The sequence below is a fragment of the Episyrphus balteatus genome, chromosome 2, assembly GCF_945859705.1.
Source record: "Episyrphus balteatus chromosome 2, idEpiBalt1.1, whole genome shotgun sequence".
NCBI lineage: Eukaryota > Metazoa > Arthropoda > Insecta > Diptera > Syrphidae > Episyrphus > Episyrphus balteatus.
The window spans coordinates 117,149,271-117,217,420 of record NC_079135.1 but is presented as its reverse complement, the minus strand read 5'-3'; the positions used below and the strand labels follow the sequence as shown (position 1 = coordinate 117,217,420).

Genomic DNA, 68,150 nt, shown 5'->3' with positions numbered 1-68,150 from the left:
GATGTGACGGTTGTTTGTTGGTTTTAATGTGGATGTAATTGCATGTTGAAGGATGCTTTCGACGGCTGTTTGTTTTGTATTCTGGGGAATAAATTTATTGTTTAAGTCTTTTTGTTTGTGGATGAATATTCTATTTGTTATACGTTACATGGAGCTGGTTTTTGTTAAAAAATTGAAAAAAAAAAAAAAAAAATCGTTTTCCAAATGCATAAATAGAATATCATGAATTAGATTATTCGATTAAGTCGTTTGTTGTTTTCTTTGATTTTTGCTAGTTAAGGAGAAATAAAAAAAGATGTGGCATACCCTGACTTAGCGATGAGGTTTTTGGTAACGCACCACCCATATGGTCTACAAACCGATGAATTGATTAGGTTGTAACCATTAATTTATAAGGTAACGCAGTGGTTTTCCGATTAAGGTAGTGCTAACAATGGTAGCAAAACAATTCTCTAATGCTTGGTGCACACATGCGTTTTTACATTTATTAGCCGATTGACGCAGCGTAACCGCAATTCAATCAAATGGCTGCGTTATGCCTAAAAAGCAAACATTGTAAACAATACCTTAGTAGGAAAACCACTGCGTTACTTAATAATCAACGTAGCGCCACTGCACGTGATGTTACATTTATTTGTAGTTTTTGACGCAGCGTTTGGCAGACCTTATGTATGATGCCTGAATAATCAAATGCTTGCGTTATGCAATAAGACGCATGTTTGCAACTAACCTAAATAGAATCAACAGAGGCGTTACGAGTTTAAATCGCCGAATTTCAATATGGACTACTATGGAATATTTAGAGCATAAGGCTGTCCAAATTGTTGAAGAGGCTTTGTCTTTCCTTAATATTGGTCAAAATCTTCAGTATATGATTTCCCGGTAACTAGGCAGAAAATTTGTTCACTGACCTGTTCAAGGCTAAAGGATGGAATCTTTAACTATTGAGTCTGCTTGAGGATAAAATTAAGTTCGTATCTTACCCTTCAGCAACTTAATTATATTATCTGAGGTTTTGCTTTGTACAGTAACCCAACAGAGTGTACTGTTGTGCTGCGTTACATCATGATGCGTTACATAGACTAAAAAATAATATGGATTGGGAGAGGTTGCTTTGGTATCACCATCATTTTGGCTTGTCTAGAAACGTTCGTCATTTCCAGAGTACCTGCGTTACATCGTGCTGCGTTACGCGAGTAACAAAAAAAAAATATGAATTGGCAGAGGTTGCTTTGATATCAATGAAAAACGTGATTGTTTCTGATATCTTATTTGGATCTTATCACCTCAAAAGACTTTTGCATTGTGCCTCTACCAGTTCACTGTGGCGTACTTTCTGGTCAATGTATCAGAAAGTTACAGCACTCAGCAATAGTTTGCTTGAACGTAAAGAACGACATAGACCAATTTATTGCGCAAGTACGTCAAGACATCTAAATTTGATTGAGAGCTTTAATACTGAACATTAAGTGCTATTAAGGAATATTACAAAACCGTTATTGATTTCAATAATTTACTTACAAAATAACTATACTTATTCCTTCTTGTTTTCTAAAATATTCACAAAAGAACACTCTTATATTGCAGATGTTTAAATAATTTCACGTTCGTGCCACCACATATATGTAATTGAATACACTTGCAGCATACATCCAGTCGTTTACTTTTCAAGATTCAAGTAGAAAAAAAAAATCCTTGTGCTAAGGAACTTTGTGCTTTCTACAGCCAACACTTGAACCAAAACAAGAAAAAAATCCTAACACGACTCTGATAAATGAACTCAACAAGAACTGACTTAACGTCCTTAACAAAAAGAAAATCTGACAAAAAAAAAAATGAAAAAAAAAGAGCAAAACGTTCCACATCTATATTGAACCAATATAGTACACACCAGGACAACACAAACAGCAACATTGGGTTGAAATGTCCCGTCCAGACGTGCAATAGGTCCTTTATGGCGAGTAAATATTTTATGGACGCTTTTCAAGAATTTAATTGCACGGAAAACGATGTGCGGGCATGATGATGGCGTTGGTATGTTATTGTGTGTAGTGTGTACCATTTGATACGAAGGATATAAAAATAGGTGTCCATCGCAAAATCATAATCTTATTGTGTTTCGTCCTTAAAGTATCGTAAATTGATTGTGGTAGTGCCGCTTTTATATATTTTATATTTTCTCAAGTGTGAATCTTTTCACATAGCTTTTTTCAATATTGGCTACATAACTGGAATCAAAAAAGAACGCAAGATAAGTGTGCAGATGGAAGTTGTTAAGGATTTGTGGTAAGAGATTTAATAGCTGCATTTTATTTTTGAAGGGGTTAAGCAAAGTCTGGATATGAAGTCAAAAGGATATAAAAAGACGGCAGTTAAGTTGTTAAAAAAGTAAAGAACAATGCAATGGAATAAAAGATTTATTTACTACCAATAAAGGTAGTTAAAAATATGAAATTACTAGATTTAATTTAAGGAAATAAGGGAAAGGAAAATCCAATTTATAAGGCCAACAATCGATTGGTACACGGAGAGGGCACCCTAAAATAAGATGATGACCACCTTAATTGCCACCAACTTACAAAAAATACGATGACCGCTTAAAATAAGTAGATTCCACATAAACTCTATATAATTTAAAGTGAACTTCATTTCATTTTAATGTGAAATACAAATTTTAAATTATAGTCAGACTTATGCAGACTTTTCACGAGTCGATTTAAGCCGCACGATATGTCGGTCGACTAGGATTTTTCTATGGAATTGTCACTTTGGTCGCCTGCGACTTACGTTCACACGAGTCAAAAGCTTCGCCGCACGGCAAAAATCGACTCGTGTAAAATCCCCATTAAGCTCTAGTTGCAGTTTATAAAACTTATTTCCAACAATGAGATGGCATGATGGTAGAGCATTGACCCAAAAGTTGTAGGTTAAATCCCCAGTATCTGCCATTTTTTTTTTTTTTTTTGTATTAAAATGTTTCCACATAAAAATAAGATGATCCCACACTTAAATTAAGTGAATTTCTTTTAAATTCATTCAAGAAATTAAGATGATTTGTCCTCCTAATTTAAGAAGGGAGTCATCTTTGCAAAAAACCATGCAGAAATCCGCTTAATTTAATGTGGAATCCGTTTGTTTTTACCGACTTCCAAAAAGGAGGAGGTATTCAATTCGTCTGTATTTTTATTTGCGATATAGGTACTATATATCAAGTTATGCATTCGTACAAAAAAAAAAGTTGAGATAACATTTTTCCATGACATTACGATGGTAGACAATGCCAAAAAAGTGGGTCCCGGAAGTCAGTCTGTCAGTCTGTCTGTCTGTCTGTCTGTATAAGGACCTACAGCCTAAACGGATGGACCGATTAATGTCAAACTTGGTATGTAGCGTTATTTGGCGACTCTCCAGAGGGGTTTTTGGAATTAATTTTTTTGGACCAAAAATAACGGTACTTGTCATATAACGATTTTAGTAAAATTGAAATATCTCGAAAACGGCTAGAACGATTTTGTTTAAAAAATTCAAATGTTAGTTTTAAGCTAAGGTCTATATTTCAATGAAAATTTTTTTTTTTGAAAATCATTATTAACGGTACCTGCCATAGAACCGTTTTTTTTTCAAATTCGAATATCTCTTAAACTTCTTATTCGATTTCAACGAAACTTTTTGTGAAGAAGCATTTATATAATTTAAATATAAACCAAAAATTAAATTTCAAAAAAAAGAATTTTTGGATTTTAAAAAAAAATTTGAAAATTTTTTTTTGAAAAATCAAATTCTCGAAAACGGGACATTGAAATTTTTTGAAATTTTGTTTTTAGATGTTGATTAGTGATTTCTACAAAATGGCATACCAATATTATTTTCAAACTTTTTTTCCAAAAAATTATTTATAAAAAATTGTTTTTTTTAAAAACGACTCTAACGATTTTGAAATTTTTTTTTCTAAAAATACACGTTAATATATCAATCAAAACTGCATACTTGTTTTGGAGGGCAATTCAATTTCAGATTTTATTTTATTTTTTTTTTAAACGAATTTTATTTTTTTTTTCAAATTTCTATATAAAAAGTCTTAAAAATTTAAGCAACTTTAACTCCAAGAGCGACCCAGTCGTGCATTTTATTTTTTTTATGTTTGTTACCGCATAACTTTGGACTGAGTGAACCAATTTTGATAATTCTTTTTGTATTGGACAGCTGGTGGCTGCAGTGTGGTCCCATTTCAATTTCGTTCACTTTTTGATATAGGAACTATTTTAAAAACCATAAAACCCAGTTTTGATCCATGGAAGTCAGTTTTGTTTTTTTTTGCTAAAAATGATTATTTTTTTTCTGTTTGTTACCGCATAACTTTGGACTGAGTGAACCAATTTTGATAACTCTTCTTTTCTATTGGAAAGCTGGTGGCTGCAATGTGGTCCCATTTGAATTTCGTTCAGTTATAGAGATAGGAACTATTAGAAAAAAAATTAAACCCAGTTTTGATGAATGGAAGTCGGTTTTGTTTTTTGATAAAAAAGATTATTAAATGGTTCTTTTTCTCCGTGTAGGACTTGTATAGTGTCAAAAATTTATTTTTTTTATTGACGATTTAGAGGAACCAGTCTTCTGTTCACCTAAAACAAAAAAAAAGATTTCATGAGACAAATCTACATTTTCTCGTAAACATCAAAAATCGGTACCACCCTAAAAAAAGCTACATAAATTTCACCAAAAACGCTTAACATCAGCAATAATAACTTCCAGGCAGTGCTAAGTGAGCTCAAATCTTGTAAAAATCATGTTAAGGAAGTCTTTTTGTAAAGAACTTCAATAACACCCATTATACCTAGACTATAGACATATAGAGAACAAAGCAAAAGTTTCATAGAAAATAGAGCTTCTAAGCCAACATATCCATCACAAACTAACGGTGAGCATAAATCCATTTTCTTCAGCGGGCCGGGGATTCCTTGAAAACAAGGAATTCACCGAACTCAGTGTTATTAGGTTAATACTCTTTTAAGTGATAGTATTCAAGCCAGTGATCCAATAAACAACCAAAAGTTTACCACTCCTGAAAATTGAAAGAACTCCTACTCTTACAATGCTGAAAACTGTCTACAGCGAAAACGGAATCGTTTGATTCGCTGTTTTTTCTATAGGGTATTAGAGTGCGTTAATGTTCGATTAAAATATTCCAAAACTAAGTTTTAACGAAATACTAAGTTGATAAAACTTTTGAGTCCAAGCACTTAAAGTCAATAACTTGCCTAACAGCAGAAAACTGAAAGTTTTAAAATCCCCCTAACCAATAAAATCTTCAAAATTTGTCAACTCAATTTTGATAGCTACATAAATATATCTAAACAGAACATTATACTTGAAAAACTTTCAACATAACGATCTCATTGAAATCCATATTCTTTTTTTAAGACTTATTTTTCTTTAAAGGTTCGTTCCTCCTATCATCTCATTTTTCTCAAATAAAATGGCCATAAAACTTTCGGATCCGAACAATGAATCCTTAATAAGAAAAATAAAAACCAACACAAATCGCCAATAAAAACTAATACCAAAAACAATACGAAAAGAACATTTGTGTGATGAGAGAGTGTGGCGCAAGAGGAAGAAACATATAGAAGAGCCTCAAGGCATCTCAAGATGACTAAACCCATCGATAAGATGAAAATCACCCTTTAAGGATAAACGACTAAAGTGATGGTGGTGGTGGAATAAAAACAAACAGAAAAATACCTATTTTACCAACAAGACTGACGTTCATCCTTTTTGTCTTTCGCAAAAACAAAAACAATGAAACAAAAAGAAATGACCACTAGGCGATACTTGAATGAGGACTAATATCATGACGGTCCATGGACTTAAGGACTTTCTTACGTAATAAGCCACGCCCAGAGATTTCCTTTGGAAAATTGTTTCGTTCCATGTTGTATATCCTTCCCCCCGACCATGGTTTGGTTTTATTTTTAAGGGGTAAACAATAAATTGGGAAATCCATTGAAGAGATATCAAGAGCTTCTACTTCTTGAGAAGAATAGCATAGAGCCATCTTGTGTGAAGGACTCGTATAATGCTTATCTTAAACTCATCATTCGAGTGTGTTTATTCTAACGGGAGGATTCAATCGGTTGTATCCTGGCACAATACATTTCTATTAGAAAACCAGCAATGTGTTTACGATTGAAGACAGAATGAAGAAGGAACAACGACAAACGAACAGACGGACAGACACTTAATAATTGTCGTCCTTATTCTTCGTCTGTTATCACAAACACACAATCGGATTTTTATTTGACTGAAATTGTCGCTGGACCAGAAGCAATCTGTGAATCCTTCTTCTTCTTCTCCAGCCCAAATAATACTGACGATGGAATAACAAACAAACATTGCAACTGATCTGCGGCTTTCTCCGCTGCGATAGGACAAACAAGGATTTTTATTTTTTTTTTTTTTTTTTGTTCCTTTTTTGGACGATTGAATTATTCGAGATTGGCTTTATGTGTATGTCCTTTTATTTTTTGGTGGTTGTCCGTTTATTTGTTTGCCGATTGTGAAGGCTAAGCTGATTGAAGTGAATATATATATTTTGTTGGTTAGGATTTTGTCATCGTTGTCGTTATTTTTCAGTATACAAAAGTGGATTTCTTGCTGGGGGAAGATAGTTTGTCAGAGATAAAAACAGTTAGTGATAGTGAAGGATTTTGAACAGCTTATCAAACACAATATGTTCAAACATCAATTTAAGTTTTGTTCTATCTTTTTCATGGTTGAATGAAATATTCTACATACATATGGAATTGTTTTATTTTTCAGATTGAAGGCAATAATTTGCAACATTCGATATTGAGGCTCAGGCATTAACTTTTGAAGGAAATCAAATGTTTTCGGTTAATGCTGGAATAACCATTAAATTTAAGGAACAACAATTTGTATGTTTATTAAAAATTGTTTAAGTTATCTTAATAAACAAAAGGTGGTCATTGTTATAAATAAACTAGCTGACCCGGCGGACTTCGTTCCGCCATTTCTTGTATTTATTTCTCATTTTCGATTCTGTAATTAGTTAATTTTCAAATGAAAAAGATGATAAAAACTTGAAAAATTCATAAAATGAGTTTAAAATGTTAACTTTTAAATTTTTAGCAAAAGTGGCCTATGCAAAATACTCATGCATGCGCATGATTAAAACCTATATTTTCTATAAATTTGAGATTTTTTGCAGACTTATAAAAATTTCAAAAAAATAAAAGACTACTCAAAAATGTATCTAAAAATTAGGTTGTTTTTCAAAAATTTTTATTTCAAAATACAGGGCCTATAAAAAAAATCCGTTTTAGACCCCTAATTTTTTTTTTTTTAAATATCTTTCTCATGGTGTAACTCAAATTTCTGTGCAAAATTTTGCGTACCTGTAATTAGTCTTTTGTCAAAGGTCTATGACTGCAAAAAAAAATTTCACAACTTGGTTTTGAAATTTTTTTTTGAATTTTTTCAATACTTTTTTTAACTATTGAATAAATTTGTCTATTATTTAAAAAAAAAAAGTCAACTCTTTACGACTTACCGTTTAGAAAATAGCCTCTTTTTTCAATGTCTTATTACCCCTATTTACCCTATAAAATCTTAAATTTTTTTTGCCTTAAACCTTCTCCTCTTATGCCTCTTTGATTTAAAAAAAAAATTAAGAAAATAAGTCAGTCGGTGTGGCCGGTTAGCGAACGTACACAAAACCAAACTTTAATATATATAATAGATTTAAGCAAGGGCAGGAAGTTCTGCTATGGTTAATATTGTACTAAATTATCCACAAGAATTGATCCTTTTATGTTATTTGTTTCAAATGAAGATATTAAAAGCTTGCAAGTTTTTCTAACTAATTTTTAACTAATTACTGTTTTGACAAAATACAGCAGGACCGACTTAGCTGTACAAAAAAGACTTAACTCAAAAGGCAATAGCATACGGAAATCCAACACAACCACGGAAAGGGGACACGTCTGTCTACTCGCTTGAGGTTAACCTGAAGTACCCAACATGAGAAGACTTACGGTGAAGCAAAGGGTGGAAGTTTTGAGGACCAATGATAATCGGAAAAAATTGGAATAACCAATGTAACTCTGTTTATTTTACAAAAACAGCGGACTTTGAGGTCTCCGATTTGGTTGCATATTGATATCTTGCATATAAGAGTATTTATTTGGCATATTAAGGCAAACTAAACAGGTACATCAATAAAAGACCAAAAACTTTAGTATTCAATTATTTAATTCAGGTTTTATTCAACTTCAAAAAATTACTAAGTTAATTTTAAAAGTAAAAAAAGAGATTAAGACTAAAATGTTCATTTTTTGGGTTGGGTTGGTTGAGTCCTTCGTTTATGCCTAGTGATTTTTTTTTACATTTCACTTGTGTTTTGGTGATAGCAAACTTGTGTCAGTGATTCAACAGCTTTGTGCCTTAAGCAAGAGCTTGAAGGTTGGGCTTGGACAAGACACAAATATTGAGGGACAATTTTCCACAAAAAAAATCAATTCATTTTGAAAAAAAAAGAGTGTGTGTGTGTACACATGTACACGCGACTGAAGTTATACTTCTCATTCAGTATATGTAAATGAATTTCATTTGATATTTTTAATTTCTATTATTAAATTAATTAATCCACACTTCGTTTTTTTACATTTTTATCAAGTGAACAATAAATTAATTCTTTCATCCTCCTTGCGTCCATGTAGTTTTCAATTTATTCTGTGAAATTTAATTATGTTGTAATATGGAACTTGCAGAGTTGCTACAAAGCTCAAAAGTGAGTTGAGCTAAGCTCACAGCTCAGCTTAAATTTTGAGCTAGCTCACTTTTGAGCTATGTACCATAGCTCAGCTCATTTGAGCTGAGCTGAAAGTGAGCTGAGCTGATGGTTGAGCTGAGCTGTTGGGTGAGCTGAGCTGTCGGTGAGCTGAGCTGAGCTGTTGGGTGAGCTAAGGTAAAGTGATCTTATAGCTGTGATGGGTGAGAGGATACATTGATTTTTATTTGGAAAGTATAATGAAATATGAAGATATTTTAAACTTTTATAAAACACCATAGCTTAAGATGTTTGGTTCTAGTTATTAATGGAATTATTTTAACACATGGATATTTTTATAAATAAAACAGATAATTTTTCGTGATCTTTTCACTTGGTTTTCTTAATAGTAAATATATTTCTATGTTTTTAGTAAAATATTTCTTTTTTTATCATAAAAAAAATTTCGGTACAATCCGGTTTTTCGACTTTTTTCAAAATTCCGAGAAAATCGCATTTGAAAGTTGGGGTAAATTTTTTTTTCGAAAAATCCCCGAATCTTTGAACGCTCCTGGAAGCTAAACCGCTTGAGAGCAATTTTTGGGAGTGATGCAAAATGATAGCTTGTGTCATGGGCCTACGCTCTGCACATTGTCATATTTAAAAAAAAAATCGCCTTCCATGTTAAACCGCCACATCATGCCTATTTTTTCAGAATCGTGCCTATTTTTTTTTACTTTTAAGTTCTCCCGGTTTGAGAACGCGTGGGCCTACAGGGATGGGAGTTGTACGCAAATGTAGGTTAGAGTCCCCGCTAACTTTTGGCATCAAAAATTGTATTTTCATTTTCTTCAAAATTCCGCGATATAGGCGTTGGAACGCTTTGATCTAGACTCTAGAGACAGGGGAGTGGTGCCATATGAAAGCTTATATTCTCAGCTACCCGATAGTGGTATAATCCGGTTTTTCGATTTTTTTCAAAATTCCGAGAAAATCGCGTTTGAAAGTTGGGGTAAATTTTTTTTTCGAAAAATCCCTGAATCTTTGAACGCTCCTGGAAGCTAAACCGCTTGAGAGCAATTTTTGGGAGTGATGCCAAATGATAGCTTGTGTCATGGGCCTACGCTTTGCACATTGTCAGATTTTTAAAAAATCGCCTTCCATGTTGAACCGCCACATCATGCCTATTTTTTCAGAATCGTGCCTATTTTTTTTTTTTACTTTTAAGTTTTCCCGGTTTGAGAACGCGTGGACCTACAGGAATGAGAGTTGTACATATATGTAGGTTAGAGTCCCCGCTATCTTTTGGCATCAAACATTTTTTTTTTTCATTTTCTTCAAAATTCCTACATATAGGCGTTGGAAGTTGGGGGCGCTCACTTTCAGCTCAGCTCACTTTCAGCTCAGCTCAAATGAGCTGAGCTATGGTACCTAGCTCAAAAGTGAGCTAGCTCAAATTTGAGCTGAGCTGTGAGCTTTTTGCAACCCTGGCATTTTGCCACATGGAAATTACCACATGCAACTTGTCACATGCAACTTCCCACATGCAACTTGCCACACGCAACTTGCCACATGCAACTTACCACACGCAACTTGCCACATGCAGCTTGCCACATGCAACTTGCCACACGCAACTTGCCACATGCATGTGGCTTTATGACAAAACTGTCATACTTTCACCCGGAAGACCTCTGAATTTTGATAGCTGACGATATCACCTTTAATTTGACACCAATATCGTCTTTTAACTCTATGAGATGCACGCACAATGCACTTCACCACGCCAATCGTGCCAGGATGCGGACGGGAAGACCTGTAGTTTTCGTAACTACTAATAGCCCTTTTTCACTTCCCATTTGAAATTTTCTTTAGCTCGATGAGTTGAACGTTTCTGCAGTGGCCGCCCGCTCTAAAAGGTCATAAAACTTCTATAAATCCAACGTAATTTCTTTAATGAAACACCAAAACATTATTGAAATTGGGTTTTCAATATAAACTTTAATTTTTTTTCCGAGGAAATAGTTTCACTTCAACCTTGTTACCCCATGAACAAATAAAAAATTCTTACAACTAAGCCCCAACTATGTATTGGCAAACACTGACTTTTTAAGTTTTCCTACCAATTTGATTGATTTGTTTGATTGTGCGGCTATACCTGCGACTTCAAGGAATAACTTTTGTGGTGGCAAAACTTTAACAATCATATAATTGAAAGTTGAAGGCTTCACCTGCAAATTGGTTGCACAAGTAAAATTGCACCGAACGACAACATCACATCGTCGTCGTCGGTCGTCATCATCATCATCATCGTCCTTGTTATAGTTGTCGTAGTTTTCAGTTTCAGAACGATTTGTTCAGCCACTTATTTAGTGCGATTTCGTTTCCTTTTTTCGTTAATATTTTTTTTTCCTTTTTATTTTTATTTTCTTATTTCGAATGCGGTTCTACCATCAATCGATAGTGCAAAGTAAACATGTTTCACAATTTTGCATCAAATATTTGCTTATGAACTTCCAAGACCTGACGATAACGCCCTTTGCCATCGGCTACGAGGAGACGTTCAACCACAGATGACTTGTATGGTTAGACGGGTTCTTTTGCATCTGTGTTTGTAAACGATCGAACGTCTGACTCTAAGCTTTCAAAATTATTAAAATCTAAAACTACGATATCGTGAAATACTTATGTAGATTGCAATAGAAATAAAAAAAAATAGAAAGATTGTGAAGTTGGGGTTTAACTTTAGACATTGAATTCGTTTATGCACCGATATCAGCCATCTTCAGAGGAGAATTATGACCGAAACCAAATACATGAGAGTCAATATTTACATAACACCTTTGAAAAGAAAATAGTTCATAGTAAAATAAAAATGAGTTTAAATTGAAAAATGAAGAATCAAGAATTCTACTTTAAAATTTAAATTTATACTTCAGACAAATTGAAGCATTATTTTTAAAAAGGCGACAGAAAAATTAGTTTATAAATCATTTTATACTTTATTTAATGAGATTGAAGATGGCGTAATTGGTTAACTTACAATTATGGAAAGAATTTCAAAAATTGCAATTGACAAAATTAAATTGAATGACAAAATTAATATTGGTATTGTATGTTGTGGTGTTAAGTGTGAATAGGTGCCATTGCTTTAGAGAACACTATTTAAGCAAATCAGTAGGGATTGGGTATCAATCACGTATCCTTGTTTATTCATATATAGCAAAAACGACCGTTCTCATCAAATGAAAGGTTTTATTTACTCAAACTATAGTTTTCAGCCACTTCATGTTGTTAGCGCCAGTCATTTTCCGTTGAACTACATATAAGTAATTACTAATCCTCGGAATAGTTCAGAAATTAATTGCAGAGAAAAGCTAAACTATTTCTCAAATCGAAATTGTGATTTTTTAGGTGGTTTTTGGCAAAAAAAAATTTCTTTTTGTACAGGTTTCCATCACAAAATTAGGACTTCTCGTAAAACACATCAAAGCTGAAGTACTACACGGATCAATGTTAGGCCCTTTTCTATTTTATATTTCTACTGCTGACTAAACAGAACAATGCTGTGTGCAGAAGACTTGCATTATCATTATTTCCAGGAATAAAGCCTTGCAGGGTCCCAGATCATGAAATAAACTTTTGGACTTTTGTTTTGGAAATTATTATTTGTGGTCAAAATATCTCAGAAATGCTCAAATTTTATCAGCGAGATCCAATAGGACCGTCATATTGAAGTTTAAATTATTCTTAGATGTAATTGATGTAGCTTATGTAGTCCGATGAGTAAAAGTCCCCTAGACAGGATATAAGCAAATTAATGTCTTTATATTCACGGGAATATGAAAATTGCCATTTTCGTTCTTCAAGATATTTTTAAGCTGCTACTAGGTCAGCATTATATTGACCTTGTAAATGAACGAAAAGGCATTATTGTTTCATTCCTCACTGTGCAATGCCGCAGTAAATGTTTTCAATTTCTCTGAAATAGAAAACTAGAGAGAATAGCTCTATTACAAACAAAAACCAGCTATAGATTTTGTACCAAAACAAAGCTTTTTGCCTTCAACCTTGCTCTGAGTCAAAAACCATCTGTGTTTTTTTTTTTTTCAAATTTCAATTCCCTTAGGTAAGTAGATCTGACTATTTTGCTCTAACCTTTACCTTTTATTGAACCTTACCATTTTATTTGCAATTGCATTCGAAAAATTTAAACAAAAGTTGGTAATCAATTAGTACATTTTCCATTTGTGGAATGAAAAAAAAAAAAAAAAAAACTCGGCTGTATTGTCAACCAGCAGAGTTCTTTTTCGATAGGGGGTTAAATAATCAACAATGAATATGAAGGGGAGCTGAAGGGGAGCTATAAAAAAAAAATAATCAGCTATATTGACAAAATAAAATACCACCCTCTGCAACCAGAAATTACAAATTGTTGAAAATTCACTAAGCTTTCAACCCTGAGGTGGCATTGCTAATCAATGAGAACCTGAGGGTTCATGTTGACAAATAATACTTTCCCCCCTTCCCCCGCCTCCCCCCTCTTTCCACCAAATTGTACAGATTCACAATTATTTGTATTGTTTGCTAAATAAATGTAGTTTAACAATTTTTCTTTAATAAATTAATTTGATGGAATTATTTTATGGTTTTTGTGTAAACATAATTAAACTTATGAATAATTTTATTTTAATTTTTTTTTTTTTTTGTTAAATTTATTGTTTCATTATTCTCAAAATATAATTTTTATTTTGTTTTCATGTTAATTTCAATATTTTAATCGGTTTAAATTATGTTTGTTTTATTATATCAATTAAACATGAAATTATCAATAATTATACTTTATTATGTATTTCGTATGAAAAATTTAATTCATTTTTAAATAAAAAAAAAAAGAAATAAAAACACATTTAAAAGCTTTCTAATGAAATCATGTAGTTTGCTATAATTCTGAGGGGAGATAAGTTTTTAGTTCTAATGAAAATGAACAAAGCTTCATTTATTAGTAATTTCAGTCTATTTAGAAATTTAATTTCTATATTTAACATTTAATGTTGCATGCGAAATTGAAAATTTAATTTCTCTCAAGGGAAAGAAGAACAGGGCAACATGAAACGGTTCCAGTCATTTAAAGGTTCAACCCCAAGATTTTTGTTTAAAAAAGCCGCAAGCATTCAAAAATTCCTTTGCTTAAAGAGGGTGAACAATAGAGATAAGTGGTTATATGGGTGAGTGGTGGAGTTGGTTGATGGTGTTGGTTGGTCTTATCTGACACTTTGTTTTTATTACGAGAATTATTATTATTATTAGAACCAGTGGTTGAGACAATGATGGCGAGAGGGGATAAAGATTTAATTTCATAAAAGGTTTTGTTTTTTGTTTTATTTGACAAATGTCTTACAGTAAGAAGTGTTTCAAGGGACAATAAATGTTTTGAGGAAGACGAGAGTGGATAATATAATAATTTAAATAATGGAGTGATGATTAAGATATTTTTTTGTAACGGATTTTATGACCAATTTTATAATAGACTTTATTATAAAAAATCTTTCTTTAAATTGAAATTTGATTATTTTTTAATGCTCTTAAATCCTTGAAAAGGATTAAAGGCAAATTGGCACTTATTTTTAGGAAAGTATTATTTTTCTTTGTTTCTAAATATATTAAATAGTTTCTAAAATATTTATATAACTTGAGATGGAGTATCCAAAATATCACTTATTATTATATCTGATGCTAGTTTTTATACTAAAAACTGGAATAAAAACAAACATTAATTATTAAAAACAAAGTTTGAAATTTCAGTTTATCTTGCAAATAATAAAAATTCTAAATAAATGAATACATTGAAGATTACTAATAATCAAGTTCGCTGATCAGCTCTTTTGTTTCTTATAATACAAAAATAAAATAAATTTATTTTTAACATATTACACGTTGAGAATGTGATAAATGACAAACCAAAAATTGTTAATTTGAAGCAGGTTTAGAAAACACGTATAGAAATTCTAATTTAGAAGGATATAATTTATTTAATTTAGTAAAATGAGGTAATTTACACAAGTCGAAGAACAATTCGTCAAATTACATTATATCATTTTGATTGGAATCTAAATAGGCAATTAGATCCAAAACATTTAATTATATTATCAAAAAACTTTTAATATTAATGTTTTTGACCTTTTCCACCAAACAACTGTAAATCTTTTCTCTTGTACTATTTAAATTTTTAATCAAATCCCACCAAAAACGATACAATCAACCAAAAAAACCACAATTCCCACCAACTTCATCTCATTAACTCGCGCGCTATTTCTATTGTTACTGTTGCGAGAAAAGTTTTAATTAGTAATAAAACAAAATCAATTACCAGCCTGAAATGACAAAATAAAATAATGAAAAAAAAAGCAAAATAAAATTGAAACCAGAAACAACAAACAAAAAGTGTGCTGATGTCCCAATAAACAAAACATTTCAAGAATTCCTGAATGTTTTTTCATTAAAATGTATACGAAAACCCAATTTCAAATCCCATTACTGTGACAATTAATGCAATACCCTCATCAAGACTTTGGTCCACCAAGTCATTTTCATTTTGGCCAAGGCCGATAGAGAGCGGAAACCCTTTCCTTTCTTCATGTTTATATTGGGGCTAAAACTTTGCGCTGTGTGGCATTCACAAGAGTTTAAAACCAGAAAAGCTATATTGCAACAATAGCGTCCCATTATTACTCCATTCCGGGACTTGTTTTAGTGTTGTTTTATTTTTATTGGCACGAAGCCATTCGAGGAATTCAAATTTTCTCCGCCTTGCTCTAAGATTATCTCATTTGTGGGATCTCTTAGCCCGCCAACGAACGCTCTATAAGACTTCTTATCCTGCTGCCTAAACACGGCATCTCCTTGAAAAACGGTGCTGTGAAGATGACTTCGACGACAACGACGACGACTACGTTGGCAATGGAACTTAATTCGGCAACAAGTACTTTGGGAAAGTTAGTTTGCCGAAAACAAAACAATTTTCATTAAGACGCCCCCGAGGCGCAGTTGTCACACTTCACTTGACAGTTGTTGTTGTAAAGTTTGGTTTGAGTTTTTTTTTGTCTTCTTCTTCAGTTGGAGGAATTCAGTGAAAATTTGCTGTGGTGACAATTAATGAGGCGGCACGCAAATAGACAAAGTTTGACAACTCATTTATTTGCGTCACAAAATGACATCTAAGTCCGATGATGCGTTGAGTGAAGGATTTTTTTTTCTCTCTCTTCTTTTTCTTTTCAATTTTCTCAAGAACTTTTATATTCTTTTTATGCAGTTTTTATAACGACTCGTAAATGACACGTTTAGGCAGGGAAGAGAAAAGCTGTCATTATTGTTGTCATCACCAACACACACACAGACACAGTTTGGAGAGGATGAAGGAAAAGATAAAAACGTGTGGCATCGCTGTGATGTTGACATTAATGAAGATTGAGCGGCTCACTTCGGTTGAAGCTCTGAATATGACGGATGCAAGGTGATTATTTTTTTTTTTTCTGACTTTTTGTTTGTATCCTGGCAAAAAAGGAACTTGGGGCAGCAGTTTATTTAAACGATGTTCTATGTTGTATAGATTGACTTTTTAGCTGGAGGAATTAAGTTGGCACTATATTTTGTTGTGGGAAGTTTGTATAATGGTGAAAAATTATTTTAAGTTATTAGAAGCTATCAATCATTGTTTCTACTAGGTTTTTTTTGTTTTATTTTTCGTCTTAGAATATTAATATGCCCTGAAAGATAACGTTTTGGTTCAAAGAAATAGAGCTGTTGGTTGTGATAAAGGTGTCATAGCGATGTAAAATTGGAGTGTTTTAATTATAAAATACCTGATCATATTACCGTATACCCATTTAAGAAAAGCTTTTTCTTCTCATACTTCAAATATCTACATTAGGGTGTCACAATAAACTTGTTGAATTTTAATGGGCATATGGGCTCAAAAAATTTAAAATTAATTCAAAAAATATTCTCTCAGTTTCAAGTCTCTATCTTTATGTTAATTGTATAATTTTTGTGTATGAAATCAAAATTTAAAATTTCCATAAAATGAAAACCTGAGCAAATTTCACAATTTTTCTGGATTTTGTTTTTGGGGGTTCATGATTTCCCGGGCTCTGGGTTTTAAGTATACCTTTAATCGTGTAATCTTAATTTTTAGAAGAAATATTGCTATTTGATTGCTCTTCTTTGGTTGCTCTTCTTTGGCTCATGATAATTTTTTACTTTGAGAGCAATTTTCTCCAAGAAGTGTGTAGTAAAAATATTGTTTTAATAATCTATTTCTATACAGAATAGCTACAACCAGTGTTGCCAAATTATTTTATAAGTAATAGCTGATTTTGACAAATCTAGCCGCTTTCAAAAATGGGTAAAAAAAAACGCAAACATTTTTTTTTTGGCACGAGACTTTTGATTTTTGTTTTCAAAATTTCAGATTAATTTTGCTAACCAGACTTCAAGTATAAATATTTATTTTTCATTTTGTTGACATATTCTGGTTTTAAATTAAATTTGTAATACATAAAAATGAAAAACGTATGCAAGTTGGTTGTAAAATGCTCTGATTTTGAAAGACCCTTAAATCGTCAAGTTCAAAATTAAAAGATCCAAATTCCGATAAACGGGAAATAAAAATTTTAATGAGAGAGAGTGATATGTTCAATGAGCCTGTTTGGCTATAAATGGCTGGCTCTGGCAACACCGCCTACAACCTGAAACAAAAAGTCATTCACAAGTTCAGCATCAAGTAAAATCACAAAAAGACAGATATAACATTTATGCATTCGTCAAAAAAAAAAAAAAATTGAGATAACAATTACACTTGACATTACGATGAAAAAGAATGAAAAAAAGCGGAAAAATGTAATTTTTTTCTCAAAAACGGTTCCGACGATGTTGTTCGAAAAATTCAAATGATAGTTTTTTATAATACGTCTTTCTTTTAATGAATTTTTATTCGAAAATTACCTAACGGTACCTGAATCGTTTTTGAAAACAAAAAAAAAATAATTTTTGGATTTTTGTAAAAAGTTTTGTTTTTTTTTTGTCGGAAAAATCAACTTTTCGAAATTTTGAAATTTTTGTGTTAAATTTTAGTGACTTAAAATGTCTACAAAATTAACCCTCTACTGCATACGAAGCCAAATATGGTTTTGTCTGTTTGTATGCACTTTTCTCTTCTCTGTCACAAAAAAATGTTAAAGATTCAATACAATCGCCTTCTTGGTGTTTCTGAGCACCCATAGACATACAGTGCTGTGAAAAACATTCCGGATTTTTTTGTCATTTTCATCAAATGAAATCTTATAACACAAAACTGGAACAAAATATTGTTTTAATATTTTTTCTAGATCGTTAATATATCAGTTAAGGAATTTGAACACAAAAAAATGTTCTTTAATACATTCAAAAATTTTAAAAATTGAAAAATGAAGGAAAGTCAGAATTTAGTCTGTGCAAAACTAACCGGATTTTTCAAGGATTTCGATTCTCGGTGTTGAGGTAACAGTTTTAAGCGCCATTGCTGTAAAATTTTTGTTTGTGGTGACAAACAAAGTTGTAAGCTTTGTGAATTGTATAAATTATTTAATGGAATAACGGAAAAAACGCATTTTAGTCATAAAATTCGTTACTAAGTCGTAGAACAGATTCAAACCGAAATAAAACAAAAGTTATCCCTTTGGGATGTAGTAAATTACAACGTCAAGTGAGTATGATATCGTCAAAAAGTAGAAAAGAGAAAAATCAGTTGAAACAGATCACTTGGGTGGATGCCATAACAAAATATAACTAAAAACTGATAGGCGAATAAAGAGTTCTTTGATAAAAGATCCGTTTGCGACTTCTTAAACTATTTGTGAGGAGCGTAATCTGCCTTCAACATAAAGTACAGTAAGGAAGGCTTTGAGAGATTTGGTCTTAATCTCTTTCCGCTCGGAAAAAAGTCATTTGTTAATACTAAGCATTGTCTAAAAAGGTAGGCAATTAAAGGATCTTAAGAAGAATTTTAAATTTCAAAATAAAAAAATACTTCATCATGGTTGTATTTATAAAAAATCATCTGAATTGCTCGATAACAAAACGGAAAAATATGTTTTTCAATGATAAAAGCAATTTTAATTTGTTCTATATTCCGATTGTAAAATGGCAGCCAGGCGCTCCAGCATGGACATGTTTGAAACCAAAACAATATGCTCCCTACCGTGAAGTACAGCAGAGGATCAGTGGTAGTTTGGGGTTTTTCTAGCTGCAGGCTCTACCCCGTTACACCAAATCAACGGAATTATGGATCATTTCCAGAATGGAGAGATGTTGGAGTCGATAATGGCTCCATAAAAGGAGAAAGATATGCCTTTACATTGGCTCTTCCTGCAAGTTATATAGCCAAAAATTCTTAAAAGATCGTAAAACAATAGTTCCGGGATAACAATACTCCTGGCTTGGAATAGCCGTAACAATTATCCGACTTAAACCCCATTGAAAATTTGTGAGCCATCTTTAAGTGACAGGTAGAGAAGAAAAAGCACACCTCAGCAACTAACGTACTTTGAGCTTTGAAAAATGACTAGGAGCATATTCCTAGTTCTATTTCATTTAATTTGGCCGAGTCCAAGCCTCGTTGGTGCCGAGCAGTTTTCGAAAACAAAGGTTTCTTAACAAAATATTAACTTTGAACATAAAAATTAAAAAATCCGGTTAGTTTTTCACAACCGAAATTCTGGCTTTACTTCATTTTTCAATTTTTAATTTTTTTTTTTTTGTATGTGTTAAAGGTCATTATTTTCTGTTGAAATTGCTTAACTGATATATAAACGACCTAGCAAAAATAGTAAAACAATTGTTTGTTTTAGTTTTGTGTTATAAAATTTTATTTGATAAAAATGATAAAAAAATCCGGAATGTTTTTAGCAGCACTGTAGTTTTTTCGTGTGTCCAGCACAAAATAAAGGTGTATTTTATGATCACAGGTGAGTCGATCAGTCGTGTGCATTGAAATCGAAAGTGTAGAATAAATTCATACTTTAAGTGTTAATTACTGCGTTTGTTTGGTAAGTCAAATGGAATTAAAAATTAATTTTTGATCGACTGTCTAATTGTGTATACTGTATACTATGAACCAATTTTGATTGAAAAAAAATTATTGGCCTGGTCTTGGGAGGGCAAAAAGTACGGAAGCCATATTTGGCTTCGTATGCATTAAGGGGTTGTAAATCTACACAATTTGTTAAATTTTTTTGTTGGAAAATTTTTTTCCTCTACATTATTATTTTACTTGGAAGATATGTTTTACTTCAGAAATGAAGCCCCTTCGCTTTTAGAGACATTTTTCTCATGTTAACCCCATTTCCAGCGGCGTAACCACAAAAATTTTAGGGGAAGGGGGGCTCACCTATAATATTTTTCAATCATTTTATTACTTTTTAGTTTTTGTAAGATCTGGGAGTGGGTAAAAATGTTGGAGGAAGACTTACTTCGACAGTGGAAAGAATGTGAACCAGAAAAAATATATACAGGGTGTCCCAAAAGTAATGGATCAAACGAAATATGCTGATAGGCCTATATAAGGGCTCTCAGAATTTGGTAACTTGTTCATCCCAAATCCTTACGGTTTTCGATTTAATGCAATTCTTGTGAAATTTCGAAAAATCCCTACTTTGCAACAGTATATTGCTTCCTGCGCCCACCATTGATTTTAGTTTTTTAAAATTCTTTTACAAAAACATTGCTAAATAATTAGGAACAATTTATTAATCAAAAATTTTTTATTCCATACTCCATTTCGCTGCAAATTAACTAACAGTTTCAAGTTTTATAAAAAATCACTTTCTAACTTTTATTTGAGAGCAACACCGCAAAAAAAAATTGTATGGTGTGTGGAATGTTTATTATTTTAAAAAGTTTCCCTGTTATTGCAGTTTTCAAAAAAGTATAAAAGTTTCCTAAGTTGCAGTTAGATCGCAAAATATTACAATTTGAATTCAACAAAACAGGGTTTTTCAGGACAAAAAACAACCAAAAATAAACACATTTTCTCGAACTGTTATTTGTTTATTTTTCTTTGTACAAAAGTCATTATTTTTGTTTGTATTTTTGCTCTGAAAAACCCTGTTTTGTTGAATTCAAATTGTAATATTTTGCGATCTAACTGCAAAATTTCAAAACCAAGTTGTGAGGGTTTTTTTGCAGTCATAGACCTTCGACAAAAGACTAATTAGAGGTACGCAAAATTTTGCACAGAAATTTGAGTTACACCATAAGAAAGATATTTAAAAAAAAAATTAGGAGTAAAAACTCAATATTCGGATTCAGAAGATCTTATCGTGGTGTTTGACGAAGTTGCGCATAATAATGTTCATACACTGAAGGCAAAAGCCTTCTTTCCAATTAAAAACTTTTTTAGTAGATATTCGTTATAAGAGTGCCAAACTTGCCCACTCACAAAATTTTTATTTAAAAGTTTGCCAAAAAAGTTGATCGAACACAATAATGAATATAATTTTATTTAAACAAAAACCTACATTATTATCGTACATCTCCAAAGTCCAAGGACGATAAAATTACAATTTCAAATTATAAAATTAAAGTGATTCTCCATTTAAGTTTTGTCGCCTTTGATCAAAGTTTGTGATTGAGAGAAGAACAACAAACCAAACGCCAACTTCAATCTCCAATACCATCATCTCCAAACAACCAACGGAAGAATAAGATAAAACTGAATTAAAGAATTTCTTTCAATCCAATTATCCAATTTTCGAGAGAACCAAAATCAAAGTGAATCGAATCTAACTTTTTTTTTGTCAGCTTTTTTTCTTTTCATTTTTTTTTGTTTTGAAATTTCTTTTCGTCGTCGATGTTTTTGGCTGTCGCCAGACGAACCGTTGCATGGAAATCACCTTGTTATCGCCTCGGGTTTTGAAAAAAAAAAAAAATTCCTAAAAAATACTCAGAAACGTCCCCCTAAAACTTAATGTTTCCTTTCGGAAAAACTTCGACTATTTGATATCTCTTTGGAAAGCTCCATGAGTAAAGTCATCATCATCATCATCGTTGTCGCCCGCCGTTGTGTCGTTTTTTTTCCATGTCGTTGTCTTTTTCGTCGTCCTAAGCATCACACGGTACAACCAAAAAGTTGAGATAGCATTTGCCACAAGTTTTTCTTATCTGTCTCTCTGAGCGCAAGGACTTTTGGGTAAACGGGGCTCCATAGATGTCATCGAGAAGAAGCATGAAAAAACAAGAAAAATTCACAGAAAAAAAAAAGTTTTTCCGCCTGATTTAGCAAGAAGCAAATAGTTAGAGCCCAAGGAAGGAGGAATACGGTCTGTGTGCACTAAGAGCCATTCAAGGGAAACTTTGTACGACACCATCTTCTCAAATGGGAGAGAGAGAGGATGCGACGATGACGTGTGGAGAAAAGGTCGCCAAAGGAAGCACTTTGTTTTTATATGATTTCGCCACCCTTTTGGGGCATTTATGTCATTTACGATATCGTATAGATGTTGTAGATGATGGTGTGAGACATCCTCGTCGTCGTTGTCGTCCTTCGATGCATTTTTCTTCCTTTTTTTTGATATTTTTTTTGTACTCAAGATGTGATATCAAGCTTAAATACATTCGATGCAAAAGGATTGTGCATTGAAGTTGATGCAAGCTGTGCTTAACACAAGAGAGAGAATATGAAATCGAGGCCAAGGCTCAGACCCTGTTGAGTTTTATGGACTAATATCTAGAAAGTTTTCCAATATAATCAACGAGGACACGTCCAGAAGTTTACACATTTGTACAAAATGGTGAGAGATTGTGAAAATTGACTCAATGAAGATGATTATTATTTTTATTATTATGACCCAAGAGAGTTTTTCTTCTTAGAGCTCTTTAACGGCTGAAGTTTTTTAAAAGAAAGGTTAGACATTTTTATTTATGATATTTGATTGGATTTGACTTTTGAAAGAAAATTATAAGGACTTTTGTAGGTTTGGATTTATACTTAACCTATACGCACGTGTACAAAAATTGACAGGAGAAATGTTAATAAAGGGATCTTCAATGATGTAATCGTTAAGTTTTATTTGACATAATGTATGTTACACACATGTGCTTGACAGCGTCGCAGTAAAATCTTTCTGGTTAAGACCCAATATCATAAATTTATTGTTTTTGGCGTATAATTTGGCTTTATTTCACATGCGAAGGGAACATTTTTAGGCTAAAACTATAAAATTGCAAGTTTTTAATACATGTTTATTTCAATGATGGTATTATTTAACAGGAAGATTTACATTAAAAGTAATAGAAAGCTAGAGAAGCTTCAGTGAACATAAAGTCTAAATACCTATGTAGTGAATAGATAACAAACCAGGAACCAGAAGCGTACGTTGAGTTGCCGGGGCCCCGGGGCAAGACTAAATTTTGGGGCTCCTTTGGTGTTTGGCGGCCCCTTTGATATAGAAAATATGAAAATATGATGTATCATTTGTTGATCGCTAAGATTATTCAAGTAACATTTTTTGGACCCTAACATAATATATAATTTTTCTATCAAAAAACCGATTATATTTCACCACCTTAAAATAAGAGAAAATCCGCTTAAAATAAATACTTAAACTCGGTTAAATTTAATATGAACTTCATCTTATTTTAATGTGACTGTTCATCTTTAAAAAAATAAAAGAAATCATGTGTGCAATTCACACGTGGTAAAAGTGAAACCTTAAAAAATCATTTTTCTTGCAAAAAAAAAAAATCGAAAAATCTACCTTTTTTTTATTCCATTTTCCATCACCTTTAAATCCATATTTTTTATATGACTACCTATAATAAATTGTATATCATCTGAAAGCTTGTTATTTAACCTTGTATATGACGTTTAAATCATATTTCTACCATGCCTACAAAAAAAGTAAGAATTTTTGAAAGCTAACCATGTCGAAATTTCAAACTGAGATTACGGTACTTCCTACACTGGTGGCTGGTTATCAGCAACAGATCTTTACAGGTGTTTTGAGGTGTTTTTCAAGTTTTTCAATTTAAGACTGTGTAACTTGTAGAACACATGCCATTATGTAGATATATCAAATAAAAGGTTATATTATCAGCGTGCGTATTAAAGTTTAATAATATTTTTATGTACTCTAAATCAGAAGATATAACAAGTTTAGAAAAAGAACGTCTTTTTACCGTTGTCTAAGTAACATAAGTCAAAGAAGTTTTCACTTCAAAAAAAAATAAAAATTTTAAAATTATAGTCACACTTTAGCTTTAATTGCAGTTTATCATACTTATTTTCAACAGTGAGATAGTACGATGGTAAGGCACTCCCCTAGATACCCAACAGTTGTAGGTTCGATTCCCAAGTGGCTGCCAGTCCTTTTTTTTTTGTCTGCGCATTCAAGAAATTTATGTGATTTGTCACCTTGGTCGAAGTGCCCCTCTAATAATACAGAGCAAAAGTCACGCCTCGAAGTGGAATACAGAAACTGCAAGAAAGAAGCGAAGAAGATATGTGCCCAAATTCAAGCCAAGAATACGGAAGACCTGTATCGGGAGCTAGATGAAATTTCTTCCCCGACTGCTGGTGCTATTCAAGAGCTACGACAAAACGTGAATAAGGGTGCAACCATCTTCAAAATAGCCGCTCAAAGAAGAAGAAATGCTCAGGAGATCTGTTCGCCAAAGTTTATTAACAATGCTCAAGGCCAACTACTTGTGGAAAACGAAGAAATCCTCCACAGATGGCGACAGTATTGTGACGAACTTCTAAATGAACAATTTCCAAGGCTACACTCTCCAATAGCTTCACCTAACTTAAGCGAAGTATCCGATGTCACAGTCGAAGAAGTTAGTGAGGCTGTAAAATACTCCAAAAAGGGAAAAGCTGTTGGGCCAGACGAAATACCCTCAGAGTTTTGGAAAAAGATGGGAGACATCGGGTCTAGATGGCTCATGGTTCTTGTTTCCAAGCTTATACTAGGTGATCGAATGCCTAATCAATGGAGGGAAAGTTATCTTCTTCCAATATACAAAGGGAAGGGTGATACTCGAAGCTGTGATAATTACCGTTCGATTAAGCTGATGTCACACACCATGAAGATCGTTGAGCGAGTCTTGGGTAGTCGACTGCGAAAAATAATAAGGCTATCTGATGACCAGTGCGGGTTTGTTGCGGGTAAATCAACCACAGATGCAATCCAGAGTATCAGAATCATTATGGAAAAACATCGAGATTCCTTGGAGGATTTGCATGTGGTATTGGTTGATTTTGAAAAAGCATTCGATCGACAACCACGAGATCTGATATGGGTGGCCCTCAGACAACGAGGAATTCCGGAAACCTATGTGCGGATAATTATGGACATGTATGATGGAGCAGTTACTAAAGTAAGATGTGCAGCTGGAGTCACCGAAGAATTCGAAATCACAGTAGGTGTACACCAGGGAAGCGTCTTGAGTCCTCTGCTCTTTATTACCGTTCTTGATTACCTGCTTCAAGGCAAAGTGACGGACCCAAAAGTGCATCAGTTATTCTTTGCTGACGATGGAGCCATCATAAGTGAAGACCCGATATCCCTGCAACGAGCACTTGATGTATGGGTGGATGTTCTAGAAGGTAGTGGGTACCGCATAAGCGCGAAAAAGACAGAATACCTATGCTGCCCATTTTCTGATCCACACAGGCCTATTCCTGACATTTATTTGAATGGTGTAGTGCTTCCCAAGTGTGAAAAGTTTAAATATCTGGGGTCTATGATAAATAACGAAGGTACTTGTGATGACGATATCAATCATTGCGTAAGCGTAGGGTGGATGAAGTGGCGGGAAAATTCTGCTATCTTCTGTGATCGAAAAATGCCCCCTAAGCTGAAAGGAAGGCTCTACACCGCAGTTGTGCGTCCAGCACTCACATACGGTTCACAATGTTGGACAATGTACAAAAAGTATGAGAGTAAGTTAACGGCAGCTGAGATGAAGATGCTTCGCATGACAGCAGGAGTAACAAAGCTTGATAGAATTAGAAGTACAAAGATCCGAGGAAGCCTTCATGTTAAAAATACCATCTCCCAAAAAATTGAACACGACCGACTCAGTTGGTATTGCCATGTTCAAAGGAGAGATCCTGAGAACCCCGTCAAAAAAGCAATATCATATAACGTTCCAACACAATTTTGTTTTATTGTCGGGATAATAAATGGATCGATTTCAGCTCCATCGATCCTCTGTCGATTAAATTTCATTGCTAGTCAGTATAGCTTGAGAAGGCAGTTGCCAATTTCTAACATTTTCAGTAGATCAAACTACGGTGCTAATAGCCCTTTAAATCTTTTAATCAATACTAGCCGACCCAGCCCTCGAAATTCGAGTGCCAATTTCTTTATTTTTTTTTTATTTGCAACAATTTTGAACACAATAATACCAAAATAGTTTCTTTATTTTTTATAGTATTTGTTGTTGTTTTCTTACGATTAACTACACTTTTTACACAGGAATATATAATATACCTACTTTTTGATATATTTTAAGCCTGATTTAGATATTGTTGAACTACGTTTTAACTACGCTCAACTACGTAAAAAAAGTATCGAAAAAGAAAATGCAAAGTGTAATCTCCTTAAGGGCATTGTGTTTGCACCTTGCATTTCAATTCAATTCAACCTGTTTCATGTTCCATTCGTTCAAATTCCGTCAATCATTCAACCTCCACCAACTTCACTCAAATTTGTCATTCACACCATTTTTTTTTCATTTAGCTTGTAGGAACATGAAAACAGACCGAGTTCTTTTTGCGATTGTGTGTGTCCTTTGACAACAATTTTAACACGTACGTCAATCTGAAATCAAAACAACTTCTGCAAAATAAAACCAGAGATTCCTTTGATCAATAATTTAGTTTATTTTCTTCGGTAATATAAATTCAATTAAATCAAAATCAATAGGAAATTGCAGATATTATTAAGATCTGAGTGAAGATGAAGTAGAAAGTTAATTATTTTGGCCGTATGCTGTCGTTTTACAGAGACAAAATATCCTGAAGACAATCACGGGAAGAAAAGTCACAGTAATTTGACTTTTTCACAATAACTATGCCAGGAAAAAATATATTTTGATCGCAAATGGTTTTTTTTTATTTATTTTATATTTTTCCGCAATAAAAAAACGATATTCAATTAGAATTTACTCTTTATTTGAAGTTGGTGTTCTCAAATTAACAATACGAAGAAAACTTTCAGCTTGACGTTTGAGAAATGTCAAATCTTCCAGGAAAATTTTAATGAATGCGTTCACACACTTAATAATGATTAAAGATATGTTCACATTTATTAAAGGTGCGTTCAGGTGTAGATCTTCATAATATACAGTAGTAAAAAGGTAATCCGTGGTCAGTGTTGCCAATAGTGCAGATTTATCTGCATTTTGCAGATTTTCAACACATTCCCAGACTTTTGAGAACCATAAATCTGCACTGCAGATTTTATCTGCAACTGAAACTTAACGTTTCAATAACAAAAATAGATTTCATTTCAAAAAATCCAGTAAAATGGTATAATTATTTAACTTTAGTTTTCAAATCAGCTGAAATTTGTTCATAACGTTCTATATTTTTCCTTCTTGACTTCTTGATTTCATTTTCTAAAATTCAAATTGTAACAAAACTCAGTATGATTTTGATTTTATAGAGGAAAAAGCCTAACGATATAATTATTTATGAACACTTCCAGGGAAGAAGCTATTGATACAAATTTAACAATTTCAGCGAGAAAAATTATTCTCGAAATTAATTTTAGCTGACACCTGTTCGCAATTTTTTTCAAATCGTGTCTTCCAAATTTTAAGAAATCTGCATGCAGATTTTTTTTCATCGATTCTGCAGATTTTTCAAAATATTTTAATGGCAACACTGTCCGTGGTACTATGTGGTGAGAAGCGACATTTTTTAATCAAACAAATCAATTCTTAAGGCATTACCACAACAACTGCGTCGCACAACAACGTTTTTTTTTATGTTAAAACCATAACTACAATGACCTAAAAAGTGAAAAAGTGGGAAATTTACAAAATTAATTTTTTTTTTTTATTTCTTTCTAGCAATATTTGTTTTTTTTTTTTTAATTTTTGGAAAAAAACTACCAAACATTTTTTTTGAAACCAAAAAATAAGCTTTTTGCATCATTATTTTTTATTTTGTCGTCCAAAAAACTGTCATAAAATGAGTTTGAATCTATCACTTTTTGACTTTTTGCAAAAAGTTGCCGTTGTAGTTATACTTTTAAAGCCTTGAGGCTTAACTACAATGACCTAAAAAGTGAAAAAGTGGGAAATTTACAAAAGTAAAAAAAATTTATTTCTTTTCAAGCTCCGTTTGTTTTTTGGAAAAAACTACAAAAATTGTTATTCAAACCAAAAAATAAGCTTTCTGCATCATTATTTTTAATTTTTTGGTCGAAAAAACTATCACAAAATGAGTTTGAAAATGTTGACTTATTGACTTTTTGCATTAAGTGGCTTTTAACTACATTGGCTCAAAAAGTGAAAAAGTACAAAAGTGACAATTTTCAAACGCATTTTTGTATGGTTCTTCGGGCTAGAAAATTAAAACAAAAAATGCGAAAACCATATTTTTTTTGTATAAAAACAATTTGTTAAAGGCATAACTACAATAGCCTAAAAAGTGAAAAAGTGGGAAATTAACAAAATTAAAAAATTTTTATTTCTTTCTAGCGCTATTTTTTTTTAGAAAAAAACTACAAAAATTGTTTTTTTAAACCAAAAAATAAGCTTTCTGCATCAATATTTTTAATTTTGTGATGGGAAAAACTGTCACAAAATGAGTTTGAAAATGTTCACTTTTTGACTTTTTTGCAAAAAGTGGCCGTTGTAGTATACCTTAACTCTTTTTTACAAAATTTTCAAATGCATTTTTTGACAGTTTTTCTTACCTTAAAATCAAAAATAATGATGCAAAAAGCTTATTTTTTGCTTTAATAAACAAAAACAAATAGCGCTAGAAAGAAATAAAAAAAATTTAATTTTGTAAATTTCCCTTTTTTTTCACTTTTTAGGTTATTGTAGATAAGGAACAAAAAAGACGTTTTTGTTAGTTTTCCCTGAACCTCATAAGAAAAACGCTTTGCCATGCGGCGATAAAATATTAGTGCCTTTTATGCAAAAATGTAAACGTCTAAAAGTGAAAACTTGGTAAAATGGTAAAGGAACTGTCAAAGTCAGCTATTACATGAAGCCTCAAGAGGCTTGACTCTTTTTTCGAAATTTCTTTTGATAACACACCCAAAAAAAAAAAAGTTCTGACCTGGGGTTGCGACTAAGTTTTTCATATAGTTTTTGGGTCGCTGAAACCGAATCTGGAGTCCGTTTTGCCCCATCACGTCAGGTTTTCGAGATAACCTAAAAAAATGTCACAAAAACAAAACATTTTTTTCTCTGATCTGGATATGCGAATATGTAAATCATATAGTTTTTGGATCAATGAATCCAGATTCAAAGTCAATTTTGCCCTATCACGTCAGGTTTCTGAGATATCCTCAAAAAATGTCAAAACCAAAAAAACTAAATTTCTTATTTGGGGTTGCGTCTAAGTTTTTCATATAGTTTTTGGGTTGCTAAAACCGAATTCGAACTCTATTTTTCCGTATCATGTCAGGTTTTTGAGATATCCTCAAAAAATGTCAGATAAGAACTTTTTTTTCAGTTTAGACATTTTTTGAGGATATTTCAAAAACCTGACGTGATACGCCAAAATAGACTTCGGATTCGGTTTCAGCGACACAAAAACTATATGAAAAATTTAGTCGCAACCCCAGGTAAAAACTTTTGTTTTTTTGGTTTTGACATTTTTTTGAGGATATCCCAGAAACTTGACGTGATAGGGCGAAATTGACTTCGAATCTGGATTCAGTGATCCAAAAACTATATGATTAACATATTCGCACATCCAGATCAGAGAAACAAATTTTTTGTTTTCGTGACATTTTATGAGGTTATCTCGAAAACCTGACGTGATGGAGCAAAACGGAATTCAGCGACCCAAAAACTATATGAAAAATTTAGTCGCAATCCCAGGTCAGAACTTTTATATTTTTTTGTGTGGCTGCCCTACTAACAATTTTGCTTCTATAATGCTTTAAAGAAGCAACAATTGCATCTGTAAAGCTTTATAGAACCAAAATTGTTTGTCGGGTGTGTAATCATTCTGTGAGGCGCGTACTATTACACGATACCTCTTGAGTCAAGGACTCAAATTTGACATTTATCTTTTGAATTAAAATTTGTTGTTGTTGTATTGCACCAAGAAGCAAAAAGAAATGTGAGGGAATGTTGAAAAAAGAAAAAGTGGAAAAAGAAACGTCAAAAAAGAGTCTCGGACTCACGACCCACGACTCTCCGGTCGGATAATTTTTTCTTTCATCTTTTTTCTCTTTTGCACTCATTATGTTTAAAAAGAGTCGCGCCTCTTGAGGCTTCATGTAATTGCTGACAAATTCTTATGTTCTTTCAAGAGAGAAAAGGACGAAAATAGATTTCATTGGTATCAAAAGTGTTTACAAAAGTAATAGACTTGATTTTAATAGAATTCGATTTTAACAAAAAAATTCATGGTAATAAAACAAACATCTTACTTTCTAAACTTAGATAACTAAAACAATGAAAGTTAACCATAGTTTACGTGCGATCTTAAAGCAACGCACCAATGTGAACCCACCTTAATGTTTTTTGATTTTCGCTGAATGCTTTCATTCATTCATTCAGTCATGAATGACATTTCATTCCAGTCGATTGGAAATTTTAAAATAGAATTCCAGTTGTTTTTGTTTTTGTTTTTGTTTTTTTTTTTTATTTTGTATCGAATTTTAATTTGTTTAATTTCGTTATTTCGGTTAATAAAAAGTAAAAAAAAATGTGATTCTGCACATCTACGCGTCATTCTCTTTCGTTCCGTGTATAATTTATGCCCCTTCGGTTTTTGGGGGCCCGGTAATTTGTACCACAAAAACTATGCTCGCCGTTTAATTATATGATTTACAATAAAAATTCAAATATAAATAACTCCAGCATTGAAAATATAAAATCACTTAACTTTAAAAAAATATTCTTTATTCAAAATAACCCATAATGTACATTATATGTAAGTTTTTCTTTTAGTTTTGTAATAATATAATACCTATATATGTAATTTTAATTTTAAGAAAATGTAGGGTAGGATGGTATAAGAGTGCGCGGTTGATAAGAGTGCGCAAGGCCATTTTCTACGTTTTGAAAGGGAATATAAGACTGAATGCACTTATTTTGGAAAGATCTAAATGAGTTTGATCTGCTGTCAAAATTTCATGCAAATGTGTTTGTAAACAGAGGTGCTAGTTAAGTTTAAGTTTTTTAGCACTTTTTTTTCCAATATTTCTTGCCAAACAAATTAAATTTTCCGCTTAACAACAAAAAATAACAATAAACAAAGTATGGGACATTAAAAAGTTGACAAAAAGAAACATTTGAGGAACACGTAAGACTGGTCATAAAGTGCATTGTGAAATATATATATATTCTTCGATTACATGCCTGAGCGTGTAAGAGTGCGCACCATGATGATGTATAAGAGTGCGCGGGTTATAAGAGCAGTAAATGCTATCCAAGGCTTCAAAATAACTGGCATTTGTCCATATACCAGCAAACAGCAGCTAGAAAAAGCAATTCCAACCAAAAAGAAACCAAATAAAAGTTTTACAAAAAACAAGCGAATGAGAGTAACTAGGAAATATTGAAATTTTCTCGGAACCATTAATCGAAGACTAAATTGATTGTTCCTCATGTAAGGAGTGATGGGTTGAACAATACTCTGTTTATTTACAGATAGGCAGTTTTATTTGCGACTTTTGTGCGAACTTACACCTGTACGAAGCTGCGCACTCTTACAAACTAAGCCGCGCACTCTTACACAATAGTATGTATAAGAGTGCGCAAATGACCTAACGTATTATTTTGTTTATAACTTTTGAATTAATACTTTTTTGTTACCAGTTTCAAGTTATTTTCGTTGCTTTGATTATAAACTAAGAACTATTTATAAAAAAAGTAGTTAAATTCTTTTTGTTATTGTTTTATTTGGTGTTTTGTCTAAAATGCGCACTCTTATACCACCTTACCCTACTTATGTATATCGTTAGTATTTAACGAAAATAAACTTTATATATTCAAGGTAGGCCTAAAAACTCCTGGTACAAGCAAATGCAAAAACACCAGCATTCAGTTGGCCTCAGAAACGGAACAATACAAAACCGGGAGGCTTGCCGCCGATTTCTGAGGTCAACCCGGCGAACCCCACAGGCGGATCACTAGTGTGAAGCAGTAACGTGGGAAGGTTATGATCCCCTCGACATCGAGATCATAACAGCGCCGAGAAAAAGGAAGAAGAATGTGATTTGTCACCTTAATTTAAGACGGAAGTCATCTTAGCAAAAAAAACATGCAGAAATTCGCTTAATTAGAGGTGGGATCCGCTTAATTGTATGTGGTCTTTTTTCGCCGTGTACCCAAAGGGGTCTTTCACGAAACTAAAAAAAATTTTTTTTTATTTTAGAACGCCCAAAAAATTGTGATGTTCTTTTGTGGAATCTGGGGTAAGCTTGAGTTTAACATCACAAAAAACTTAACCAGCTACTAATTTTCAAAATGGTTTTTATTTAAAGAATATTTTAATAAAAACATAAAATTATCGGAGTCCCTCAAGGAAGTCTTTTAGGTTCCCTGCTGATCATCAAAACTGATGTTTTCCACTAATCCTTTTTCATAATATAAGATTTGAATTCACAAATTCGTACATCCATCTTTTTTGTTTTCAAACTTTCAATGCAATAAACGTTAACCATCCTATCAATGCTCTATGTGAATTATCGTCTAATTATATGTGCGTTTCTCTCCTTAACATTCGATTGCATTCAGCAACAAATCAACTCGTTAGTCGTTATTCATGTTAACACCATTTAAACTTAAGTCCCAAACACACAATGTGCTCCCTTCCAATATTTCAAGTCATTTAATTGTCTTGTCCTTGGCATACACGCACTCTCTAACTTGTGTTATTATGTCCTTAGACACGACCGTTGAGCTCAAATCATCGTAAATCGTTGTCTCGTCCGAAGAAGATGGTCTTCCTCTTTGCCAACAACACAGCAGAACTTATAGAAGCCCAGGACCGAAAATCTTCTTCTCACACAAAACACACCCTCTATCCAATATATATAAACCGGAATGACATCCAAAACTAATTTATACCTAACACTGTCCTAAACAATTGAATTGAAGGATCTCGGCATTAGTCACGTATTGTCCTATTGTCACAATGATGAAGTTTTAATCGATAGATAACATCAACACCATGCAGCAGCAGCACCATCCTCCAGTGTGTATAGGTCCTCTCTGAAAAGCCTAAGCTCTAACAATGGAGATATAGAGATTTGCGAGGCACAGCATCAGCATCACCTCTATACACCAAGTCATTTATTCCTATCACTACATCCAATCCACCCCAAAAATCGAGGGATATGATGTTAAAACGATTTTCATTTGAGCACACCGAAAAGTGGACAACAGCCGGACAAGTAGTTTATCAAGTGGAACACACTATTTCACACTCTCAATTCTGCTGAAATACTAGTTTACTCGTGTCGTAGATGTGTTTTTGACTGTTTGATTAGAATACTTCCAATATTTCTCTCGGTCCTATTGTTTCTGTCATACAATGGCCACCAACTTCATATACCTATCCATTGTCATCAGTCATCCTAGTCGCCATGTTTGTTTTATGTCCAGTATATACGATTTTGACAATTAAAAATGGAATTGGAACTGTTTGATTAATTCTGAGTAAAATTCAAGTTGGCACCAAATATTGTTTTACAAAATAATGCCCAATCCCAGGTGTAACTCAGTTCATGCGGTTTGGAACGTGTTGAAATTTACATTATTCCCTTTTTTTGATATTTATTCTGGCTTTTGGAGTAGTTTTGTAGATTTTTGAAACTTGTATGTTAAGAATATAAAGTTTAAAGTGGGAACTGATTTCGGTTTTGTTAGTTTACAATTTTAAGCTTTTAAATAGCATAGACATGATTGATAGTATTACTTTTGGAAGAAGAACTATTGTCATAAAATGTACGAGCGATCCAACCGTGCAATACACTTCCAGAAGTACTACATCTTGCGAGGAATTGACAAAGCATTATTCGTTCAAAATCAGTAGAAAACTGAAGGTCCAATCTAGTTATACCCATAATGACTTGCTGAAAATTGTGTTACAAGAACTTGAGTCTCCATGGTTTTGTTGCCCCAAAAATATAAGTGGATACACTTACAATGACGCTCGAATAATTTTGGTCAAATTTTTTTTTTCAAATAATTCACTGGTTAACAAAATTAAACTTTTTTTTGTTGCCGGAACAAAAATATACTTTTCTGAAGGTTTTCGGTGTGCTAAAGTCGAATCCGAAGTCAGAAAAAATTAACCAGCTCCCGTTTTTGAAATATTACCGTTAGAAAATGCTGAGCTTCGGACCTTATTTTTGTATAAAAGGAAAATTGTTTGAGCATATTTAGTAACGGTTTCTATAAGAACTATCTTCCATCTCTCAAGATCTGTTTCAATCTTTCCGATATCTTTTTTACAGCTCGATATATCCTCAGTTGTTTAGCATTTTATATCTACCATAGAAATTTTATAACGCCATTATCTCCTTTATTATATATGAAGCCAAACCCACTTACTTCATTTTAAGATACTCGGGCAATAAAAAAGATATTGAAAAGATTTAAACAGGTTTTGAAATATGGAAAACAGTTCCTTTAGAAACAAATATGATAAAACAATTTTCCTTACATAAAAGAATAATAAAAGAATGAGGTCCGAAGTACTCAAAAAAACGTTTTTTGCATTTTCTAACGCTAATATTTAATCAACGGGAGCTGATTAGTTTTTTCTGACTTCGGATTCGAGTTCAGCGCACCGAAAACCTTCAGAAAAGTATATTTTTTTTCGGCAACAAAACCAGTGTATTGTATAAAAATTCCACATGCCATATTACGGCAAGGAAGATCGAACTTTGGAAATAAGAAAATATATTTTGGAAAGTTATTAACGGTACATACCATAGGACCGTTATCTTGAAGTTTGTATCGAATCAATACCCATTTCTTTTCTAAATAAAATGCACGACTGGGTCGCACGTACATACCTGCTCTTGCATTTCAAACCACTTTTATGTTGGTTTACTTGTCGATTTTAAGAGCTGCCTCTTATAAATTTTAAGGAAATTTTGCTGATTTTGAGGAAGAGCCGACATTTAGGGCAACATTTTGTGAAATGAAAAATTTTTTGTTTGCTATTTGACTTTTTTGATAAGAACTAAAAATGCAGTTTTATTGCAATTGCTTTCAATATTCCGTCTGCAAAGTTTAATCAAAATCGTTTAAGCCGCTATAAATTGTAAGATTTGTGTGGGAGGTACACTTTCTAGGCGAGAGATAAAAACACAAAAAAAAAACAACTTTCAAAATTCTAGAAAAATCATCTGTACCAAATTTGAAGAGAATCCATAAACCCGTTTAGGCTGTATAAATATGTACAGTTGGACGCCCAGTCACAGACGCACAGACGGAATTGCGAGACAAACTTTTCCGGACTTCTCCATAATGGTAATGTTGGGTTTGATTAAAACCTCAAATTTTTTTTCGACACGAAACCAATACTTGCCCTATAGAGCAATTAAAAATTATTCTTGAATACAAAAAAAAAATCAACTTTTAAAAACGGCTCAGTGAATTTGATTGAAATTTTGTTTTTATGTGTCGATTAAAATTGTCCTGTATCTACACTTAGGATTAGGACTGTCCTAAAACCAAATAAAAAAGAAACAACAAAGCTGATATCCTCGAAAATCTAAAAAATATTCTATCTTCTATCAGTGAATTTGAAAGAAGTTCAAAGGGTGAAATTTGGACAGTACATCAATAGCTGTTTTCGAAGTTAGTACGCAACAGAAGCTATAAGAGTAAAAACCTTAAGCACAATCCTTTGAGCTGATATTTCAAGTGTTGTAAGTTGTAACCTCTACATAAGAAGTAGCTTTTCGATTAAATTATAATAGGCTATTGATTATGTCGAAAAAAACAGGGTAATAAGGAACTAAGACGTTCACGGGTTTTTATTGCAGGAATCGTTCAATGGGTTATAAAAGAAGAGTTTGAAATAAATGAGTGATTCCGATAAAGAAAGTATTTTGTCTATTTTTAAATTTTCTCAAAAAGTAGAAGGCATAGGAACATTATGATTTTCATGATTTGATAATAAATCAATTAAGGCAGTTAACTTTGTCGTATTGAAGTCCACAGTCTTTGTGAAAATTGTACTCAATGTGCTTTTTAAACATTTTTTTTACAAGTTTTGACTTTGAAATCGGGTATTTCAAAAAGAATTGATTAAAATAACTTCATTTTAAAATTAATATGAAGTTTATAATTCTAGCTTTTGAAAAAAGGATCAATCAAAACTGTAAGTGTTGCCGTTGTTTTTTAATAATTTTTTTTAATTTTAAGTATTTTTTTTAGAAAATTACCCCTCCCTCCAAAACGGGGGGACATTGACCCTCCCTCCCATAGTAAACAATGATTGTATTTAAAACCTCTACAAAATCTCATTACCAGTTCTTGGTGCTTAAGTAATCATACTTTCCCCTCAAATGTTTCTGTTTTACTGAGTAAAACTAAAAATGCGAAAAAAAAGATAGATTAAAATGGCCATACTTCGGTCAATTTTCAATGAAAAAATTTAGTGAGTACAGCATTTTGAAGGAAATTTAATTCTTTTTTTGTTTGGAGGAATGTTTATGTCTATCTCAACCCAAAAAAAATTTACAACTAAAAAAGCAAAAAAACTCAAAAAATCGATTTTTTTGATATTTTTTTTTATGATTGTTTCGACTATTTTGGTATGGAAATTTTTGTTTTTCAATTTTTAAAAAACATTATTCCAATTGGAAATTTAATTCTCTACAAAAAGTTGTATATACAATATATCAAAATTTTGCTTGGTTTACGAGGTATATTGAAAAAACCAAAAAGGGGGCTTTTGCACCCATATCTTCAGTTTCCACCCTCTCATTTAATAGCACTCAGCGGTTTTATCTTCTTTTATAACCCATTGAACGATTCCTGCAATAAAAACCCGTGAACGTCTTAGTTCCTTTCTAAACTACATAATCAATAGCCTATAAACAAATCATTCTTGATTGGCATTGAATTTCGAAAATTCAAAACATAAGATATAAAAAAAGTTTATTCAAAAAGAATTCTTCGAATGTTTTTTTTTTTTGCGTTAAAGTCTTCACGTCTTTTGCAAATTGCTACATCCATCATTGTACTCGTAGTTGATTCCAGAAAACGAACAGTTTCTTTTCTTCTTCTTATTTTTTTTTCTCTATACAAACTGACTACATTGCTGTCTGACACATGATGCAGCAGGCAACAGAAAGCAGCTACATACACACTTCCTGCACTGCTGCAAATTGTGTTCATTTTTGCAAGCAAAAAAGAATAATGGCCCAAGCAGCTGGCTGACTGCAGCAAAAAACTTCAAACCAACCTCCAAACAAAAGAGGAGCTTCAGTCAAAAATCCAACGTCTCTACGTCAGCCATATCGTGAAGAGGTGAACACTTGAACGCCAAAATAAAGTTCAACCTCAAAGTTTGTGGTGGAGCAAGTTATCGGTGGGAATTAATAAGAAGCCAACTTTAACTAATTTATGCCATCTGCCAGGGATGTTATGTCTTCGGATCACACACATTCTGAGTGTGTTTGTGTTTGTGTTTGAGGAGGCGGACTCACCCGAAATGCCAGTGAGAGACATGACACCATAAAGGCGCTGCTACACTGCTGCACTATTATACACCTCCCAGCCTCGCGAAGATAGATGATAATGCTTATTGAGTTCTTGCTTGGTTCGTTCGATTGTGTTTCCAGAGGTCGTAAAAACAAAAACCGAAAAACTTACCATCAACCACGCTTATATGGAGTGAAATTGGAAAAACAGGGAAAAGGATGGTTCTGCTGGTGTGTGAATTTGCCATAAAAAAAAACAAAACAGCAAATGGAATGACTTCGTGGCAAATTGATTGGTTTTCATCATCATTTAGATCTGATGGCAAGGTGTGTTAATGGAGATTGATTTTGTTTCGATATTTTTTTTTGTTTAGATTTCTTAAGTTTGTATTTTTGTTAAAGGAGGTTGGTTGATTTGATTCGATGACTGAGTTGTTAGGACCAATATGGGCAATAAATGCGTTTTAGGTAGGGCTTTTGAGACGATTATGACCATGTATTATTGCCAAACCTTAACTAGGTAACACTATAATAATCTTTTTTTTTTGGAAAAAAAATATGTTTCAATCATAGAGCTTCGTAGATATTTTTTATAGCTTCACAAATGTTTCAATTCTGAAGGGAAATTATAGACCTTTTCCCATCAGATGGCAATCCATTTGTACCTAATCCTTAAAAGAAAGTATGCGAAAAAATGTACTTTTGTTTTAATTAAGTGTTAACATTCTTCCTTAACAGACAAAATTGCCGTCACGTACGGACTTATTACACTGGTCAACAAAATTGAACTTTTTTTTTTGCCACAAGAACCAAAATATACTTTTCTATAGGTTTTTGATGTGCTGAACGCGAATCTGAAGTCAGAAAAATTTGATTGGCCTCCGTTTTTTAAATATTACCGTTATAAAATGCTAAACAAACATCATTTTGGCTGTTTTCTAGGTTCTGTTTTTATGTTTTTGAAATATAACCGTTATAAAAAGAATTTTTTTTTTTGAATTTAGGGCAAATTTATTGATATGGAAAAAAAATTTTATTTGACTTTCTTGGAAAAAAAATAAAAATGCAGTTTTATTGCAATAGTTTTGAATTTTACGTCTGCAAAGTTTAATTAAAATCGTTGAAGCCGTTTTCGAATTATTTGGTTTAAATTGAAAAATTTCTAAACGAGATATAAAATACAAGCAAACAAAAAAAAAACAACTTTTAGAATTCCATAAAAGTCATCTGTACTAAATTTGAAGAAAATCCATCCATCCATTTAGGCTGTGGAAATGTGTACAGATGGACGTACAGACGCACGCACTGGCACACGGATGGAATTGCGAGACCCACTTTTTTGGAATTCTCCATCATCATAATGTTGGCTTTGATTAAAATCTCAAATTTTGTTTCGACACGAAACCAATACTTACCCTATTATAGAGCAAGTAAAAACGGTATTGCAAATAAATAAAATGCACGACTGGGTCACACGAACTTGCTCTTAGAGTTAAAGTTGCTTAAATTTTTAAGACTTTTTATATAGAAATTTGGAAAAAAAAAATAAAATTCGTTTAAAAAAAAAAATAAAATAAAATCTGAAATTAAATTGCCCTCCAAAACAAGTATGCAGTTTTAATTGATATATTAACATGCATTTTTAGAAAAAAAAAATTTCAAAATCGTTAGAGCCGTTTTTTAAAAAACTAATTTTTTATAAATAATTTTTGGAAAAAAAGTTTTAAAATAAAATTGGTATGCCATTTTTAGAAATCACTAATCAACATCAAAAAAATTCAATTTCCCCTTTTTCGAAAATTTGAATTTTCAAAAAAAATTCGTTGATATCGAATAAGTATTTTCGGAGATAATCGGATTTGAAAAAAAATAAAATGCACGACTGGATCGCACGAACTTGCTCTTTGAGTTAAAGTTGCTTAAATTTTTAAGACTTTTTATATAGAAATTTAAAAAAAAAAATAAAATTCGTTAAAAAAAAAAATAAAATCTGAAATTGAGTTGCCCTCCAAAACAAGTATGCAGTTTTGATTGATATATTAACGTGTATTTTTAGAAAAAAAATTTTCAAAATCGTTAAAGCCGTTTTAAAAAAAAAACAATTTTTTATAAATATTTTTTTGGAAAAAAAGTTTGAAAATAATATTGGTATGCCATTTTGTAGAAATCACTAATCAACATCTAAAAACAAAATTTCAAAAAAATTCAATGTCCCGTTTTCGAAAATTTGATTTTTCAAAAAAAAAATTTAAAAATTTTTTTAAAAATCCAAAAATTCTTTTTTGTGAAATTTAATTTTTGGTTTATATTTAAATTATATAAATGCTTCTTCACAAAAAGTTTCGTTGAAATCGAAAAAGAAGTTTCAGAGATATTCGAATTTGAAAAAAACGGTTCTATGGCAGGTACCGTTAATAATGATTTTCAAAAAAAAATTTTTTCACTGAAATATAGACCTAAGCTTGAAACTAACAATTGAATTTTTTAAACAAAATCGTTGGAGCCGTTTTTGAGATATTTCAATTTTACTAAAGTCGGTATATGACAAGTACCGTTATTTTTGGTCCAAAAAAATTAATTCCAAAAACCCCTCTGGAGAGTCGCCAAATAACGCTACATACCAAGTTTAACATTAATCGGTCCATCCGTTTAGGCTATAGCTCTTTATACAGACAGACAGACGGACTTCTGGGACCCACTTTTTTGGCATTGTCTACCATCGTAATGTCATAGAAAAATGTTATCTCAACGTTTTTTATTTTTTGTACGAATGCATACCTACATATATCGCAAGTAAAATTTTTTTCATTAAAAAAAATATTTATTGCTACTGAAAAAAATTGTATAAAAACAAAATTTTTACTGCAACTGAAAAAAACTGAAAATAAAAATTCATTGCAAATTCAATGCAATTTTGACTATTTATCCTTATATTAGTTTCATTAATTTTATAGTTGATGTATCCAATGTAAATAGCAAAAATTGTACAAAATTTGACGAATAGGTATTAAAAAAAAATATTGAATGCAATAGTATTTTTTTTTATGCTAACTCTATTTATGTAAATTTGCAATAAAAATTTTATTTTCAATGCAAATATTTTTCAGTTGCAATTGAAATTTTATTTTTTAATCCAAAATTTTTTTAGTCGCAATAAATATTTTTTTAATGAAAAAATTTTGTTTTTGCATTAAATATTTTAATAGTAATGTATACAGATGCATTTAAAAAAAAAATAGTTTTTACAAGCCTGGTCTAGTGGTAAGTCCGAGTAAGGACTGTTCCATACTAACGACGACTGATGACAACAAATGCGCCCGACAGTGTTTTTGTATGCCAAATATTCCAAATCTTAACTTCGACGTTCCAGTGTGGAATATTATGCATAGGAAAACGCTGTCGGCACGCTGCTAATTTCGGGCGTTTTTAGTAGTCGATTTTGAGTCATAAGCTGGACTTAATTCTTCTTTATGTCTTGTTAGTTTTGTAACACTTACAAAGGATATTTAAAAATTAAATTATTAAATAGGGTAAATAGGGGTAAAATGACATGGTAAAAAATAATGTATCTTATAACGTTAAGTTGTACAGAGTTGAATTTTTGTTATTTTAGTATTGTACTAGATCAATTCGTAAACGAATGGATTGAGTAATATTTTAATAATTTATTTTCATCAACTTTGGGTTCATTTAAATTCTCTCCAAGTTTCACCATCCAACTATCACAAAAGTCCACATAACTTTCGTTAATCGATTTGACATCTCTTTCCTGAGTTTAACCAGAGAAATTGTACAAAAAAATTTCCATTTTCAAGGAAAACAAAAATGTAAAAAAAACCTAGATTTAAGTTTTATCATCTATTTTATGTTTTAATGAACTTACTCCGATTTATTTTATAAACCAGAAATTTATCCTTGAAGTTGTCCAACAGGATTCTAACATGTACAAAAAAAATGGAGAGGAAGATGTAAGAAAAAAAAAAAAAAACTAAACTCCATTGAAAACCATAACAAAACTTTTCAAGGATCATTATAACATTTCGTTTCGTTCTTCAAGCAAAATATAATGAAAACCAGAAGAAGTAAAAGTCCAACAAACTTTGGTCGTTGGTCCTTCCTTAATTAACCCCTTTACTCAGAATATACACTCCACATCTTTGTCAACTTCTATACTTCCTTTGGTTGAGTTAGTCAGTTCGGAGCGATATAGGGGGGACGAACTTTAAAGTTCAGCAACGTATCTGTGTAATCACTTCATTATCCCATTTAGTTGTGGACAAAAAAAGGCCAGATTATCACACTCCCTCTTTCCAGGATCCTATTGTGTGAGTGTCGGTCATGTTCATGTCCAAGTCTATTGGCAATAAAAAAAAACTCCTTTCACCACCAACGAACTGGACCGCATACAACTCCTTTTGTACGTTTAATCTTTGCATCTCTCTCTTTCTCTCTCTCTGAGACCGTTCAGTCTGTTCCCCTAGGGTTGAGAAGGACGACCAACGACGATGAGGATATGTGACCAAAAACGGGTGAATGTGTGACATGTCCTTTTGTCGTCAAATGAAGGTCCTGGGTAAGCTATTGATGAGCATATTGTTACCCACTTTAGGTGGATGTTCGACATTCAGTGTTCCGTGTTCCATCTCCCTTAGGTCCTCATTGCAAAGTATTTATGTGTCCCAGGCAGATATAGGCTTTGGTCAGCATCAGCATTATAAAGACCGGTGATGCTACTCGAGGTTGGAACTCGTATTTGTATGTGATTTGAATAATCAATGGCTTCGATGTCAACCATCAGATCTTCACATCATCACTTTGCTGTTCGTGCTGATTTCGAGTGAATGAAAATACCTCTGGAAAAGGTGTGTGAATGGTTTTTTTTTTTGTGGTTTATTTTTTGTTTGCGATTTTTATGTTATTTTTTTCGTAACCGATGGGGCTTGATGTTGGGTCACGGCCAATACAATCATTTGATTGGGGATGATGACAAAAGGATAATGATGGAAATGATTGCCAGGAAAGGTGAAGTGATTTGTTCAAATAACTTTTGTACGTGATTTGTTAATCGATGATGGGTGGTATTTTTTTTCTCGACAAAGTTTGTTTTAAAGTGTAACTAAGAAACTTTGAGATTCTCCTTGGAAATAAAGGTGCAACATTAAAGAGTTTTTATAATTACGTATGTACTTTAGATTGTACGTATATCAAAATGAGCTCTTACTGGTCTTTTATTTACTTACATAATTACAACCAGTTTAAAGCTCTTAGACGATTTGAGGCTATGAGAGCAATAGTGGCGTAACCGGTTTTTTTTCAAAAATGAGTTTTTCATAAAAACTTGGTCTCTTAATATATCTACTTTATTACAAAAATAGATTTATGCAGCTTGATACACTCAGAACAAGATGGCACTCAAAAAAGTGTTGTTTTGAAAAACCCTGTATCTTAAATCACTCGTAGCTCAAAACTTCCTTTTTGTGGCTTACGCCACTATTGTTCTCATAGCCTCATTTGGAAGTGCGTTTTTGAAAATGTCTCGATTTGTTTAATTTAACTGGAGTGAAAAACGTTTGAGTCAAGAAAACTTTTATCGTAAGAAATTATCAAGGCAAGCCGACTCCGTTTGACTGAAGCCTTCAGAGAACCCATCACAAGAACTAAATTCAGAGAATAGTAAGTATGTGCTAAAGAGTGATTTTTGAAGAGCAGTCTAGCTCAAAAATATAGTGAACAAAATTGTTTGTGAAATATCATCCATCATATGACACATGTTTTTAAAGTACTTTTTGATGCTTAATCTAATGACATAAAAATTAATTCAATACGATTGCTCTAAGAAAAGTTATTGCCAATTAAAAACTAGAGTGCTTGTTTTTTTACCTCAACATGTAAAATATAACCAAAACCCATGTTAAAAACATGCTACACTGATGGAATTCGGAATGAAGGTTTTAGATAAAGCAGGGACAAAGGATTCAAAAAGTTTTTAAAAATATTTTTGGTGAAAGGGTGTTTTTTTTTTTAAGAAATGATGAAATTCGAAATCAGTACCACAAAAAACTGGAAAAAATTGATACACCAATGAAAATTGGTGAAAATGTTTCATTTATAACAGAAACCAAGAACCCAAACAGTCTATTCAAATATTTTAGGTGAAAATTTGTTTTTTTGGTAAATAGGGAAAATCCGCGATAAGTCCGATAAAATCAATAGTATAAAAGGTAGCTTCACAAAATTCATTAAATATGTTCTCTTTCCATTGGGAATTACGAATAAAGTAAACCTATAAATTTTTTTCATGTAGAAGTGTGTTTTTTTTTTATTTTTTAGATTAGAAACAAGAATATAATGTGTCTATAAAAATATCATGGTTAAAAGGTTGTTTTTTTGAGTGAAAACAAAAATGATGGGTCACCCTAATGAACTTTGGTAAGAAAATTGAATTTGAGATAGAAACCAAGAATAAAGAGTTTTCATAAAAAAAATTTAGGTGAAAGGGTGTTTTTTTTTCGAAGAGACAGTATAATCTGTAATTATTGTTCCCAAGCCAATGATTCGTGTAAAACGTCTTAGAACTTAAGTATAAACGTTTAATTTGCCATCAAAACCAAAAATAAAATGAATTAAATATTAACGCGTCGTTGTTCCTATCAGCTTTGTAGGTAAACCATAAAACAGATTTCGTTGAGCGTACATGATGGTTTTAGAGTAAAGCTTGTATGTACAACGTACTTAGAGAAAAAAAACTGGATATGATTTAGCTAGATTTATCCACCAGCGGGACTTAAACACATCAAATGCCAACTACCGGATAGTGTGGAGTGAGCTGCAGTGCACCAACAACATGCTCCGTAACGCCATTCAACACTTCAACAACACACAGTTCCAGAAGAGACTGCAGTCAATAAAGCCCGGACCTGATGCCTTCAAGAATATCAACCGAATTGTTGGAAAGAAGTCACCAATGCCGAAAGTTATTAACACCAACAATGGAGAAGCAACAACATCTCAGGAAAAAGCAGAAGCATTTGAAGCCCACTTCGTAGGTAACTTCACACCGAACCCTTCCGCAGACCCAGTCTTCTTACAGGAAATGGAAGCATCCATCCGAAGGACCTTAGTACCTACCATCGATGTAGCAACATTCAGCAACACCAATCCCGCAAGTGATCCAGTTGTCAGCCCAAACCTGAGCACCCCAGAAGAGATTGCCGAAATAATTAGCCTATCCAAACCTAAGAAATCAGCAGGACCGGATGGCATTTCCAACTTCGTCATTAAGAGGCTCCCGCAGACAATATTAATCTTCTTAACCATTATCCTCAACAACTGCATCAACAACAGCTACTTCCCGCAGAAATGGAAAACTGCAAGAATCGTGACAATTCCTAAGAAAGGTGCGAGGGACATTATATCTAATTACAGGCCAATTTCTCTTCTCAACAACCTAAGTAAGCTCTTGGAAGAGCTGACACTGAGGAAGCTCAAGAAGTTTTGCAGCGATTTCAACATTATCCCAGACATGCAGTTCGGCTTTCGGGAGAAGCACTCCACACTGCATCCGCTCATGAAGTTCCACCAAGACATCACCTCAGCTTTGAACAACCATCAAGTTACCGTCGCATGCTTTCACTGGATGTCGAGAAAGCATTTGACAGCATATGGATAGAAGCCCTTATCCATAAACTTCATTTACTAGGCTTCCCTGTAGCACTAATAAAAATCATTTTTTCTTTTCTTTCTTCTAGGAACTTCTTCGTACAAGTGGAGGATAGAAAATCAGCATGAAGTTGCCCAAGGATCAAAACTTGGTCCCTTCCTCTATAGTATCCTGACGTCAGACCAGCCGCTTGCAAGTGAGTGCGAGAACCTGCTTTACGCTGACGATTCGCTCACATACTACAAGTCCGTCTCGCCAACGATAGCTGCCAGGAAAGTTGAAGCTCACATTCGAAAACTGTATGAGTTCTACAGTAAATGGGGTATCCGGATCAACTCATCAAAATCGGAATTACTGTGCTTTAGACGAACAGGAGGACGAAGCATTCGGTCAGCTGCAAACTGTAGGAGCATCACACTTACACTACCTGATGGTACTAAATTGGCAGCCAAACGCAACGCGAAGTATTTAGGGATCAACTTTAACGAGCTCCTGAGGTTCAACCTTCACTCTAGGTCTGTCCTGAAAAAAGCCAACTACGCCTTCCATCGCCTTCACCCCCTGATGAAGAGAAGAAACGGATTAAGCCAACCAACGAAACTCCTGATCCACAAGCAGCTTCTTCGACCTGTCATCGCCTATAGCTTTCCGGTATGGTATACCATTTCCAAGACAGCCATGAAGGAACTTCAAATTTTTGAGAGGAAAATCCTGAGGATCTGCACCGGACTTTACTTCGATCGACAGCGACAAAAATACTACAGCAACGAGCGACTTTACGAGGAAGCAAACATCATGACGTTGGAAAAGTATCTGCTGCAATCTGCAAAGAAACTTGTCGGAAGCATCGCCAACCACCCCAATCAGCTGATGAGAAGCATGAGAACCCAACAACGACATCCCGAACCCAGATACCTTAGTGCTTTGGATATTCTGGATGAGCACATAATCCCAACCGACAACGAGGAAGTAGTTTACTTTTACGCCGATACGCAATCGGCCTACTACCGCGGCTAAATGCCATACCACCCAACCCACCATAATCAATACCGCAACTGGACAACCGGGAAGGAACACCCAGAGGATAACCTAGTCAGCAGACTTGTAAAATTAAGCCTATTCATGTACTATATTTAAATATATTTTATCTTTTATCCATTGTATAAGGTTAGGCCCCATATGTGCCAACAAATTTTACATCAATCAATGTATCTTATTAGAAATAAGTTTAAGCTTAAGTCAATTGTATATAGTATGTTCAATAAAACAAAATTGAAAAATTGAATTGAAATTTAGCTAGATTTTTTGTATTTTGTTCATCTGTTCTGTCAATGCTTTTAAACTAATGAATACATTTTAATAAAAGAAGTAACGTTGGGAGCGTTACGATTTGCCGCTGGCTATAGACTCTGCTTATTCATCTATATCTTTCGTATGTTAACCTTTGGGAGTTTTTCTGATTCAATTTTATCAGTTTTAACGTAAAAGTTAATGCCAAAACCTTAGTTTCTTCTATTTTTCCCATAACACCCTTTTCAAACAGCATATCTTTGTGTCTCTAGAAAATGTTTGTCACGGAAATATTTCTTCACACCAAAATAAACTTTCACTTGTTTTTATACAATAAACTTAAATCTTCAACTTTAGACTAAGCCGCATTATTTCCTCCTCCACAAAAACACTGACAAAAACTTCTTTATTTGAGTAACTAGCTTATACTAAGCCCAATCAAGATAAACAAAAAAAAAAAAATAAAACATCAGCTTGTATAGAAGAAGCTTTCAACTTTCAACCCTCAGTCATCATCTTAATTAAAAGCGACATAATTCGTCATAAATCTCTGTCTAAATGATTTCAGACAACAGACACTAATGGCATGTCGACGTGTCATGTGGTGGATATAATGCCGACATCACGCAACTCCCTTATAAATCCACCTCGTACCACAGACTTCCCTCATTCCTCGCTTAAGCTAACCGGCTTGTTTGTGGAAGCCCCATATTATGTTGTTGTTTAACACAACCCTCTCTCACCTGTCAAACACATGAATCTACCAACTTCATTGGATGCTTCCGCCTCCACCATCCTCCCTTGCTTGCTTGGCTGCCACTCATTACAAGCTTCAACACACAAACACACTGCAGAGGAATATTAAAAGAAAATATCAACGGGGAAACATTTTAACGGTGGAGTAATTTAATAACAAAAGCACGATGATCCGGATGTGGAAAAGCCCAAACGCAACACCATCATACAAGCAAAAAAGCCAGCAACTTGACGTGAGAAGTTGACTGCCATTTTGCCACCCAGGAACTGTTAAAAGTCAACATTAACCAAAAAACACCTGGGAAGCATATGATGATGCCTTTGTGGCTGCTTATACTCTGCTTACACCGCCAATCGAGCTATTAGGGTTTGGTATTTAAGTCAAATTAACCACTAAATTGGTAAATATTTGAAGGCATATGGGAAATTTGGCATGAATATGCTAGTAATAATGACAGCTATAGGGGTTTAAGGAGTAAGCGATTCACAAATCCTAAGTTAAGTACCAGAGTTTGGTTTTGGAGTTGTAGAAGGGAATTGGCTTAAGTTGTTGTCAGTGAACTAGTTAACTTCAGGTTAGATATCTATGTACTTTGCAGAAATTCACATTATACCTACTGATTTTATGTGAAAAAGGACTTTGCGGTGACATGGCAACAAGGCGACAAGGCGACATGGCGACAAGACGACAAGGCGACAAGACGACAAGACGACAAGACGACAAGATGACAAGACGACAAGACGACATGGTGACAAGGCGACAAGATGACAAGACGACAAGACGACAAGACGACAAGACGACAAGACGGCAAGACGGCAAGACGGCAAGACGGCAAGACGACAAGACGACAAGACGACAAGGCGACAAGGCGACAAGACGACAAGACGACAAGACGGCAAGACGACAAGACGACAAGACGACAAGACGACAAGACGACAAGACGACAAGACGACAAGACGACAAGACGACAAGACGACAAGACGACAAGACGACAAGACGACAAGACGACAAGACGACAAGACGACAAGACGACAAGACGGTAAGACGACAAGACGACAAGACGACAAGACGACAAGACGACAAGACGACAAGACGACAAGACGACAAGACGACAAGACGACAAGACGACAAGACGAGAAGACGACAAGACGACAAGACGACAAGACGACAAGACGACAAGACGACAAGACGACAAGACGACAAGACGACATGGCGACATGGCGACATGGCGACATGGCGACATGGCGACAAGACGACAAGACGACAAGACGACAAGACGACAAGACGACAAGACGGTAAGACGACAAGACGACAAGACGACAAGACGACAAGACGACAAGACGAGAAGACGACAAGACGACAAGACGACAAGACGACAAGACGACAAGACGACAAGACGACAAGACGACAAGACGACAAGACGACATGGCGACATGGCGACATGGCGACATGGCGACAAGGTGACATGGCGACAAGGTGACATGGCGACAAGGCGACATGGCGACCAGGCGACAAGACAGTTTTATAGACAGTCAACTACTACCACAATTAGACACGACCAATACGTATTGTCCATTAATCCTAGTCTTCTTGAATGCTTTTAGTAGGACTTTAACTGACAATCTCTTCCTGGATATTTAGAACGAAATTATATCTCTTTAATATTATCTCTCAAAAATATCCTTTTAACTTCATATAGCACAAAAAAGGATATCCCACTTCTGATACTGCCCAAAACATGGATATCCACATAAAGCCAAACCTCCTATTAATACAGAGCAATCAATTATCACACCTTAGAGACTTAACTGTATATGAACATCTTGTAATTGTTTAAGACCCCGGAAAACTTAATTTTCTCTCTCGCTTTTGCTGGAAATTGAGTGCGAAAATTACTCCTAAATACCCATAAGGATATTATACAGCAGACCTTAGGTCGTTCAAGAATCCTGCCAATAGATTCAAATAACGAAGTGTTATAGCTTTAGCAATATATACGAGTACCTTAACACACAAAGTCATTCTCATATAATGTCAGAGAATATATGTTGTGTTTCATATATAGCTTGGAGAGTGTGGTGCGTTGTCTTTGTGCTTTGGAAACCATTAAATGTATATGTTCAAAGTCCTGTCTAAGGAAATGAATCTAAGATATAGTATAGTGAACTTACTACTACTTTATACAAAATAATAAAACCGAAAAGCATCCTGAAGATGGTTTTGGCAATTTATTTGCATTATATTTATACATTTGTATATGGCAATGGTAGAATATGGCAATAACACAAGGGATATACTACATATATGCAAAGGATCAAAAGCAATACATAATCCGATGAAAAGCCAATTTCGAAAATTTCGGAATTTCCGTCCAGCTACGCGCAGTATATCAAACAGTTAATCGTCTTCATCACATAGAGAATTCAATTGCTTTCACCTTTTAGTATATTTTGTGGTTTGGAATTTATATCCTTCTTGAGGAGTTATGGTGGAAATATATCCTTCCTGCTTCGGAATGAACTTATTTCCACACTTTTTTTCATTTTTATTTTCTTCATGTGAAAAGTGACTACAATTCTGTGTAATTAACAAAAAGAACAAGGATCCTTACACGTATAAGAGTCTTATCTACATCCTAACAACAAAAAGGAAGCGGAAGAAGATGGGTGTCCTTTATCCACACACAAAATCCATGGACTAACAAATTGGCAAAGTTTTCTAATTTGATTTTGTGATTTCATTCAGCATTGTTTAATACAAGGACATCATCTTTAGAGTGTGTGAGTAGGAGTATGTTGGAAATAGTTGGTAAGCTATATAGAAGACATCCAGAAAGGAAGGATGATGGGTTTCCATGTCGAAGGATTAACAGGATACATTTAACACTGGGAATTAGTCTCGGTTATAAGTTTTTTTTCCTTGTCCTCCTGTCGGTATTGTTTTTATGTTCCGTTTGTCTATCTTCTTATAAAGGACTTGTTAGCTTTAGTGCTCTAAGTAGGATTTTTGGAATCTATATAAGAAGAATTTTTGTGTTTCTCATGGGAAAGAGCTCATTAGCAAAGAATAGTATTGAACTAAATCTCTTTATTGCTGGTATTCAGAGAGGGAAGGGCAAACATTGTCTATCAATGATCCTTGTGTTTTATTAGTTGTTCTTGTTAAATATAAAATACATGTTTAAATAAGCTCAATTGGATAAAATTAAGTGAAAATAAAAACAAGGATTTAGGTTATTTTTAACTTTTGAGTTTATTTTTAAAATAAAGGCAAAATAACTTTTAAATGTTTTATTTTCAAACATGTCTTTCGCAAGGATTTTATCTACATTCTTAAAATTTAAGGTCACTCGAGATTGTTCTTTATTTAGGAAAAACACGAGGGAAAGAAAGGTCCGACATTTTTGATCTTCTTGAAAGTGTCAGCACTTAGCTGATTGATTGTTGCCTCTTCTGGAGCTGGGTATCGTTGAATTGATGTAGGTCCTAAACAAAGTGTTCTGTACAATTAATTTTGCTATGTTGCTGTTGTTGGTATTTAGTTCAGTCTGGTGGATTAAAAGACTATTTTTTTTTAAAGGTTTTCGAAAAAAAAAATGCCTGAAAAATAAATTTTTAAAAATTTCCTCCAAATTTAAGGCCTATCCATTTAGGTAAACAGATTAAATATGATTTTTTTAAAGATTTTCGAAAAATCTTAACTTACTAAAAATACATTTTAAAAATTTCCCCTAAATTCATCGATTGAGATACCAAAAGAAAGGTTTTTTTAACCTTTATTCATAAGTTTAACCAAAGAGTTTCTTTAATTTTTTTTTTTTTGGGTCCTGAGCACTCCCTCAGCTGTCACATTGTAAGATCCCTGTAATAGTATAGGGCCCCAGTATTTGACAATGCAGTTTTTGAAATGATCCATAATTTGTGTCCGTTGTGTTTTCGGCGATTCATGTAGGAAGCTAAATGGACATTAAAAGTTTTTCCAGGTTTGCCAAAATACAATTTTCTTAACGGTTTTGGTGTGCTAAGATCGAATTCTAATATCGTCACAGTATCAAAAATTTAATTTTGGATCTGTTTTTGAGGCTATGTGAGGGTAGTTTTTTTTTAAATATATAATTTGTAATAGTGTCCAAAAGACTTTAATTTCGTCTTTTGAAAATTATTTTAAAAACTGTTACATATTCAATTAAAACAAATTTCCAAACCCGCAAAGACATAACCTCAAAAAATATGTTAAAAACGTTACCTATTTTGATTTTCTAACATCCATGTCTTAAAAACGAGATGTGATAGGACTTTTCTGACCTCAGATTCAAGCTCAACACACGAAATAAACTTTTCAATTGTGTTCCTGTAAAAAAAAACTTTTGTTGACCATGGTTATTTGGTATTAGAGGAGGTCTGAATTTTCAAAAACCTTTTTGTCATTTCTCAGAAAATCGAAATAAAAAAAGAAAAAAATATGATTTTTCATACGATATTCATTTTTATCGGTGCTATTTGTACGTTCAATTTGAAGTTTTCATTTAGCTTGTGTTATGGAATGTGTTAAACAAACCTGCATTAACTTAGTTTGAAAAAAAAAAGTGAAAAGTGATTTGAACCACTTTTGAAAAATCACTCCAAATCAAATCGGAGTTGTTTCCCGTATTTAAGATATATTTATTAGTTACTCCACTATTTACAGCAAAAAAAGTAGTTTACATACTTTTTTAATGGTTAAATAGATTTTTATTTCAAATAACGGTATTTTTCTTAGAACTATCTTGCAACAATAAATAATTTATTTTTGCATCCATTCAAAAATTCTCTTTAGAAATTTAATTTTTATCGAAATTACTTCCAAACAAAACACTAAAGTAGAAATTCCTAATAAAAAACCGCACATGTATAAAATTCCATCCAACTGCTCCAATCCAATAGTAATTTCCTTCGGTGGTCTTTCGAGTTTAAAAAATGAAAAATCAATTGCCTGCTCCACCCAAGCATCCATCAATCCAAATGCATTAGTCCGTAAAATATACGTATTTAATCGATCAGCCAAGAATGAATGTTTCGTCAAATAAATGCAAACATTTTGATTCATAAATGCCTCCTTCAAGGTCGTCAAAACTCCAATTTTCCTTCCCTTTCCCAAATAATCTAAAATAAATTCAATTGGAGCTGCAGTCATAAGTTTTTTATCGGCATTTCGTTCAAGATATTGAAAAACTTCTGCAGTTTGAATATTATCCAAAGAGATCTTCTTCGTTGGCATATCTTTGAATATACCAATGTTACCCATTTCATTCCATCCAGGACGATTCAGGACAAAAGTGTAGTTTAACTTTAGGACCTCATCGATGGTCGAGGGTGGTTTCATAAAAATATTATTCCGAATGATATGATAGATTATGGCTCCGTATTTTGTTCGGATTACCAAAACGAATAAGACCCAAGATGTGATGAAAATTCGTTTAGAATTTTGTGTCGGTTCAACCGTAGAATTTCCCAAAGTGTACGAAAAGTGATTAAGCCAGACCGAAGGCCTATTTGTCGGAATGAATTTGAAAAATGTATCTTGAATTTTTATGAAAATCAAATAGAATACTAAGGTAGCGAGGAATGCAGTGAGCAAAGCTATTGAAGCTTCAGGCTCAAATGGAAACCAAAGGGCTAGATCGGGCTTGAAATTTGTCGAAGACTCCATTATGATCGGCATGTTTTTAGACTGCAAATATGTATCAGTAGCTGTTAGAACTCTACTGCGATTTTCAGAGAACCAAATGCAACCAAGACTCAAGTCGGCTTCTTTTTTACGAAGCTAAAAATTGAAAGAGGTTTTAAGACCTTTAAGATTTTTCATTAACCAATTACAAACCATTTCCACAGCTCCAGTGCTCAAGTTACCAAATATAACTCCTCTAAGCTCGTTATTTTTTGGCACAACAACTTCAATGTCGAAATTCATTTTGACACTCAGTTCATGCAAAAGCTTGCCTTCAAAACCTCCAATTACATCACGTCCCTTTTTTGAAAAGTCCAATGTCAAGTACGGTGGAATATCATAAGTCGCGACTCTCAGTGGACAGTCGTACAAATCGTGTAGTTTTGAGGGGAATATTTTGTCGCTTTGCATTTTACCATTCTCAAAACGATTTATCTCCACGGGAATGACCTTTCGGCAGTGAGTTTTTGAAAATGGGAAGTAACTGTAGACAATTATGTCCCCTAGAGCTGTTTGTACTTGAACATTGACATTGATGATGTAGTTCTGCCAGCAGTAGTCGAAGATTCTTTGCATATCGTCATCGATGTACAAGTCGTCAGTTTTTAGAAAAATGTGATAGTATTCGTTGATGTCGTAGTTTCTAACATTCGAAGCTGGGTCAATTTTTCTGAGGGAAAAAAAGACCAATTTCAAAGTAAAAAACTAATTTAATTTCAATATACTTACAAAAAAGTGTCTGAAGAATCTACAACAAAAATATTATAAAGTCTTTCACCGTGAATAGTTGGACCGACCTCCGAGTCACTATTGAAGACAATCTGAGTTTTGATATTGGAAAATCCATCCAAAAGTATTCTCGAGAGATCAGAATAAAAATTGATAGTTTGAGGTCGATCACTTGCCATCAGAAGTAAGAACGAAGTACTTCGAGGCATGATGAATCTTTGAATTACATAAAGAAGAGATTCAGCGATTTCCAAATTGATGTCACGCTCAGCGAAATCACCATTGGAACTTAATAAATAAAATTGTAGAAGTGGAATTATATTCATCACGAAACACAACAAAGTCCTTTAACTAACGTATATAAGCTGCTTCTTGAATAATGAATTTTATTGAAAATTGAACTACTATAAATAAGGATTTCAATGTAAATAAAAAGCACTTAAAAGAAGTAATCATGTTGGTCAATTAAGTTAGTCAAAAAAAGTTAATGATGAAATGAGGAAAACATTACTTAAGAGCTGGAAAGTTAAAAAAAACAAGTGTGTTGTCTTATAAAAACACTTTGTAGCTTTGTAATGGACAAATATAAAAGTTTCATCACGAGAACCTTATTCATAAATAAAGTAATTTGACTTGACAAAATATTCCGGAATTCGTTAATGACACGTGTTCGTGCGTATACCTATAGATAGAAAAACGTAGACCTGGCATCTTTATACAGTAGGGGGACACATAATTACATAATTATGATAACATATGAAAGTTTTCACTCATAGATGGCGTTGTAAATGGATTTAAATTTTATTTTTCCAATGTCGAATAATTATTCTACATTAATATTTGTAATTATTAACAAGTAACTTACGAGTATAACCCCCAAGTTACTTTGTAAAAAGTTAATATTGTCAAAAGGACAATAATTCGTTAGGAATTTCAACGTACCGACGACGTTTTTGTTTTGAGAACCAAATATATGTAGAATGAGCTTTTCGGTAAAAAGATGTTTTTTTTTAATAAAGAAATCAAATGTACCTCCGAACAAAATCTATAAATTTCTCCTTTTTGAAAAAAAAAAACACTCTTTAATTAAAATGAATTGTCTTTCACTAAATCTTGACTCTTATTCTAATGTAACATTACCTACTACCTGATTTCAATCGGGTTCTTTTTTAAATAATTTTTGGCAATAATTACTTATGTTTCTTTCACCCAAAAAACACTCATAGGCCATAGATTCATTTCAATTTCTGTTCTCATTACAAATAGAATGTTCTCAACGAATCATTGGCTTACATATTACAGAATCTATACCCTCCTCGACAACTAAAAAACCTCTCCACCCAAATTTGTTTGTAGACGCAAATCAAAAAAATTTGCAGAGCCAAGTCTCATGATGGTAAAAACTTTTTTAAATGCCTGTTTTTAAAAATATTCTAATGAAAAGTCATTCAATTTAAATATCAAATGATTTGCGGTTCACTGTGGCGTATGTGTAACATTTATTTCTACCTATAAAAAAATACTTAAACAGCTAGTATAAGATACCTATCACTGACCAAATAATCTTAACAATTCATCTTTAATAAGAATTTCATAATTTCAAATGATTTTCACAACTGTTATTTAAAGTTTTACATAAATCGCAAAGTCAGGATTGAATGCTTTAAAACATACATACCTACATTAAATAATCGACTTTGAATTGTTACCTTTCTTTTAAAATTTTTTAAATTAAACCTACAATTTTTCGAAAAAATAAATGTCGGAATATTTCAAACATTTATAAATAAATAAAATGCACGACTGAGTTGCACGAACTTACTCTGAATGAAATATTGCTCAGAATGGTTAAGGTTTTTTATGTAAAAAATCATAATTAATTTTAATTTTACTATTAAAAATATCAAAACGTGTGAAGTTTAATTTCTTGTACACCAAATAACTTTGAGATTTTTATTTTGAGAATGTTTAAGTTTTTTTATAGATTTTTATTAATAAAATTTTTTAAATAAAAAAGAATATGAAATATGATTCTTAAGAGACTATTATTCAACATACAAATTAGCATTAAATTTTCAAAAGAAAATCATCGGCCCTTTAAAAAAAAAAATTATTTCAATATCACAACTACTTAAGAACTTGAAATCCGATAAGTCATTTAGGAGAAAGTCAGAAATCAAGAAACCATATTTATGAAAGGGATTGGGGACAAAATCCCGAAAACCGAAATCCCAAAAACCCAAAATCCCGAAAACCCCAAATCCCGAAAATCCAAAATCCCGAAAACCCAAAATCCCGAAAACCCAAAATCCCGAAAACCCAGAATCCCGAAAACCCAAAATCCCGAAAACCCAAAATCCCGAAAACCCAGAATCCCGAAAACCCAAAATCCCGAATGGGATCCCGAAATCCCGACAAATTATATAAAATGAAAAATTTGCGCAAATTTTTCATTTTATATAATTTTTCGGGATTTCGGTTTCGAAAACAATCCTAAGTGTGAAATTAAGGTGTTATTACGTAAAATACAATATAAGTTTATGATTCCGTTAATATCTCTTTTTTACATGATTTCAAGTTCTTATTGTGATTACAGCAATGTTTTGTAATGATTGAGTTAAGTTGGAAAATCATTGAACTAAAATCATTGAACTAAAATCAAAAGAATTATGAGTTTTAATATTTAACTTATGATAATTGTATGTTTAAATTGTTTTTAATTGGTTTTAATTTTATGTTTCAGTTAAAATTTCAGTGAAACACAGTTTTGAGGAGTTTTTTATTTTTTCTGTTTTTTTTTCGGGATTTTGGCCTTTCTGGATTTTGGGTTTTCGGGATTTTGGGTTTTCGGGATTTTAGGTTTTCGGGATTTTGGGTTTTCGGGATTTGGGGTTTTCGGAATTTAGGGTTTTCTGGATTTTGGTCTTTCTGGATTTTGGATTTCGGGATTCTGTCCGTCTCCCTTATGAAAGATTGATGATAAAGTTTCCAAAAATATGTTTTTTTTTTTAATTTCAGTAGTAGGACCTTACAATTTTTTTTAAATTAGTAGTAGCACCCACAAATCTTTTTAAATTAAAATCATTAAATCATTTTTTGAGAAAAACCGTCAATTTTGGTTCTTAAAGAATGATATCAATTTTCCGGGATCGGGTCAAAATTCTGCCTTCAAAATTCTGCTTTTCAAAATTCTGCCTTTTCAGCGAAAATTCTGTTTTCCAAAATTCTGCTTTTTTTCTGTTCTGTTTTTCAAAATTCTGCTTTTTAGAATTCTGCTTTTCAAAATTCTGCCAGCATTATATTTTAACAAAAAAAATTCTGCTAATTCTGTTTTTTTTTTTTTATAGCATATGCGCTGGCTAAAGAAAAATACACCTCATTAATGTAATTCAACATTGGTACTTTCCTAATTTTTTTTATTTAAGTGTCGCAAATATTTTTTGAAATGCATATACTGACTTTCTTTCAAATAAAATATGTATACTAATTGGAACTGATGTTGTAGGTATATTTCTTTTCTTATTCAAATTTTTGAATATTCATCTTTATTTGATAAATTAATAAATTTTTAGTTATTTTCGGAAATGTTTAATATTAAAAACCTTTTCTTAATATTTTCAAATTTATTCATTTATAAAACAAAAATTAATTCGCATTTAAAAAATGACAAATTATGTAGGTAAGTAATCAAATAAGCAGATAATTTTTCAAAAAGATGATTTTACAGAATTCTGCAAAAAATTAAAAAAGGGTTTGGAAAATGTTTAAAAGCGCGCGCTTTTTAACATTTTTTAAACCCTTTTTTAATTTTTTGCAGACTTTTGAAAAGCAGAATTATGAAAAGCAGAATTTTGACTAACAGAATTTTGAAAAGCAGAATTTTGAAAGCAGAATTTTGTAAAGCAGAATTTTGACAAAAGAATTTTGACCCCGGCAGAATTTTGACCCCAACCCCAATTTTCCTTCTGAGAATTTTCCAATACTCACAAATCTATTATTTATTTTACAATCTTTTGCATTTATATTAACATATTAATACACATAGCATATTTTCAAATTCTTACAAAGAGCATTTTCCATGGGTGTTTTGTAAACATATGCAATATTTAAAATACAAAAATACATTTTAGAATTTTATTTATCTCCATCCATCGCTTATCTTTTAAGTTGGTTCATGGTAAAAGCGCCTTCAAATGCAATTTTTTGCACTTCAAACATACTGACAGACAGTTTGAGGAAATTCAAGCTTTTCCAGTAAAAAATAAAATGCACGACTGGGGCCGCACGTACTTGCTCTTGTAGTTCAAAGTATCTATATCTTAGATAACTATTGGAAATTAAAGATTTTCGTTAAATTTTGAAAAAAAAAATAAAAGTAAAAAAATTCCATTTAAACTTTTTTTTTCAAAACATTTTAGATTTTTTTTTACATTTTACAATTCTAAATGATAAGAAATATCTGTCTGCAAATTTTGAATAAAATTGGCTTAGCCTTTGATGAAATATACGACATTAACTAAAAAATGCATCAATTTGGCAGAAAACGGCAGCGCCATACCGTTCTAGGAAATTTTTGTGAAAAACTAAAAACGCAGTTTTGTTAAACTCATTAAGACTATAACGAATACCAAATTTAATCGAAATCGTTAGAGTCGTTTTCGAGAAAATTGCAATAACTCATTAACGATACACGGGAAGAGCCGACATTAGCGATAAAAAAAAAAGAAATTGTCATATTTCCAATATCCGTATTTTTTGAGAAAAACTAAAAACGCAGTTATATTAGATATACGTACAGCATTACTTGTGTCAAATTTAATCAAAATCGTTAGAGCCGTTTTCGAGAAAATTGCAATACCTCGAAAAGTTTGTATGGGAGGTATACGTTCTAGGCGAGATATTAAAAAACAAAAAAAAACCAACCTTGGAAATTATGAAATAATCATCTGTACCAAATTTCAAGAAAATTCGTCCACCTGTTTAGGCTGCAGCTTCTTGTACACCTTTTTTTGACGACGCACAGACGCACAGACGCACAGACGCACCGACGCACAGACCGACGGACGTCATGACGAAAACCACTTTTTCAGACTTCTCCATTATCGTAATGTTAGTTTTGATTAAAACCTCGAATTATTTTTTTGACACGAAACCAATACTTGCCCTATAGAGCAAGTAAAAAAAGAAATAACCACAAGAAAAAATTTAAATAAAAAATTGCACTACATAAACTCTGTACATGAGTCATGAATGAAAAGTATATTCAGTTGGTAGAAATGTCAGTCAGTTTATGATGGGCGGAAGTTCATTTGCATTCATATAACAAAACTTGACTGCAAACGCATATGCTGTATCCACCACAACAGAAGAATTTTTTTATTTGATGATAAAAAGCTGATATACTGCAACAATAGCAGGAAAATAAATATCCCAAAGGAGGAAAAATACAATTTATTTATATGCATAAAATATTAACACCCGAAAATAAAAAAAAAAAAAAAATTGATAAAAATAAAAGAAAAGGATTTCTCAAAAACGGATTTTGATGAAATATATCAAAAAATTAATTTAAGATCATTAAAACTGATTCATAATACTAGCCACTTCCAATCAGGATAATACACTTCTTCAAAATCATCCATAAAAGGTATCTTCTTATTTGTTAAACTGTCATCCAAGTTATCAAACCGCAATCCAATAAAAACCACCATCACCTTGATTATTATCAATAGCTTCTCCACACAGAAACGTCCATTTCATGCTTACGATAAGTCAAGCAATAAATAATCACAACACGTTCACGATGAAAAGAATTCCACCTCATCACAACTCCTAGATAGCTTGGTTATCTGATGGTTTGTTGGTATATAAACAAAAAGTAAAGAAGAAAAAAAAATTGAAAATAATCTGTTCGCCCTTCAGATGCCAACAATTGACTTTAGCCGGTGAGCTGTCATCAGCCCTAATCCTTGGCTATCAGTTATATTCAACTGGCGGGATGCCAACACAAAGGCTATATAAGACTCCTGAGTCCTTCTCAATTTACAAAACAAACTTTGGTCAGGTGTGTTGGTTTATGTATAAAGAATGTTGGCAAGAAAAAAACAAAAAAAAAAAAAAACGAAGAAGAGACAAGTAAACTTTTCATCGACCACAAAGTCAGACCATCCAGAAGAGGTTAGGATAGGTTAGTCCATCTATTGCAACCACCTGCTATGGCGTATATACAAAAAAAAACAACAAATACAATAGAGAAAGGACAACAGCAACAAGGCACTCTTGAAGCCCTTGTTGGAAATTCCGTTTTTCTTTGGATATACCTTTTTTTCCTAGGTAGACAAAAAAAGTCTCACTGCTATACCAAGACAGGATAGAAAAAGACTCCTTTCTCAACTTATAAAAGGATTTACGTAGCCTTAAGCTTCATATTTTGCCTTGCAACACATTTGCAACGTCATTGTCATCATCATCTTCTCTATTCTCTTTGACTCCGTCTCAAGTTATATTATAAAGGAATTTAGTTTGGAAAAGTGTGTGTGTGCGGGGAAAAAAATAAGGGATTTCCGGTCTTATAGCCTTGGTAGAGGTTGGGATAGCTTTTCCCAAAAAAGCGAGATTCAATTTTTTTTTTTGTGCATATTTGCTCTTGATCTTGTGGCTAACTTAAAGGGATTTTCGAAATTTTTCAAAAAGAAACTTCTGTACATAAACGATAGAAGTAATCGGAGTTTTGGAAGATAGGGGATTTTTATAGAGGAAAATAAAAAAATATGAAATTATCATAAGCTGTTTGGGTTAATTTTTTGAAAGTGTCCAGACTGATAGGGTTTTATCCTGTCGTTTATTGGAGTTGGAGTAAAGTTTCTAAATACCTAAGGTTATTGCCTTTTAAGCTGATAGTAACGTGTGGGGCGGCATTTTTATTGCAAGTATCTTGTCTAGATGATTTGGATAAAAAATTATTTAAAATCAACGGTTATACCAAAAGTAACGTACTGTACGTTTTTTGTAAAGACAAAAACTATATCTTTTAATATGTTTTTAAATAAAGCTGTTTAATTGACTTGTTTTTGAAAAATTAGATTTCAAAATCAAAATTTTGAAAAAAAAACTTATTTCTTTTAAAATTTTATGTAATTAAGTGCTAATTTAAATTACATAATTTAATGTTCTTATTTGTTTTTTAACGAAAACTGAAAACTGGATACAAGAACGTCTTATCGTTTTCGATAAATAAAAAACAAACCAAAACTACTTTTTTTTCAAAAAAGCCATATATTTTTTTTGAAAATTAATTTTTCAAAAACTGTTCCATTAAACAGATTTATTTAAAAACAATGTGTACAAGTACAAGTCTTTGGCGTTATAACAAAGTACAGTACGATATTAATGGTGTAACCGTTGATTTTTAATAATTTTTTTTTCAAATTAAGTAATTTTTTTAAAAAATCTCCCGTCTCGGCTAAACGGAGGGGAATAGACACCCCCGTCCCATAACATTGTTTTTCTTGCCTTGACTCAACCCATACGCTCTAGCTTATTGGTACGTTCCTCCCGTATATCCTTCATCTCAATGGTTGCCAACCCAAAAACCAAGTATCATAGCTTTGGTATTCATAACTCTGGGTTTTCATAACTTCGGTTTTTCGTAACTTCGGTCTTTCATAACTTCAGTCTTTCATAACTTCGGATTTTCGTAACTTCGGTTTTGCGTAACTTTGACGCGGGTAACTTTGTGGCGCATAACTCTGGTATTCATAACTCCGTTACCATTTCGTGTGTTTTACTTAAAATTAATGAGCGCAATCTTAAAGATGCCACTACCTAGGACTTTTTATATCGATTCCACATTTTATTTTTAACTGAAAATAAAATAGTACGCATACGCCACAGTGACCCACTTCATAGTAACAAATGTTTCAAAAGTTCACAAAAATTCAATTTAGACAGCGCGCTGCGACATAATAGTATAAAAAGATTTTTTTTTTCTGACATATCGACACTGTAGCAGCATAGAGTAAAAATTTGGTTTAGTAGGACCACATTTGACTAACCACAGTCTAATAAATAAGATGACTCCGTTAAAAACATATATTTTCATTATGTCGTCACTGCGTAATGCCAATTCAGAGAAAGTTATTCCGCTTTTCAATAATATTTTAATGTACTTATTTTTTCGAAGCTGTTTTTTCTTTTTTTAAAGGTAGAAGTTTTTCCACTATCTATTTCCTTAAAATACAAATTTTCCATAAGATATTATGAAGGTGTCTTCTGTAATGAAGCTTCTAGTGATGATAAATTTGATGCGTTTAAAATTCCTTAAACCCTCCCAAGAGACAAAGTGACTTTTTTCACTTTAAATGGACTTTAAAGGAGACACTCTAGTACCCCGATATCAATATAAATATATTTATAAACAGACGATTGTTATTTGTTCCTATGTGTGTACCAAAGAATACTTGCGGATGAAGACCAATACCACTCCTGTATACTTTCAGTTCAAAAGGGAGGCGCAGGGAATTAAGTCCACTGAGGGACTAAGTTCTCATTCAAGGAGAACGAAATCCACTTAAGTAAAATGGCCTTTGTTCCCATGCAAGGCGGAATTGAACTCCACTCCCTAATGGGAACCTAGTACACACAAAAAAAAAAAATGAAAAGGGAACGTATTTTCAACAACGATTTAATACCTTAAGTAATCAAAAAAGAATCGCGCGATTTTTCGGAAAAGTACTTTGTATTTAAAAAAAAAAGGCGCAAGGACATTATGTCCCACTTTACTTGGGGATTCGGGACATGAGTCCCGGATTCGGGACTTTGCATTAATGTAGCTATACTATATTATTCTATTTAATGTGACCACAACTAACGAAATAGTAAGACCGAGTTTTTCTCTTGATTTAATTTTTCCAAATACAAAATTTGCAAATTTATTGATTAGTCGAAATTGCATGGTGACAGAATAAGATCATGGAAAGTGAAAGTTCAATCGAAAATAATAATTGTGATATGTATTTTCTTTGAGTTCATTCTACGTATACTAATTAGTAACTTTCGTGGCCCGCTTCGTGCGTCAGTTCTCAGAATTTTAACTGCCTTTTCGGGTCCTCTGTCCCGGTAACGCAATTTCGTTGATCCACTTAAGTGTTCAAAGTCGCCAGGCAGGTGCCAAACAACAGTTTTTATCTAAATAGTGACTTCCACGGGAATCTGCTCCACACGGGAACTCATTCTATTCCAAGTGGGAATTTATTCCACTCTTTGAAGTGGAATAAATTATCGCCAAACTTTGTCAGTTTGGAGAATGATTTTAATTTTTATCTGTATGTGCAATGTGGAACGCGGCGTTTTTCGGGAGCAAGATGGAAAGTACAGTAGACACGATCCAAGATATACAGTAGGGTGGATCAAAAAAATCACTTTTTCATTATTTTAATTTGCTCTACTGATAACTTGTTTTCTCTACACAAAATAATGCTACCCTAATTTTTTCAGAATTTTTCGATGATGTTTAGGGGTTGCGCGCACCCCTTTATTAAAAAAATAAGCTCTTTTAGTTTTAAATTTTTTTTTAAGCTTAAATAATTTTTTAATCGAAAAGCTGTTTTGAGTTGTATCAATAGATCAACTTACTTCAATTTTTCTTTTTTCAAAAAAAAAAAAAAAATATTTTTGACTGATTCCCATTCCGAGGCGTTAGAATTCGAAATTAGTGATAAATGCTGGGAAAAAAGCCTTAAAACTATGTTTTACTGGTTTTTATAACGGTTAAAATTATTTGTATCGTATTCCTCATCAAATTAACCATAAAAACAGTTCTTTTATATTGTTCAATTCTTCTTAAATTGATAAAAGAAAAATAATTTTTAAAAAAGATCGTACCAAAACAAGTGAAGGAAAAATGGGGGAGGGTACTATATCTTGGGCGCCGAGATTTGATAACGGTATTTTGTAGAGGAGTTAAATACGGTGGTATATCTGCCTCCGTTTAGGCGGGAATGGCAATTTTCTAAAAAATGGCTTGAAATAATAAAAAAAATATTAAAAAACGATAGCAACACTTACTGTTATGAATGATACTTTTTTCAAAAGCTAGAACTGTACACTTTATTCTAATTTTGAAATAAATTTATTTCAATCAATTTTTTTTTGAAATAATCGATTTAAAAGTAAAAAATTGGGAAAAAAAAAAGTTAAATAAAATACTATTTTTGTCAAGATTGTGGATTACAATACAAAAAATGGCTGATAAAATAAAGTGTCATAATTGATTTCTTATCAAATACTGAAGTGAATATGTTTTAATACTTTCTAGTTTTTGAGAAAATTGAAAAATAAAAAAAAACTTCTTTTTACCAGATTAGGTATAATTTGTATGGCTGTTTTTGATATTTTTCCACCATCAAAAAACATATCCGATTTTCAATATTATAATGCGCTGCGTCAACAAAAACATCATTAAAAAATATGAATAGTTTTCAAAATAAAATTTCGTGGAACCAGAATTACGATCTCGGATGATTTATGTAATTTTTTCGACGTTGAATCAAGATTAATAAAATTTACACTCAAAACTACAGAAATAATATTCATAATTTTTTTTTTTCAAATTATGAGTATGTGTTTTGAATAATTGCGAAATAAACCAAAGCTTAAAATGAAATTAAAATGACAAAAGTACACTTTTTATTAGAAACCCTTGTCATACGATTGCAGATACTGAAGAAAGATCCAAATCAATCTCTTGTTACAACTACACAACTTGTGTTGAGTATTCAAATATCTTTTTTTTGTTCAACTTCTTCAATTTATCCTTTACATTGGCATATTACTATCTTCTGTAAATTTCTATCCCTATCAGACTTAAAAAAGAAATAAAAAAAAAAAAAAACAATCACAGGTCCTTTTTCCCATCTACACCATAACTGAATTCGTCCTTATTTGTCAATGATAGCAATCTGCCTGTGTGAGTGGTATAAAGGCATCAAGGTGAATTTTGTGATATCACTATACGGCATCATCGTAGCCATCGTCGTCGTAGCATTTGCAAACATTGCTCTGAAATCTATATGCGAAGCACAATCTCCGTTTCTACTTTGCCGAGGATTACTTCAGAGGAAGTATATTAAATTCTATTACCTGAAGGAAAGGCGACTCTGACACAAAAGCTGAAGGTAAGTATATACTTACGTGTATAATATTATATCCGCACATACACACAAACACATACATATACGCCTTTTACACGTAAAACGAAGTCTCTTTTTCCTTTACTTACAACTCTTGGGACGTGTCAATAATAACGAATATGATTCTTCTGATGTCGTCGACGACAAACGAGAACGACAACGTATAGACACGGTGGATATTACCCCCAATAATATAGAGACGGAAAATATTCTGTCTCGTCATTGATAACTTTTACAGGGTGTTTCAGTTGTTTTTGATTTGACAACCCAAACGGAAAAGTTCCCAGAACAACAATGTTAATATCGACTTTTAATTTAAGTTCTGTTTACCATTTATTCCTCGTAAGTATCACAGGTTTTCCTGTTAGGTATCACGGTTTTCCCTAGCGACTACCACGTTAAGTATAGCGGACTGCCTTAAAAAGTATCACGGTTTGCCACATAAGAATCACAGGTCATTCTGGCAGTTACCATGAGCTATACCGGTAGATATCACGGGTGTCCCGGGATAATATCACAGGATGACCTAGTAGGTATCACTCATTGACTTGGCCAAAATCAATGGTGAGTTAAACTTTATTTAACTACATAGGGAGGTCGTTAAGTATCACGACTTAAGAGTATCACTGTCTGCTCTGAAAAGTATCACGAGCTGTCTCAGTATATAGCAAAGCTGCTCTAGTAAATATCACAGATTGAATCGATTATTATAACTATCACAGGTTGCCCTGGTAGTTATAGAATGTACGAATAGAACACAAGTTTCTCAGGTAGGTATCACGAATTTCCTTGGCTTTTCTGTTATGTATCAAACTACTTATCGTATCGGTGATTGACCTGATAAGTATCATGTGTTCTCTCTGTAGGTTTCACACTGCCTCAGTTAGTATCACGGTTCGCCACGAAAGATGCTCTAGTAGGTATCACAGATTTTTTTGAAAAATATCACAAGCTGTCGATTCACACTGAAAAGTATCACTATTTTCCTGATAAATATCACAGATTTTTGTGGATGGTATCATAGAACGTCCCGATAGGTAGCACAGGTTTTTGTGGTAAGTAACACGGGTTGCCCAAGCATTTATCACAAACTGTGCTGCTAAGTATCACTTAAATAAGTATTACGGATCGACCCGATAAGTTTAACAGGTTGCTTCGGTTAGTATCATGGTTTTCCCTGTAAGTATCACAGGTTGCTTGGTTAGGTATCATTGAATGATAAGTATCACGGGTTACCACAGTAAGTGGTATAAATATATCACAAGCTGCGCTGGTAAGTATCATGGATTGATCTGGTAATTATAATGGGCTGCCTCCATAAGTATCGCCTTCGAATATCACGGCTTGCCTCCTTTAAATCATAGGTTTCTCTGGTTAGTATGGTATAATGTTGAACTGGCATATATCGCAAACTGCGCTGGTAAGAAAATATCACTCCTCCTCTATTAGTATCATGGTTTTCCTTGTAGGTATCACAGGTTGCCCTGCTAGGTATCATAGAATGTGCCGATTATACGGGTTTCTCAGATAAGTATCATGGTTTGCCCCAGTACGTGTCACTTTTTTTTCCAATACACACCCTGTACATCTTTTTTAAAAGTAGATGATAGGACTTCCTCATCTCAATCTTTCCATGGTCTGGTAAAAAAGCAAAAAAAAAAAAAAACACACAAATCGAAATGAAGTTGTAAGAAAAAAAATGTGTGTTTTTTTTCTTGTATTCCACGTCTTCTTCCATGGTTGACATGATGGAAAAGTCCCTTTGGATGGTTAGTGTGTGTTGAGCCTCAGCTAGATAGATGGTTGAATTCATATTTAGTAGAGGTGCGGATAGGCACGTTATGGGGTAGCTCTAAATTGATTGAAATTGATGGATGAGTCTGCTCCTGCTTCTTCTGTAAATGCAGAGAAGAAGTAAAAAAAAAAATCAAACAAGCGTCTAACAACCCAACTCAACCAGGATTGAAGACCTCTTAAAAGCCAATACCAATAAAGTGCGTTGTAAATGAATTGACTTTTTTTTTTCTTCTTTTCTTTAGAGTAGGTACGTATGTATGTCTCCTGATAAAAAAAAGGAAATTTACAAGGATCTTCTTTATTACTTGTACGAGTGTTTAGCTTTGGCTTATATGAGTGGAAGTATAAAAGAACTGATATAGTGCTTGAGGGTGTTTTAAATATACACATAAGTACAATTCGTTACCGTAACTCAAAAAGATGGATCAAAAGAGTAAGCTTAAATGTAACATTTTGTATTATTGATATCGACAATTTATCAAAAGAAAGTAAATATAAACGATTTTTGAACCAGAAAAGAACATGAAAGAAATATGATATTTTAAGATACATTGATGACATATTGGTGTTTTAAAGAATATCTGTCAAATCAATTTAAAACACATAATATTTAAGCAGTGAACTATTTTTTTTATATTTTATATACAAAATTTTTAGATGCATTTGGTTAAATGGCATTACCATAAACAAAAATAGTTTTTCAAAATTTAAAAGAATCAACCAGTTCTTGTTGCATATTGGCCCAGCTGGCTTATTGTGATGGTACTTAGCCAAAGTATTTAAGTTGGTTGTACAGCCATTTTGGTGAAGTATGAATAAATTACTCTTTTGGTACAGTTGTGTTCAAAATAATAGTAGTGCCTGCAACAAAATAACATTTGTTATATTTACGGTGCTTCTATGGTTAAAAATTTAATTTCTTTGATGTCAAAGTTTGTAGCGGTCAATTACTAATAAATGTATCGTAATTTTAAAATGAAAAAGAAGGTGCCAATTCATTTTTCATTGATTTTTGGTTGTTCTTTCGAATTTGACCTGTTCAAAATAATAGTAGTTAAAGTTATTTTTTAAGAATTTAAAAGCGGTTTATAACTTAGAATATTTATTTTTGCTTTAAAAGTAAGTACTCATATAATTTGAATAATTTTTCAACAAAAAACGATTTGTTTCGGTTTTAATCTATTTAAAGTTCGAAGAGCAAAACACTGCAGTTCGGATAACAGAAACTTATACGAAAGCTGCTTCAAGAAGGGAAAACCTACTTGGTAATTCAAGTTTATATTAGGATGCTCCCCTACAATGGTAGCCAATGCAATAAAGTCAACGA

General features: G+C 32.8%; 1 protein-coding gene across 1 annotated transcript; it reads right to left on the bottom strand.

Annotated features, from left to right (window-relative positions):
* Positions 1–50,489: 50,489 nt before the first annotated feature.
* Positions 50,490–54,163, bottom strand: LOC129909675 (uncharacterized). Its single transcript, XM_055986749.1, has 4 exons — positions 53,838–54,163; positions 53,262–53,778; positions 52,309–53,204; positions 50,490–50,559 (listed from the first exon to the last, which is right to left on the bottom strand). Exons 1-4 carry the CDS (start codon positions 54,161–54,163, stop codon positions 50,490–50,492), a joined length of 1,809 nt encoding a protein of 602 aa, XP_055842724.1.
* Between the last annotated feature and the right edge of the window lie 13,987 nt (positions 54,164–68,150).

Bases quoted from the DNA above. Each gene is read 5' to 3' on its own strand.
- LOC129909675 (XM_055986749.1), bottom strand. From the start codon at position 54,163: ATGAATATAATTCCACTTCTACAATTTTATTTATTAAGTTCCAATGGT. The intron at 53,779-53,837 runs GTAAGTATATTG...TTTTTCCCTCAG, and splicing joins GATTCTTCAGACACTTTTTT to AAAAATTGACCCAGCTTCGA. The intron at 50,560-52,308 runs GTTGGATGGAAT...ATATTTAACAAG, and splicing joins ATTACTATTGGATTGGAGCA to AACAACTAATAAAACACAAG.